This window comes from Fusarium vanettenii, assembly GCF_000151355.1.
Source record: "Fusarium vanettenii 77-13-4 chromosome 14 genomic scaffold NECHAsca_23_chr14_3_0, whole genome shotgun sequence".
NCBI classification, from domain to species: domain Eukaryota; kingdom Fungi; phylum Ascomycota; class Sordariomycetes; order Hypocreales; family Nectriaceae; genus Fusarium; species Fusarium vanettenii.
In genome coordinates this window covers 154,751-209,132 of record NW_003315862.1, presented here as the reverse complement: position 1 = coordinate 209,132, position 54,382 = coordinate 154,751, and the positions used below count along the sequence as shown (strand labels likewise).

Sequence of the window (54,382 nt, the reverse complement as noted above, 5' to 3'; positions counted from 1 at the left end):
AGAGCAGGCCCAAGCAGGACCAAGCAGGACAGCCTAATAAGGCCTCTGGGAGGCTGCGGGTGTAAAGGGAAGATTTTGGCGGCTTGGCCTCGTAGCCGAGCAGGTTGGTGCTTGAATCAGTTACGTACTGAAAGACTAAAATGGCTATTTGAATCCTCTGTCAGGTGAGTGAGTAATCTCCGGGTGTGGTAAGGAAAGCTTACAGACAGTCTGAATCCGTATATAGGTATTCTTGGTAAAGTATTGGGCTTGCTCTTTCTTCCCCTTTGTCCTCTTCAACCTCAGCCATCCTTCCGTCCCCCTGGTTTCTTATTTCGTCTCTTTGATATCTTGCTTTTCTCTTTTCTACATCTCGCCATCGATTAATTTCATGGGTTCCTCTCGCCACAAACATCGTTACTTCCCCAAGGCGCCTCCTAACTTGTCAGCGACGCTCCCCCGCCAGTCTAAATCGAAGCCCAAGAGATATTTTCAAAGGAGATGGAAAATAGCGGCGCCCTTTCAGAAAGTTCGGCATGACTACCAACTGCCGGCGACTTACTCTCAGGAAGACCACCAATACGTGCGGCACAAGAAGGCCCGCCGCGGTCGGTTGACTGCGGACTATGGCCCGGAAGATCATTACCAGCCAGAGCCTGTACCCCCTGATGAAGACGACAGCGAATCATCTCCGTGCCAGGATGAAGAGTCTGCCCCCCCGCCCCCATTCTTTTTTTTCTTTCCCCGACTCATTTTCCAATTCCCGCGCCCCGATAAACATAATTGTACTTCAACGGAGAACTAATCAACTTGACAGAACTAGCTCTGATGATGATTCTGACCAGGGACAGACCTTACTGAGCCACGCATATTTTGAACATCGTATGCAAGATATAGAAGAGTCTGTAGTGACTTTAAGTACACAGTGAGTCACCTGTCCGCTCTCGCATTGGTCTTGCTTTGATTAGGCATCAAGAAATGAATGTTTACTCATATCTTTGCTTTGTAGACTGAAAAACCTTGATAGCAAGTAAGAAATTGTCCCGTGCCCATTCGGTCTCTCATACATGTCATCGACTCCTGGTTACTTACGCCTTGGCTATTCGGTAGACTTTCAACTTTCGACAACAGGTAAGTAACCTTAAAAGTACCCAGGATCTCGTTACTTACACCTTGGATATTTGGTAGATTTTCAGATTTTGACAACAGGTGAGTGTCACAAGGACATTTGATACTTTCGCCGTGTCGTCAAACCATGAATTGCTAATACTTTCATGACCTACCGCGTAGATTAGCGGCTTTTGGTAGCAAGTGAGTACCCGCAGTCTGTTTGTTTATTGCTTTTCGTGGCTATCTTGTTCTTACCATAGCCTATATGATAGAGTTGAGTCGTTGGCCAAAAAGTAAGCTCCTTTCCCCCACGTTTGAGATAATTACTTGGGGTTGCTCAAATAGTTCCCAGTATGGATACATTTCCGGAACGATTTAGCCAGACTGTAGTAAAGGCGTTCCTTGACAGGGACATACGGGTCATGCAGGACGGCCAAGACCGAATGGTCCCCTCAAGGGTAGACCAAGCGGTGAATTCTTCTGGATTGATAAACAACGGAGGGAACGGCAATTGGGTTGATGGAGGCATTTGTTGAATATGCTGGGATGTCACGCATGGGTCAAGGATCTCGAGATCAAAAAGCAGGTCCTTGAGGAGCAGGCTCTTAATGATAGCGCCCACAACACAAATATGCTCATTTTACTTAGTTAGTGAATGGAATAAAAACACCGTATGGAAAAAGACAAGGTGTCGTGAACACATATGGCCCAAACTTCGGCAGGCGTTAAGGGTACCATGTGTGGTAGCATGTGGTACTGAATGTATACCCTGAGCCAGGGATGGCCCGATTTCGTGCTCCTTCTTGATCTCCTTGCGCTGCATCTTGTACCTAGGCCACATCATCAGTAGAAATTGAGCTCCAAATGACTACGATTCCTCACCCGCGGCTACATAGTTTTCGTACCTTTTACATGAAAGACGAGAAAAGAAAGAGAAAGTCAACTAGACTCCATTACGCTGCAATAAAAGTAGGTATGAGGGGACAATGTTAGTAGAAATCTGACATTGCCGCCAATCATACCGTGAACTCGATAATGACAGACATTGGGGAAGGACCGTAACGCTTCGCCGTACCGCCCGTCGAAATAAAGCTTACTGGTATGTCATGGTTGTGAATTGTTGTTAGAAACCTTATTGGCTCGGGGTTGTAATCGCTGCTGAAACATGCTTCTGAGTTGACGCTCTTCCACGTTATACTTCCGTAACATGGCCTGAAGCTTATCCACATGATACTCTAATGCAGGGACGAGCTCCACAAGCGCCTCGTTGATCAGTCTTTTATAGTAGATACACTCGTATTGAATGATCCTGACGTGCCGTCTGAGGTCTGCTATGGAAGATGCTCTGCGACCATTACGGGAGCCTCGAAGCTTTGCTGCGGTCGTTCGGAGAGGGGCCACAAAAGGGAAGGGTCCTTTGTGCTGTTCTTTATTCCGGATGGAATCCCGATTGATACTCGAATTCCTCCGGTTCGTTTGTGGGCTTCCTACGGTGCGGTGGCCTATATCACTTTCCCACATGGCTCCCGCCCGCATAGAGGCATTACCCCTGTCTCCTTGTTTGCCTGTATACAAGCAAAAGTCTAAACTGATACTGGAACTCTTTCGTTCTGGATGCATATGCCCATTCAAAATGATATTGATATCCTTGTGCCACGTGCAGTTTGCTTGTTCAATAACGGTGTTGCCCTTCCTGACGACCGAACGGAGACCAAGAACTCGTCGCTGTATTTGGGGGATCGATTGTAGTAGTACCCGATAAACTAAGCTTCTATTCAACGCAATTGACTGTCTCATTCTCGTGTTCTCCTGCATCAGTGATATCTCTAGTGCTTCAAGTACGGAGCTGGAACCGGACTCGGGAGGTTCTGGTAACGGGCGGTCTTTCAAATTTGATTCACGAGAAGGCTTTGTGCTTCCTCGGTCGTCTCTTGGCACCATCGCACCGTGATCTTGGGCCTTGTGCTGCCCATCTTGCCTACGGCGGGCGTACTGGTTGTAACGAGGATAGCTTTGGGTTTGTGATTGATCACTAGCGATGGCGGTATCTAGATCTGTTGCAAATTGGTTGTTATGTATAGAGAAACGCAAACTAGTGATGCGGCAATGAACTGATGACAGGAGCTCCTTCAATACATCACTAACCAAAGTTGAGAAGTAGTTGCTTTCATGCTGCAGGCTTCCGTTCTCTCGATTCAATTCTGTGATTCTTTGTCGGATTGCAGCCTGATTATCTTCTCGTTGTAATCTGCTGACGGATTGATGAAAAGCGCTTGTAGTGCCACCAAGCCAGCGTATCTTATAATCTATTTCGTGGGTGGATGATGACACTTCCTCGCAAACCCTGACGCAAGATTCATGACAAGCGTGAGATTTCATCGATGTGAAGCCCTGAGCGAAGTTCTAACTTCAGTAATTACTATCCCCAAGCCTTGGGGCAGGCCCTGATTTTATTCTGAAATGCGATCAGTTTCCATTAGTTTGGCGCCCGTCCGGAATGGGCTTCTTTCGATCGATCCAATTTGGTAGCGGTCACAGGGCAGAATTCGGACTGATAAGTGCGAAGAGAGGCCGCGCATCCTGTAGTCCTGGTCATTCTCGATAGCTCGTACCGGTATTGTAAAATAGGATATACTCGGAATTGTACACTCTTCCCGTAACGTATTCTGAAACGGCGGCTATTATGCTCATGGGTTCGTAGACTAGTTCTATCTAGTTACCAGTATGTTTATTTGTTTGTTTGTTTGTTTTATTCATAGACTGTCCCAGCCGCCCTAGTGGCAGCTATGCAGCGTACAACTACAGATACAAGAGTTCCCGCTCCACACTTCATGGGACAAGCCGTTTCTTGTCCAAACTGCTTCCCTTTCCGCTCGGACGCGGTCTCTCTGGTACCAATAGTCCTAATGACTGTTCTGTGTCTCTGACTTGTCAGGCCTTTCCTGGCCCGCTTTTGCTTCTGTATACCGATAATCACTCGTCTGCGGTAAATTAAGCACTGTGGATGGGGCGGAGGGCCCGTCCTGCGATGATCTTGGTTGCTTGTTCTGTATGTCTGCAGTGTGCTTCATTGAGTGCCGATGTGACCGTGTGTGTGGCAGCGGGAGTGTGTGTGGCTTGCTTGTTGATGTGTTCCGGGTCTGTGTTGACTTGAGGCGTGTAGACGTTGTTATAACAAAAGACGCGTCGGGACGCGTCTTGTGCAGTAACGGTCTGCTGGGGCACAGGTTAACTGTGAGGTTGCAAAATATGTCGTGTTTCGAATTGAAGTACTGAGCTGTTGGTGGTGTTGTTGTCGTAGTGATGTCTATTTGTTGAGTAATAAGTCGTTCAACCACCTCCGTCGCCGCTCCTGCGCGTCCTCATTGATCTCGAAAACCGTAAACCGTTGTCGGGCAGGACAAATGGAGTACCCAAGTCCATTCTCCATCGTGGGGAGTACATGAGAAGGGCGCAACTCCCTCTACCGTACTGGGGCTGTAATGTTTGGTGTTTCGTGAGGTTCGGAGGCTCAGCTTTCGGCGCGTCGGCGCGTCGTAGAGAGGGGGATAATCGCGTCGTTGAACTCCTCTTGGCACCCAGAGACAGTCGAACTGTTTCCGAGAGTTCCCAGCGGACACCACGTGGAGGTGGGAGCTCGTCGTCCGCCTCTAGTTACCAGTATTATCTAGTTCGAGCTAGGGTACTTTATCCGCGCTTTGTGCCGTGGTTTCTGACAACGCCGTTGGGCAAGATATTAGGTAGGTATAGCCTTGGCTATCAGATGTACTGTACAACTGCAACTTTAGGAATTTAGGGTTCTGTGCTGTAGTATTGAGATCTGTTCACTTTCGTTGTAATCTGGCAACGAAATAGGGGTCCTGGTAGACAGCTTGACCCGTTTACGTGAAAGATACCATGGTCAACGGCTTCACAGAAAGGTGGGGAAAAAGAGGCCAATTTTATCATGACCTACTGCTACATATAGTCCGTAATAATCTGGGCCGTATCAAGCCGTTTCCTAAAATTTCTGGAGAGTAAGAAGCCTTTATGGGCTGTAGGTAAGTTTTTGCACACCGGAATTGGATCAAGTGTTCGTGATGATCGATACAACGGCTTTCCAGTCCCTTTTTGACCTAACCATGACAGAATTCTCATACGCACTACTGATTATTGGGCCGCTGGTTGGAGTATTTTAACCTAGTCCCATCGCTGCCTCGCTCTGGAGGGATTTTTTTTTTCTGGCATTAAACAGCGTGACGCATCCCCTTCGCTCTCAAGTATGCAGCGCAATCTATATAACCACGAGAGACTTTTCGACTTGATGAGCCAGATCTCTGAAGCCTCAGGTGAGCTTGAAGGGGTATGGAAACAGTTAAGCGGGTCTAACGGTTGATGATAAAGACAGCGAATACGACTCAGGCGATAGTGATAGTCCCGGCAGTCTTGTTGATTTTGTAGTCCCGGACTCTGAAGAGGACACTGGGACTCCGGCACCACAGACCCCAATCAACCCAAGACCCACACCTAGTGGCGGATACGGCCGGATCAAGAGGGGTAGGAGACGTAGGTTGTATGATGCTGCAATAAGTTCTTCAGACCGGAGTTCGCCATCGTCCCCATGTCTCCGGGGAAGAAAGGCCTCCTGGGATAGCTCTCTGCCACGGAAGATTGAAAAGGCTATTGGAACGCTAAATAGGTTAAAACGCTGTCTAGAAGACATACAAGAGGAGATAGATCATCTAGGAGATATCGCTATACCCCTCAATACCTGATCAGACATATTTTCTCCCCTTGATCTTAATCGATGCTTCACTATTCCTTAACCCCACTACCATAATCTTGCTGACAGCGTCTGAGTATTCATATTTCTTTGTTTCAAAGTCTGTCGGATGCAAAGGAACTTCTCCAGACACCACTCTCTGCCACCTATTACGCTCAGCTCAAGTTAGCTTTGAGCGCATCAGCTGTAGAGTATGGGGTTGTCGGTACAGGTTGAATTTCCTTGGTTTTTCCAAGTGAATGTTTAACTCCTGATAGGAAATATATTTCAAAATATAGTTAACCCGAATGTTCCGTGGTGCTTTTGTTGAGGTATGAGTTCAACTTTATTCGATATCAGCAGCATGATTGAAGGACTCCGAAAGATCTGAGACTGAAGCCGGTCCTAGTTTTAACACGGCTTCTTCTCTGAGAAGGACCTGAAAGCGCTGAATCATGAGGGTTAGTGGTTAGTAGAGCATTAACAAAAGGTTGGTTCTAGATACGGGATGCGGCACGAAGAAGAATAAGGAGGACAAGGTCAATACAAACAATAGATATAACATGATGCATTGACGCACGTGATACATTTACCCGTGTTCGTGACATGAGGGCTTTTGTGTGCTAGATGAGTAGTGAATAAATCAGGAGCGGTCTTCAGTAAATCAAGGTTTCAAAGGCATATGAGATGGTGCGTGTACGCCGGAATGAAATATTCCCTAGCACGCATGGGCTGGCTCATAGAAAGTGATAGTACGCTTGAGCCGGCTCAAATGATGAGCTGGTCCAGCCGTGCCAGCAGGTCATGTGCGCCAGCACACGTGTGCTAGCGAACGGGCTGCACCGGTGTATCCATGCCAGCACATGGGATGTGCTGGCACAAATACATCAGCACGCCCTACTAGCCAGCATGTCCGTACCAGAGTGGATGAGCTGGGATGGGGTATGCGCCAGCGTACCCGTTGTGGCGCATACAGACTGGGTTATGTGTGCTGGCGGCCTCGGTCTGGCAGACATGCGCTGGTACACATGTACCAGCGCATCTAGGGCGGCACGCACGAACTTGGCTATGTGCGCCGGCGCGCCTGAAACAGTGCACATGCGCCAGCACGGCCCATGTGCCGGCATGGATACACCGGTGCAGCCCGTTCGCTAGCACACGTGTGCTGGCGCACATGACCTGCTGGCACGGCTAGACCAGCTCATCATTTGAGCCGGCTCAAGCGGGCAAGCACGCCCTATGCACTGGCTCACGTGCTCTAGTCCATCTTACGTGCTGGCTCGAGTGGCCTGTTGCGTTTTATGAAGCTGTACATATGTTCTGGTTCATTTCCTTGGGAGTGGTTTATTTATCGCCACCGGTGCTTTCTTGCAACTTTGCCCTTTTCCTTGGTCGCGTATCAAAGCTATTCTTTTCCAAGAAGTCATTTTCCCCGTAGATGAACCGGTCTTTGAAGAGGACTATGAGCCGGTTCTCCTCTTCTTTCTCATTCTTTAGTGCTTTAAAGCATGAATGAGGCACCAATGTCTTCTCATGGTTATCGACCATACTATAGCCATTTACCCTAAACATATCTAGCCATTCTTCCAACCTTCTCTCCGTCTTCACAATCCTCGTTCTCCTCCTCAGCTCGACCAGAAACGTCATTTGGCTCTGCTCGTAGTCGAATATCTGTGATGTGGCGGCTAAGACGGCCTGTTCGGAGCCCGTCGCGACCGGACCATCCTGGTAAGGGCTTGCTTAGCCTGATATTTCGTGCGGTTTCGAGAATTTCATCTTACCTGTTGAGTATTTGGTTGCTCGTATTGTGTTTCTAGATTCTTAGTCTGCTGAGATTGTTCTTTTATGGTTTCGTGCTGCGCCCTGTTAGCAAGGAGCCGACCTGGGGCAGAACTACTCACCAGTTGATTAGCTTGGCCTCTCAATTCTAGGATCTTGGACTCGAGTGTGTTCTTGTCGTTGTCTAGGGTTACTAGTTGCCCCCTAACATCCGCTGCTTGTTTTTGGAGCTCTGTAAGATGGGCGCTCTCCGTTTCAACTTCCATCTTGATTCTATTAAGATGTTCTGCCTCTGCAGTGCTTTTCAAAGCAAGCGCCTGATAATCACTGCAGAGATTGTTGTAATTTAATTTTTGAGCCTCTATTTTCTCACTGAGCTCTTCCTTGGACCTCTCCATCTGATACCCGCCAATTTCGATCTCCCTGAGCTGGCTATCGAGCTCTTCACGCTGCATTGTATCCTCTTTAATTCTTTGCTGTAGTTCGGAGATTTGGGCAAGAAGTTGGTCTCTCGTCTTCAATAAATCTTCATTGTTGTCTTGAATCCTAGGCCGGTAGGTATCGTCAACAAGGTCATGTTCACCTACGACAGCAGCACGGTTCATTAGAACGTCGATGCCCTGTGGGTGATCCGGAAACATATCGAAGTAGAGTGATCGCTGAATAAAGAAAAAGGAGGATCCAGGACTGTTCGGATCAAAAGGTTTGTGAAAGTTGGAGAGAAAAAGCGAGCCCTTGTACAAATCCAGGTCCCCGGGATGAGGCCTGCCGCACAGGTAAGGTTTTGTGTCGTAGTCCGGGTCCGAGACGTCATTAGACTGCGTGGACGATGGCTTCCAGCACGCAGTGGCCAATATGTCGGAGATCTGTTCCGACCGACATCCAAGTTTATGGGCAAGCACAGCCAGCTTGAAGAGCTTCTCTTGATCCGTACGACTCTTGGGCCCGGCCCGTTGTTGTTTGGTCTCCCGAGGTATGGAGGGATACTCGCGTAGGGCAAAGAGCCACAGCTGTCTGCAAGCGAGCTCGAATTGGTCAGTGCCTTCTGCTTCAACCAGCTTGCAACGATTTTCAGACACCTGTAACAAGCATAAACCGCCTTCTCTCTCCTCGAAACCTTGGTTAAGGTCTTGCCATAGGTCCCGAGGCTTGCAATCGGCACGAACAAGGTTTCTGAGGCAGTCGACGACTTTCTGCAAGTACACAACGTTGCCGTAAAAGATTTTGAGTGTGGGAGCCGACCGGTCTCGGGTAGCTAGCTGAAGGCGATCCAAGATCGTGCGTCGTTCTTCTGCGTTGAAATTACTCAAGATCTCCCCGTTCTCGGCAAGCTCTTCGCGATGCGCACTGCTGGCACCCGGTGCTTTCCCGCTAATCTGCTTTATCGTGTTCATGTCTAGTCTCATCTTTTTATCCGCATCATGTTGACAGACGTCATCCCAGAATTCGAACACACGCTTGATTTGATTCTTGGTCTTGTTATGTAAGTAGTCGGAACGCGTGATGCTACTATCCAGGTACTTACCTGCCGCTTCGGCATGGATATAATCTTGCTCGTGCTGCCAATACTGAGCCCCCAGAACAGAGCGGGGATCTCGTGGAAGGGCTTGAAAACATCTCTATAAGATGTTGGACCAAACCACAGTCGTCTAGCATCTCTAGCTTTTGATTCAGACTTGCGGCCAAGCAGAGCGAACCATTTGTTGACAGATACTGGATCAGATTCAGAATCATGCCTTAGCCAGTGCAGAGTCATACGGTAGAAGAATTCTGCGTCAGTGATTTGCCTTTCGTTTGATTGCTCATCAGCCAAGTCGTTTCTCGCCTCATGGCTAAGGTCTAAACCATTACGTGAGTCTTGTTTCTTTTTCCACACATTTGCGTTGGAGGGTCTCCCATACCTGCTGCGTAAAGGCGTACAATCCAACGTTTATTTCGGTTTGTGACTGTTGCGTCGGCTGCCAGCACCCGGTGCTGGCCTTTCAGACAATGGACGCAGACGCCGGGAGCGAAATTCAGTTCCACAAAATCTCCTCCCGCTCTTTTGAGCCTTTCATCCGGGATTCCGGCGAACTGTAGAGCTTCACTAAGTTTTGCCGGGTCAATCAAGGCTGGGATCTGATGGCTGATTTGATCTGGTGACCAGCCGCACCCCCGCCGGAACAAGTTTTCCAAGCTATCAACATTCTCCTTGTCGGGCCCACCGCCCAGTGGTTTCTGGTGTTGACATAAAGAGAAGTCCAAGGCCTCAAATCTGATACTGGCTGTGCCTAAGAATTTCCGCTGCTTCTCGTCACGCAATCTTCTGTTCTGATCGAGGAAGGCCATGGGGGCATAAGGGTGAGGGTTGCAGTAGTGGATTGGAAGGCGGGGGAGAACTACAAATAGGGCGAAAGGAAATGGCAAAAAGGGGCAGGAAAGGCCACGGATGGATACCTAAGAACGAGCCAAAAAAGATTTTCGTCCTGATCACGATTATGCTCATTCCAAACGCCGTTTACTGTCGCTTGGTTGCCTTAGACGTGGAAGCCGGGCTACAGATATGTCGGGAATGAGAAATGTATATCATTACACATTGCTGCTTATCCGCAGAACACCTTCTGTTATTGTATGTCAACATACGCCATGGGCTCTACCAATGAACGTGGCATGGCTGTCAACAAGAGACACACGCGGCTTGCGGATTACTTTGCCGATAGCGATGTCATTCCTGACATCAAGGATAAACCACCAAAGATGACAGCACCCCCAGACCATGTTTCCACTGCTTTGAGCATCCCCGAAAAAAGAGCAAAAACTCTCTCCAAGAGCCAACCGGAGATTCAACCTAGAACAGCACCAGCACCGCCGAAACGGGTAACCTTTGCTGATCTGGCTACTATTCAAGAAGAAGCCAAGACTATGGCAAATGCCGAGAAACAGAGGGAGGACACCGGAGATACCTCATCCTTAACCGTCGCAAGAAATGAGGCGAGTTTGCTAGAACAACACTACGAACCGTACTTCAACATTACCCTAGGCCGGCATATGGACTTGGTGGTGGCGGGGACGAAACAAGCGGCACCAGATCCAAAACAGACAAGCGTTATTCTTTGGAATATAACTGGGCCGTCGGGCCGAGATCAAGTGTCAGTGGTTCGAACAATCAATCACAAAAGCTTCGTCAGAGGGCTGGGAGTTTATCCTACACCAGAAGCTTTCGTCGTGGCATATGAGTTTTTGCCGATGTCTCTTTTGGAAATCGCCACGTCTCGTAAGCTCCGGGGTCCTGAGATGGCCTGTATTCTGAAACAGGTGAGAGCATCTACGACCTTTGACGTTAACGGATTATTGACATGCACTCAAAGATCCTCGACGGCCTCCTGTACCTCGAGGAGCTGAATTTAGGTCTCCCAGAATTAACCTGCTCAAACATACTGCTGGATACTTCAGGCCAGGTCAAGATCTGTATGCTCACCTGTATGGGCTTTAATTACAATGTAGCTAATCGTTTCCAGGGGGGCAGCACTTTTGCCGCTATGGTATAGCCGACAATCTGGTTGCTGGTCTTTGGCGTATCACCGCAGAGCTCATGATCGGCTACGATGAAGGAGACTTGGAGAAGATTGATTACATCAAATGGACGGCGTATCCAGATGCTGTTGATTTCTATGAGTTCATGAAAAAGCAAAAGGATTCGATGGATGAACCACAAGGCCAAGAAATGACAAATACCAAGTCCAAGCACAGCAGATTCGAGAAAATTATCTCGGTAAGCAAAGCTCATTGCTACCCGAATAGCCGTGAATTAACCAAAGGCAAAGCATAAATTCTGGAACACGGCCAGTAGACCCCAAAAAGTAGGAGCACTGTCGCAATTAGTCCAGTACACACACAGATGGATAGTGAGTGAGTATACTAAGGGTACTTCTATCTGAAATTGTGGAGTACTTTTGAATAGTAGCCTTTAGCGTACAATGAGTTGCATCGATGCGTCAGGTGTGCTTGGTTTAGAGATGTTGTTTAACTAGGCGGTAGTTCTGCCAGTTACCTAGGTCTAGCCTTGGTTTACAACCCGTGTTAAATCTCGCACTTGCAAAAATACCAATGTAGCATTAACGTAACCTCGCGAAGCACTGTATCCACGTTTTCATCTGCGGTATATTTTCTTTTATTAGTAGCTGCATTACTGCTCAGGGACAAAGGTTATGAATTTAGACTGAAGAGGACGAAGGAAGTATAGTTTTATGGTTGATAATCTGTAAACACTAAATCAACAGCACGAGAATGTTCTCTCGCAAAATCGACAAGCGTGTTCCTCGTAGTTCGTGGAACTGATGCTTTGCAAATGGTCAGCCACGCCCGGTGCTTACACGAAAAGTCTTACCTGCTATTAGAGTTGGTTTCCCGGAGTGATCATGGGTCGAACTCATAACGGTCTCACTCAAGAGCACGTTCCTAAGAGGTAGCTGGCATTGGTATACCTTGACTCTCGTCTTTCCACCCATTTCTTCCTCTTTCTTCTTCATGTCCTTAATGAAAAGTTGTACTTTCGGGGGTAATGGTTCTGCCTCTTCGTAGTACATGGAAATATTGACTGCATGGGAACGGCTTTTGCTCATCACACCCGCTTCTTTCCCTTCCCCTAGATTGTCTTCCTTTTCATCGAGAGCAAGGGCGAAGTCGATAACATCGAAAACGGCGTGTGATTGTTCTACACATTCTGTAAGCCAAAAACAGACAGCTAGGAAATGCAGAGAGAGAAAGAGAAAAGCCTACTCCAGGATGGAATCTGCCAGACTAGATGTACAGGTGCAATACGGACTTCACGCATACGGGCTGCGTGCACTAGCCACTGCAGGTAAGGTGTGAGAGCCACAACACCTAAACCTGTCGCTATTAATATGATCGTCTCGTAATTTTCAACAGTGATTCTGCTTCCATATGGTCCCGTGAAAATGCCAATATTTGACGTCAACCCAAGCTCCACTCTACCCCGCAACGTCTTCGTCAAGCCGTTATTGACCTCTACAAATAACTTGAGCTCTTTTTGAGCGTCCGGTGACCAATTAGCAACCGTGAATGGATGGCTTTGGATGCTTGATATAGGACCAAGAGGAATCCATAAGTTGATGTACTGCCCGGGCTCGACCTTGACCGGCTTGCGAAGCGTCAGCTTGACCTGGATGTAATCAAAGCTCCCGTTCTTGCTAAGGGAAACCGATTGAAACCAGAAATGGTTTCTATACAGAGTCACTAGAGTCTGAAGTGCGAGGGAGGAGAGAAAGATGCCAGCAATACCATAGAGGAATACTCGAATTCGGTGGTTGTCTGCTGGTATGTGACGCCATATGGCATAGCCAATCATGACTGACATAGAGTGATGCGTGAAAAGCAAGAACTCATAAGGAAATACTGCTGGCAAAGCCTTCATAGGTATCAGCATAAGATAAACACCAAGAAGAGCCTGGCTGATGTTAGCATCCCATATTTCCATGTTCTTGGGAAGACCACTACCAGAGCAGCAAGAAGATTATGCGTCTCATCCATTGCAGACCATCCATATCTTGAAAAGATTCCAGCTGCATGGATGGTACATAGTACTGCAACCATGTAGCCAGCGGTCGCATGAATCTGTTTTTGAATCCGAAGGCGTAAATGCAAGACCGTAGCGACAAAATCGAGACATGGGCCGACGTAAAGCAACACGGCATTGATTACTGCTAATACACCTGCTCGAGAGAACGCTTCTGCGGTGTCTAATGTGTTTATGAGAACATAGCCAAGGTTCGATACGAGATACGAGAGGAAAAGAATGGTGTGGGCTCTGGTAAATGTATCCAGGCTGCTCCCATGACGGAAAAAGCTCCTATATACCAGGTGCTTCACTGACCACTGAGAGACTCTCTTTCTAATGCGATAGAAAGCTTGAAAATTCCATATTTGAAAGGCAAGAGGGCATATGAAGCGGAACACTGTCGCGATGGCACGTCTCAGAGCCAGTAGGCTGAGTATAATCGCTAATCCAAACGCATACCAGTCGGTAATGCTGAAGTCAAGTTTCATGTTTGTGCTGCAATCGAAGCTTTAGTGGCTCTGGCACAGCTCAAGGCCCGAGGAACCTTTTAACACTTTTTTCCCCCAAGTTCTTTTTCCTAAAAATCATGCCAGACAACCCCTGAAGCTGATTTTGACCTAAGCTTAGAAAGAATTTCAGGAAAGATGATGTCTTTGACGTGACGTAATAGGGTTGGTCTTTTTTTTTTTTTTGACACGTTTTGGCTCTACGCACATGTCAAATCCATAACGATACTCCAAGCCGCTATTGATTGCGTCTACAAATGATCTTTCCAATATATGCTTATGGATTGCGTTCGAGAGTCGTTGCAGGCCCAAAATTGCCCACTACCACGGAGGCTCCCTAGACGTTCATCCTCTTTAACGCTCCTTTAGGCATTTTTCAGTCAGATACGGGCAGGAAACGCTGATAGCTGAGCTAGTAAGGACTCAGTAATGCCTAAAATGTGACTAAAGTATGTCCCTTGCGGCAGAATTGAGCGAAGATGGAGTAGCAGCTGTTTGCTGCTGTTGAAGATTAACAGCCGACATGTTCCTTTCGTTGAATTGCTTAACTTGATCCGGAGCGCTTTCGTTGATAGCCCATGAATCATCGGTTGTTTTACTAATTTGATTAGTCGGAAGATCACTCCACCTGTATGAGTCGGTCGATAGTGCCAGGCTGTAAGGATGATGTTTAGGGTGAGACCTACTGGTAGTTCAATTTTGAACGCTCACTCTTTGGATCACAGTTGTCTACTCTAAATAGCCCTCTGACCTTCGGCTTAGCCTTGCTTCTGGTTGTCCGTTGTGAGGCAACCGTGTATGGAGTTTTGATCGGCGTTTAACAAGGTGAATTGTCTAACTTTACCAACGTCCTGCGCACCGCCTCCACGTAGTACCTCGTTGGTTGACCATGTCTTTTATGCAACTTATTCTAGAGGGACTGAGCATGAGCTTGGGCGCATTGTTCATAACAGTTTTCTATTTAAATTCCGTCATCTTAAGTGATCTGAATACAATATTGCGTCGTGTGAATCGACCGGCACGTTATTATAAAGAGGGTCGTAATGCTGAATGGGTTGATTTTGGCTGTAGATCGTACGCTTGGATTTTTAGCCATTTTCGGGAGCTTCAATGGCAAGAATAAAGATAGGTCAACGCTATAATACGGTCGTGTTTTGCTGTGGGAAAATGTGATGCATATCAAACTAACTACCGGTAATCACAACGGAACCAACCCCCCCTTCCTCTTTTATTTTTATTTTATTTTTATTTTTTATTTATTTATTTTATTTAAAGACCTCTCGTACTGCTATAAGCTCGCGTGGCTGCACTTCTCGTCAATTCCTTCTTCTATTCAATTCGCTCTGTATTAGCCCTTCGCTTTATGTATGGTACATGGGAAAATGTCTGCAACAAACGCGTACGCTGTCGAAGTATTCACTCTTCTTGGCCTCGGGACCTTGATCATCGGAGTTCGAACATACGGCCGCACCCAGCTAGCGGGCATACGAAAACTGGCGCTCGACGACTACCTCATGCTTTTCGTCACTATACCCTATATAGCGGAGATAGTCCTTGCCTATACGGTCAAGCATCGATTTCATGGCCTTGCCAACAACGCAATGACTGATGACGAGCGCGTTTCGCTGCCAAGTACGAGTGAGGAGTATGAATGGAGGCAAGCATTGTTCTATTGAGGTCCTGCGAGCCTCGAATATCTTGGCGCTAACGTGTTGGAACGTGAAGAGTTAAAGGGTCGAAGATTCAAGTGGCGGGCTGGGCTGTCTACGCAACAGTTCTTTGGCTGATCAAGAGTTCCATGTGTGCCTTTTACAACCGGCTAACAGTAGGTTACGCACCGATAATAGCTCACAGCCCGCTTCTTGTCTAATAGACTTCTCTTCCAGAATGGCCTGCCGGAATACAGAAGACGAATACGTTGGGGTTTTATTCTCATAGCTGCTACCTACTTAGTCGTCTTGGGTGTCATTCTCCTCGGCTGCCAGCCGCTCTATCGACTCTGGCAGATATACCCCGATCCAGGAAGTGAGTACCGACTTCGATTTCGTATTCGAAAATTCTTTTGATTTGAAACTCACTCAGAGGACTATCCTATTATACTATCTTAAGAATCCACTATCGCCCTATGCCTCGTTTTCGGCCTAGCCCTCTTTTCCACTAATGCCTTGGTTTGTAGACTTTTGCCAACCAGCAATTTCAAAGTTACTAGTCTTTCTTGTGCTCACTTTGAACGTCATCACCGACGTCTACCTCTTAATCCTTCCAATCCCGGCTCTGCGGAAAGCACAGGTCACGAGGATTAAACGAGCAGTGCTCGTGCTCCTCTTCTCTGGTGGAGTTTTCGTCATGGCTGCTGGAATCCTCCGATGCGTCCTGATTATCAAGGTTCGCTGATACATCCCAACGGCGCTCGAGTGAGTACTGACATCAACCCAGAATCCTACAAAAGGCCCACAGCAAGCGGCATCCTGGGCGGTACGTGAGTCATTTGTGGCTATTGTCACCTCTAGTATTCCGGTGATCTGGGGTTGGATGAAGCAGAGACTGAAGCCCCTCTTTTCCTCGGCGGCTATCCCAACAGATCCACGAGAAAGCGAAGATGCTGGATATATGACAACTCTAACGCCCAATGGAATACAAGGTGCGACGACTTGTCGTAGTCCATCGGCAATACCGAGTAGTTCTACCCGCAAGAGCGGGCATTGGGCTACATGTGCTTACGCGCCGGCGAATTTATCAGACTCCTTCCAGCCAGGGAACAATGTTGCCGTATCAACACATGTTACTGTAACGACATCAACGGTGTAGCAGCTTTGAGGAAACAGGGGAGAAGAAGAAGGAGACGGACAACACTATCCTGAATCAAACTTATGAATAAGTTACTGTGATTTATTTAGCTATTTGGATAGCTAGATAATTATTTACCTATCGGTTACGAACCAATTCTGATGGTTTGATGTAAGGACTCTTAGCCAGGTACCCAGTACTCCTCTGATGCGTTGGATGGCGCCCGTTCTCAAAGTCAAGATATCTTGGAGCCAAGCTGCGACTATGGCAAATGTATTACAGACCGCTCTCAACCTGTTGATTGTTATTACTTTCCCTTGTGACATAGGCCGGATTTAGGCTCTGGCCTAATACGTAGCTAACCTAGATATCTACGGCGTAGGGATCTTGGTGGCTTTTAGTCTGGCGGTACCTTCGTGCTAAACCAAACGACTGCTTCATCCTGGTAAAGGGTCCAAGCAGTGGGAATTTGTATGCGAAAAGGATTATTTTGCCCATTGGGGAACTCCTGTACTGATCCCGTTCGCACAGGCAGGTAGGTGTCCTGAGCCCCCCTTATCATTCTAGCCATTTACCTCCATGATTGATTGCAATGATTTGCTAGACAAAGACAATGCCTCTCATCTTGGTAGTTCGTCTTGGGTCTACAATAGACTACACACCATATAAAAGCTGGAATCAAGGCTAGCATACTTAATAAGAGAGCTGGAATAGACCTGTCATGATACCGGGCTCTGGCTTGGCTTAATTTGACTCGTCGAGGGCGCTGCCTCGTCGTCCTCTCGACATGATGAGATTGCACTCACTTGCATGATCTTGTTGGTGACTAATACCGGTAGTGCTATCGTTTTACGTTAATTAGATCAGCATTCAAGTCAAACACAACCCTCTTGGACCAGAGGCTAAGTGTGTTTTGTCTGGTTACATTTTGATACCCATGTACGGGCTTCAATCACACTTAGATTGACTCCATTACTTTAACCAATAAGACACCATGATGATCCTGTAGCTGATGAAGATACAAGACCATCTTATCTACCTATCTTCCTGAGCCTCTGTAAAAGCCACGTCTAAGGATAACTACATATTTTAGAAAGCCGTGCAGTTGGCCAGCCACTTTTTTTTCTCCAAGGTAATGCGTCGCAAAGCACGCCCGCAGATCAGGTCTACTTGATATGCAACTTCCGCAGAGCGCTCCAAAGTTTGATATATAGGCGCCCAAATACTTTGTAACTTCTTAAGCTCGGACTCAAGGAGTGTTATTTTCTGTCTAAGCTCGCTGGCTAGCTGCATTTGATTCTCGATAATCGGGGAAGAAGGAGAAATTAGGACGGTTTCTAGGTGGAACGGATCGTCAGAGTATAGACTTGAAGACGGTCGATATTTCTCATTCTCAATGATTGGGGAAGAAGGCGGAGAAAGGACAGTTTCTGGGTGGAACGAACTGTCGGAGTATAGACTCGAACACGATCGATATTCGGAATCCATACTAGACGAGAGGGCGGAATCGTACGGCGGACTTTCAGGGGGTGCGTATGACAACAGATGATATATATAACTTTAGCCACTTACCTTGTTCCGCAACACTAATCATGAGTACGCCACTTCGACGGAAACGGCCCTTCTGTGTTGTCAACAGGCGAGGCTCCAAATATGCAGCTATCCCGTGTTATCTAAATAGACATCCTGATTTGGACTACCATCGCTGTCACAACCTTCAAGACTCTACTACGAAATGGGTTGGCCAACATCGCCAAGCGATCACTCGCCAACTGGTCGCAGTTAAGCGACTTCCAAGAGCCTCTTTGTCTGACGTCCAGAAGCTTTACTACATTGCTCATAATAATGTTGTACGTCCTGAGTCTTTTTATCATGCAGATGACGAATTATTTATTGTTTTTGAATATTTGCATTTGGATCTATTTGATCTATTTCCACTATCCACTGTAGAGGTCACTTGTGTAATGAAACAGGTGAGGCACCCTTGGGCGGTTTTTATGGCTTTGCTAACTCCCAGAAGATCATTTCGGGACTTCATCATCTCAAAGATCTCGGTATTCTATTTGGTATTGATATCATTCAAGTGGATGAATACGGCCTCGTCAAGATAGGTGAGGTAAATCATAAGTAGCGCTGAGAGGAAACCGGCTGACAAGAAAAAGTGCTGGACTGGAACTGGGAGGTCTGCGCTGAAAGCGCCCTATGCCACGCGAATGAAGGCTATCTGGTTGCCTATCTGGAAGAAGTTATGGCAGCCATGGCTCAAAGCTGTTTTCATTTACCTGCAGCGGCCGCTAATTTCCTTAAAGACGGCATATTACCACCCATAGATGTAAGGAGTTATCAACATCAATGAACATGGCTGACTTCATATAGCACCCATTTATCTCTAAGGCCGGTGGTCCTCAAGTTCTGAAAAGAGCGATCCAATTCGCGATCCGCAAAAAGATGCTAGCTTGTGAGGGCACATATCTAGTTTGAGACTTCACGCCTTGTTAGTATTTCACTAGCGTAGAGGCGATTAAGTAAAGTTAGTAAATCCGGGTTGGAATTTGGACGCAACAACCCTGTAACTAGAGCGAGGTCATTTGAAGATTGTGGAAAGCCAGAATTGAGGAGGATCCTAAGAGTAAGTCTAGAATTTTCTTTCGACTCCCGGGAAACATGGGACACAAGATTTTGGGGGCTTGACCATAACCCTAGGGTTCGAAGATCGAACTTAGCCTAATGTTATAGTGCAGCACGGAGCGTCACAACAGACAAGACTATTCTAGAACCTCGTGGCTAGGTAATTCGATAATATCAATTTATTCCTTGGCGTTCCCGAATATGGCTCGTCCGTTCGCGCGAGAATCGAAAGCCACTAGGTCCATGACGTTAGTCTCAGGTGAATGCCATAAATCCCTGAAATTATTCTGATGAATGCGATGGCCCTTAAAACCCGGCTTGCAGCTCGCAGCTTTTAGCAACGCGCCTTGGACAAGCCTACAGTATCGTATACGGACATAGCATCGTAGCATTTGGCGATCCATCTCTGGGCATTTGGTCAATTCTCGGATTGAGATCCTTTTAGAACAACCCTAATTTGATGATCTTGCGTAACGGTCCTTTTTAAGCCATGTCTATAGGCTCACCCACCTCCTCCTTCCCCTTTTCGGGTGTGTATCAATGGCCAGTTAAAACAATCTCATACAATGATTAGTGTCTTATTCTTGTAGCTTCAATTTAGTTCAGAATTTACCTCTCATACAGGCGGCCGTTTTACGACTGAGATGGCTTTCCTATAAGACGGCCATTCATCGTGTGAATAGAATCAAGTATTGAGGGAAGTGAGTTGCATACTGGATGTTAAGGACTCACGGCCATCATGATCGTCAACAAAACCAGTAACTTGGATTGCTGCGAAGAAAATTATACAACGCTGGTTGAGCCCCAACAAACAGAGTCGTCTGAGGCGCCTTTCCCACAGACTGCCGGGCAGCCTAAGTCACGACAGAGAGATCTTTCGATCGATAGTTCATCACAAGTTGAAAGAAAGCTTGATGAACAAGAGATCCAGATAGACATCCTCGAGCTAGAGCTTGATCAACATAAGGAATTGTTGCGGGAGAAAATCCATCAGCTAAACGAAAGGGATGCCACAATCAAAACACAATGCTTCCACATTGTCGCCCTGCACCACGACGTGCACCGCCTGACAGAGGAGAAGGAGAGGCTCGACATAATGGCTATGAATCTTCGAAACCAGCTGAAAGAGTTCGAAAGACAGGACTGGCAGGTACATAATGGGCCCGGACAAAAGAGGAAACTTTTTCATGAGAGTTTATAACTGGGTCTGATGGCCTTTCTCTTATTACCAGGTGTACAGTAGTAGATGATCAAGCTCTTATGATGTAGAACGAGGTAGACCCATCACGTGAGCCAGCTTCTGGTTGGATTGTGTATGAAAATCATCTGTGGTAAAGAAACCGAGCCGGGAGTGATTTGTCGAAGTTTATGAGATAGTCGCAGTATATGGAATATCTTGCTTGCCAGTAGGTTTAATCGATTTATATTGAGGAGAAGTCATTGCCGTTCATTCCATATTGCTCTCATCACTGTAATAGAGAACAACTGTTACGTAACGCCTAGCTTCCTGATTGGTCAATCACAGCTCCTATTGTGGGGCGCTCGGTGGCTCATAAAACGGCTCTTCAGCCACTTCCCTTTGTAGAAAATAAGGCTCTTTAATTCCTTTTAGATGCTCAATACGGTAGATAATAGCTGTTCGTCACAACAACAAGTCGTTGAAGCTCCAGCATACTCCACATCTGAAACCCAACGTTTGAGTGGAAACCGGGTGCCTACCTGCTACGTTTGCAAGGTGAATCTTGTCATGAAAACAACGCGTAATTATCGCAGAAACAAAATCACTCCGCCCCTAGCTCAGGACACATCCGACGCCACGTACTTGGGTGGGTTCCTGGTAGTTTTGACAGCTTTCCTATAAAAGGACATATCTCGGGAAAAGACTCTTCGTCCGTTTGTCATCAAAGTGGGCCATTCGATCGATCCAGATCCATAACACGCCAGGACCTAAAATGGTCACGAGCAAGTTGGCCTAATTAGATGTTGTTTTCAATGTCCAACAACGGCTAGAGCACTTGAAAGGCCCCCCTATTTGCCTATCTTATCCCGAGCAGCCAGAAGAAGGCTCAAGCCTCAGATTGGCTGACCATCAATTTAAATAGTACCCGAAAGCACGATTTCTCCTGTCATTGACTCTTTTGACTTTCCCACTTCACACTTTTGTGGTGGCCTTTGAACAACATTCGAGATGAGTGCTCGCGAAAAGAGATCTAACCCCACGCCACCCGAGGATGGGGGCTTCATTTCCACGATCTTGGGGCTAATCGATCTGCTTGCTCGGTTGTCTCGGATTGGAATCTCGCTGGTTAGAATGCCTACCGTCTTTATTGGTGTCTCTAAACTGGACAACATGAAGAAGCGAGCACGATGTAACTTCCTAGCACGATTGTGGAACCTTGGTTCTGGCTGGCTGCGCTTCAGCGCCCTTTCGACCGCTGTAGGGTCTGTTTCCCCCTCCGTGACCCTATCAGGCTATCAAAAACATGGGCTAGTGGGGTTCTTTTGGATGTGGTGGGTTTGGCGCCATAGTACCACGTGGATCATTGGCCGAATCATATTGTCAGTTTGTAGTCGCTTCAGAAAACTCATCATCCACGCTAACTTTAACCAGAACCATTGCCTTGATTTATTATAGGCGTCAGGGAGATATAACATGGTTTCTTGGTACACAACATACCACCACACTAATCCTCGCAGCAATCGTTGTGGGGTCGACCGTCGTGAACTACTCTGTTTTGTTTGGGCTTCTTGGTTGGGTCATATGTGGTGGCATGCTTGCTAGTCCTCCTATACCTTCTCTTTCGACCATTTACACATCCATACACCAGGCACTGAAACTAGAGGACAACCGAGATGAGGGTTTGTAGGCATCCGTGTGGAGCTGGCGAGGGGGACGAATCGGGGCTTGCAACCGCACTGCATATAATCGTACCCTTCCCTTTCGTTTGCATAGGTACCCTTGACATAAGTACATACTGCACCCAATTTTTTCATTTCGACGCTCCAAAAATTTGCGGGAGTTTCTGTGTGATGTACTGTGTTACCATCCCGAAGGGAAAAGAAAGTTGGGGGTTGGAAACGTACAACTCTGGCCCACCTAGAAAAGAAATGCTCGGCAGGATAAAATGCTGGTGATCTTATTTAGAAGTTGAGACAATTTGAACTCAGTGCATCTCAACAGGCCTTTTAATTTCTGTCATCCCTCGAGCTTCTTAGGTGCCTAACGTACATAGTACCATGGCGTGATGAGCAGGCTGGACAACCCACTACGACAGCGCAAACATCAAGCTTTCAACGCTCATCACTTCGCCCGCGGGCATGTGATCAAGAGAACCAAAAGAGTCGGTTAATTCTAGCTGTTCAGGCTATTCAAAACGATCCCGAACGCAGTATTTGGGGCGCAGCCAAGATTTACAATTCCTCCGCCTACCCTCGCGACTGCACGCCCAAATCCCGGTAACTAACCGAACTGGAGGAAGAGACAATTGTTCAATACGTTCTCGACCCGGGTGCTCGATAAGTTCCTCCGTTTCCCCGTAATATGGAAGATATAGATAGTCGATAAACTACTCGCCCATCGTGACGTACTTTGTCGTCGGCAAGCGCTGGGCCTCTAACTTAGTTAAGCGACAACCAGAGCTGAGGATTCGTTGCTTTCGGGGGTGTGACTATAAAGGAGCCGGTTGCGGAGGTCCAGAAGCCATCTGTGGCGGGTTATACCTACTATGGCATCGTAGAGTCGGATATCTTGGCGCAACTTTGATAAGGCTTGTTGTAAGGATGGGAAATGGAAATTATGTTAATATGAATGATCATTATAACCGCGAAAATACATCCCAACATGAAATTGACTCAGTTTCAAACCCGTTAATACGCTATAGTGGCCCAGAGCATTGATTCTCAAGATCAGTGGCCGTCATCGTTCATCAGTGTCGCGAGTCAATATCACCACTCCTCGACATGGTACGAAGATAGCCCTCTACCGCAAGACTAGGTCATCGGCACGACTGGTTAAATGGCTGGGCGACGAATTAAAAGGCCTGGATTGGATCGGGATTTCGTTAAGCACACAAAGCCGCGCGAGACCAGCGAGCATCGCTTCCTCGCCTCAGATGGCCACGAAAGTCACCTCTCTCTCGTCTTTGAATTCTCCTGTAAGAAAAAGACAGTTAAGATAATCGCCCTTTTTATGCCATCTCATTCATTCCGCATCTTTTGGTCTTTGGATATCGGGTGCTTTGACCCACTTAAGTACGCATACGGGCGACAATCGAGAGGAAGAGGTGGGCGGGCACAAAATACATTACCAAGGAGTATTCATTGTCGGTACCATTGGCCGAATTTCAATAGCCGATTACAGAAAAAATCCCGTGAGGATCTCAGAAGAACAGAAATTACGCTATAGAAACACGATAAGGTAACGGGTGGTCCTCCTTCCGTTATTGCCCCACTACCGGTTCAGGTATATACAAGTTATCATTCTGCTAGCTCTGGTTTGAGTCTTCATTCTTTTTCTTCTTTATTTTGTCCTCTTTTAACCGTTCGGATGGCTAACCTACTTTTTATTTAGTACGCTTCAGCCTAGAATATGCCTATACGATTCAGAGTTACATACGCTAAATGAAGTTTTCCCCTCCAGGTTTGTTCACCTCAAAGAATTGTACTACTCTGATCCTTAGGTGGGGATTGGGGGCATCAAGATTGACTCGGTATTATTTGTGGATGGGAGAATTCCTGAGCCCGGCGTAGCCCCGTCAAGAGAAATAACAGGGAGGTTTGGATCTATCGGTAGATCAGAAGATAGCTCAGGAGATCTTTCGTGACAAGCTATCCTAGCGCTTAGCGATAGAATCAATTGATTTTGTGTCTCAGCCATCTCCCCACACGTATTCTCGTACATGATGAGACGATCTATACGCGCGTGCAGCTCTGAAATTTGTCGCTTCAGGTGGTGGTTGTCATCGTCCAATCGACTGCCGAATTCCAACCATTGTTGCAACTGGTCTAGGAAATTATTAGGGGGTGAAGCAACAGCATTTGATCTCCCGCTGTGTTCTTCGGACATCATGACTAGCTTTCTCGAAGGTGCAATCTGGAGAGGAAGCGAGCTAGTGGTAGGAGCATCACGACGCTTTAAGTATCATAAGGATGATCTTCTAAGATATTTAACCAAAACGGCCATTGACTGCCCGCTAAAACTATGGAACTACCAGTTCGGTAGCCGTCTGATTTCAGTCAACATCATTATCAGCCAGCACTGCCATCTAGGGCGAAAATACAACCCCCAAACCTTAGACGTCGTGGGTTCGTCAGAAACCACTTCACGGCTTGCAATAGCCAATGCACAGCCAATACTCCTGGCTGAATACGTATGTTTCCCCAAACGTCCTAAAAGCGCAACCTCAGCCCTCCTCGGTCTCGCCCTAAATCATATATCCTTCTCAAATCTACCGCGAACTCTAGTTCTGGGCGGCATACCTCAATGTCAAGTTTATACCGTATGGTAACTATTCACGATATCTTGATAAATTGGACATGTATCCCGTGGGTCTACGGGTAAACTGTTACGGCTTTGACAAATCATCCTATTTACATGGATTTGAGTTTTTCTTTTTGCTTCTTTTAAGTCAATGCACCGAAGGAAGGAACCAGAGTAGCAACCAGAATCCCCGGATACTTCCCAACACATCGAACCACTAGCCCATGATAGCCATGCCTTGCCATGACCACAACCCTAGCCTTAGGCGGGGAGCGTCCCTGCAGCCCAACAACGATACTGCCAGAAATTCCAATACCGGTTCCATTTACATTTCTTTGAAGTCTCATATCGACGACCTTTTGGACGTTTTCAAGAACGAACGTCATACCAGCATAATAGACGAGCATGTCTCACAAGCCCTCCCGAACGACGAACTACAGCAACCACTACTGGAACCGATATTCGCACCTCCTACCGGCCGTTCTGCCTTCTCGCAAACATTTTTGTTGCCTCCCGTGAGAACGATAAAGCAGAGTTTCCGAGCATCTATATGCTCAGCGAAAAGGGTTGGGCATCAGCTTAGTGACTCTCGGAGCGGACAGATGCGACGACAAACCACGTTGCCCAATTCATATGGGGAGAACTCCAGATCGAACAGCAACATAGAAGTCAAAGTCGAATCGAGAGCAAAGCCCTGTAGTGATGTAGGGGATCCTTTTCTATTAGGGACTAGCCCTCAACACTTGAATGTTGAGAATACCAGCTTGGAAAACACGCTTCACAACTATGTAGCCGCCAGGTCCATCAGAAAGGCTCATGATACCTGGGGCGAGGAGAAAACCGTCGGGGATGTTCCTCTAGGTACAGATGGCGTAGAAAAGAGTTATTTCGATACCTCCTCTGAAACCGAAACTGTCGAGACCCGTCGATTATCTTCTGGGCAGAGAATATCTAAAATCAAAAACAGTACGATTAGATGGCTCCGAGACGCATTCAGCCTCGACGAAGACGAAAAAGCCTTCTTTGCATCTCGCAGGATCGCATCGGTAGATGAGCTCTTCATCCAACGCGCAACGCCGATGTTCATTGATGGTAGAAGAATTAGGCCAGTGCATTCGACCTGAGTTTGGTGGGCGCCTGATGATCAGCCCAGCAGCAACCCAGCTATCTATCTACCCAGATTAGACGTGATTTGTAGCGGTTACGGTACCTAGGTGTAATCTTGGACACTAAAAACGGGGTTTGTTGATTGTTTACGGCACCATGTTACGAAGCTCTAGTCGCAAATTAAAATTACGGTTGCCGCGGTACGATCTGATACCGGGAATCCATCAATGCCGATTTGTATGGCTTGCTCGCCGTTCCGCTGCAAGCCAACCGAGTGTATCCTACACGAGCGTACGGCCCTATGCGGCCTCGACCCTTTCAACTGAAACCCCCATCTTATTGCCCAAGTGATGTTGTACTTAGCGCGCTACCAAAGTAACTTCTTTTTCTTATATAAAATATATAGAAGAAGAGGTATCTTTTTCCTCTAATTAAAGGTGTCTTTCCTTAGTCAATGTACCTGGTCTTCCAAGTGCAACAGAAACTAAGCACGGCGAACCGGGCCGGTCTTCAGGCCCCCTCAAGTAGCATGAGTGCTTCGGGTCCGTCTCAGCCCCAGACGCGGTGCGTAGAGCTGCATCGGTCATGAACAGAAGCTAATTTAATTTAAAGCAATGAATCATGGACAGAGGGATCCCCTACTTGGCACACCGTATGTAACAGCAAAAAAGGGGGGAGGGGAATAATAATTTACGCCTAGAATTTGTATGCTAACATCACACTTCGTTGCGCCTAACACCGGGTTCTCAGGCTCGTCACGTAATGTTTTGGGGCTATGATACTTGATAGGCGCCTTCTCAGGTAGACGCCTCAGTTCGGACGGTATTCTAGTCTTCTCACAAGCCATATGAAAGATGTCAACCACAGTCCGTCTTAATCCGCCGCAGTCATGAGCATCCAAGCTTTCCAGCATGGTAAGCGCCGTAATCACGTCCTAATGTTGCCAATAGAGATTAGGACGCCTTGCCCCTAGTGTCTTGAAGACTTAGGTATCGTAGAACCAAATACCGCCAGCGAACTACAAGGAACGTACGTATCCAGCCGCAAAAGTCAGTTTTTGAATGGCTGGCTCATCATTTAGAGCTCTTGACATTCCACCATCAATGTTTTAAAGCGCACTTCTCTCTTGGCCATTCCGTTTAGATTCACAGCAATTGAAATCAGGGAGCTCTCTTTTTGTGGCGGTTCATCGTACATCTCAACTGCTAGAATCGATATGCCCTCAGCCGCCGCGACTGACCCAGGGGCATCAAAGTGTGGTAAATCCCGAAGCAGGACATTTCTGCGGCAATGGTGCAGGCAGACGCTGGCGACACATATAAGTGAGTGGTTAAGCTTGACTTTCCGGGGAAAATTAATCAACTGACTACTCTAGACCAACAGACTAGCTTATCGATCCAACCACATCAGGTCCGGCTCTCCAAAACAGAGAAATACGGCTACTACTGGATTTTAGAGAACCACTCTATTGAACACCTGTTCTCGAAAAGCCTCAGCAAGCTCAGAATGAGTGATTACAGGCAGCTGAGTCAGGAAGTCGGGCATACTTTCAGGGCCGCTCCAGTATCAACAACTGGATTAGTGCACAGCCACGATTCCGATCCTTCCCAGTCGTCAACCGAATTTTACATCCCACCATACCGTAACGCTGGGTATGTAGATTCACAGCAACGTGGAATTGGTTACTCTTCGGACATGCTCAACCACAATATGGCAGCTGAAGAGGCCGAGTCGAGCCGATTGAGGGCTGAGCTCCTGAATCTAAGCATGCAACATGAGTTTGCTATCCAGCAGCTGCAAGACTGTAGAGCTCAGTTGCAAGCAGCTGTTGAGCAGAAGGAACTGTGCGAATCATTTGTATTGAAGACCTTCCTAACAATGGATGACTTAGGGAGGATGATCGAGGGCCTACGAGACGGGGGGTACAGAGTTCTGGGAGGGTATAATGAAGCAGAGAGGAGTTATGGAGAGCTGCCAGCCCAAACTAGCTTGTTCGCTGAAACTCAAGGACCATAGCACGGGGCGCAGTGATGAGAACGGATAGGGTCTCATATTCTACACGGAAACCTTAGCAATCGCACTTAGTTAACATGCATGACAAGTATGCGTTACACTTAACCCTTTTGCACGGAAATCACTAGGAAAACATAACCATCGAATCAATTAAAGTAGGTCACTTTTTTCCTTACCCGCACATCACAACAACCATCCAGTATGTTCTTACTTTGTGCCCGGTCTTGCCGTATCTTCCACTATCTGGTCTGCGTTGTGTCCAGCAGGTTGCTTCAACAATGGCAAAGAACACATTTCTTGTCACATCTATAGAGTCGTAACCCGATACTAGCACAGTTACCTAAGCATCTTCCATAATTCCTACATCTAGCGTACAGTTCCCCGGTTAGTACGCAGTCCTCCTTAAGACGCACCCAAGGTCTCATAGCGTTATTCATCCATAAGGGTCGAAAATGTTCTGTGCCCAACCTCCCTTGGCTGCTACGAAGCTTGATGCACATGGAGGCGGCTTTTGCGCAACGCAAATATTTTCACATCATTATCTAGATCAGAATAGGCAGACCTCCAGTATGGGACGTATATCTAATTTTTGCCTAGAGACCCATGTCATCCGATGTCTTGATAGCAACGGCCCTGCCTATGGCCAAAATCATGTGTGGCACTAGAGAGGGCTGCTGTATTTGCCGCGAATTCTTCGCGCAAGTTGGAAATCTCTAAGCATTAAAGTAACCCGCTTGGCATGGATAGCATAAAGATTGGCATCTTCGAAAAGACTAACTAAGTAGGCTTCAGCCATCTCTTGCAGTGCTTGTATGGCCTGCGTTTGCCAGCGGAAATTTTCGCCTGCCGGTCGCATGTTAACGCCGATCTCCTTGATCTGTTTTCCATTAGATAGATATTCGGCATAGAACAAACTTCTTTCAGTCTGACTCACAAGTCTCGCGAATGGAAGTGTGTTAAGTAAGAGATCTGTCGTGTCTTGATATGCCCTAATCTCTTGAAGGGCACCGGTGCCTGGTCGTAAACGCCGCCTTGCCCGTATCGGCACTGGATCGCCAGCTGGTTCCTACGCTGTTAGCTTTCGAGGTCGAAATTAGGTCGAGTAGAAACCGGACATACCTTGAACGTCGCCGCGTCCTGTTCTCGACCCGGCCGGCCGACCTCTTTTCCGTCGAGGAGGCATGATAGGGCTTTTTGAATGATTGCTCGTGGTGGATCAATGTAGCAGCGCAGGGAGCTGAAAACAACGTTAAGCAAGGTCGTGAGCAGCAAAGCGCGGAGATCTCGCGCGAAATCACGTCTAGAATAAATAGGACCGTCATTCCCCTTTGAGGGCAAATTGAGCTGTCCGCCTCCTATACAAGAACTGTGCCGTCCTGGCCCGTTTTGGCCCTTGAGAGTGAGGCGTGGGGCCACAGCATAAGTTTGCCTTCCAGCGCTTCGCTTGGCATTATGGCAACTACCGGGGCTACGGGTTCCGGTTGGCTGTTCATGGTTTTGCTCAAGTACCGCTGTTCCTGAGAGCATTGATTGTTATAGGAAGTTATGAGCCAGGCATGGCTGGATACCTAATTGAACGGCCGGGTCTGGGCAAGCTCGCAAGGTTAGCTCCCGCATGTTATCACGCTACGCACGGCCGTCGGATAAAATTGATAAGTTCTCATGATGTTAGAGTTCAAAACCCTTGATCAGTTATTTCCTGGTTCTCATGGGAGAGCTTGCTGTGAGCCTCGTGCTGTTGTGTGAGACTCGTTTACCAGTATTTTGAACCTAAATCGTAGTTATGCTGGACTTTAAACCTTGTTTCTGTCCTTGACTGAACGGGAACTCTCGGATGGTCCAGCAATAATGCACTTCCCTACATCAACATGACCATGGCAAAGGCCTCACACAATACCCAATTATACTTCCATTAGAGTTTTTATGACCAGGTCCATATGAACTCCACCTTTCGCAAACCAGTGTCACCAACCCTGGCCATCCACTGGAACAGATGTGTTGACAAGGGCAACACCAACAATCTATTTGCACGATCTTCCCAAGGTCATCCCCGAGCCTGTTTCTTTTATTTTGGAGATTAAAACCAAAGAGAACATATAATAGCTATCTAGAAGCCCAGCACCGAGTAAAAGAATCAAGAGGTGCCTCAACAAACACAGCTCACTAAATCTTCAGAACAAGTGCACAACTACAACACTGAGAAGAGTAAACCACAAGAAACCACCCATTTTACGTCTGTTGCAAGCCGAGGAAGTCTCCACCGGAGTTTCAGAAGGGAGTTGGGTAGGAGCCCAAACCGTTCTTGAGAGATTACTACCGGCCCAAGCAGGTGGCGTGTTGGTATCGCCACTTGATGGGGTTGGCGTCTGCCATACAAGAGCAGAAACGCGATCGATATCGGCTTCGGGAGCCTTCCTTATGCTCGTCGCCGGTGTTTCCGGAGGCACTGGGTGCCTGATTGGAGTGGGCATAAGCTGGGGAGTCGTCTCTGGTAGTGGATAACAGTAGCATTGAGAAGCAGCCTGCGCCAGCGGTGTTAGTTTGAATGATTTGGAGTCGAAAACTTGTCGAGTCGGGGCATGGATACCTCAACGCCGCGGGGATACGCGGATGCATCAGCTAAGCGTACGCTTTCGCTCGCAAACAACATGATCGCGCTGTTTGGCTTCTCCAAGACGGGAGAAAAACAAGAAAAAGGAAAAATGAAAAGAAACAATGACAGTGGGATCTTCCCTACTTATACATACATCCATTTGTTTCTGTTGTTTTCAAATCTTACCACGATTGGGCTGATGTGCCACATCGGAAGAGCCAAAACAGGCTTGAAGCGGCCTATAATTAAGCCTGCAATCAAGGCTGTATGGTCAAATTCGCCGAAAAGACTAGAACGGCCGCTCCGCGCTGCTTAATTACCAGCTTCAGCCGCATCGCTCGACCCAAGTTTTCAAAGTTGGAGTTAACAACCAACAAAACACGTTGGCTTTGCCATGCTAAGAAAATCAAAAGCAGGGATCTCGCTTGCTGCTCACATCTTGCTCGTAATAGTTCTACTCTCAGTCGGTGGACCACTTTTGCGCGATACCAAGAATGAGAAAGAGGGCATCTTTAGAGTAACAGTATTGAAACCGCAAAGCCCATCTCGACCCACCGATGACTGACATGCACACAAGATAGGAAAGGGTATCTTTACCCGAGGTCTATCCGTCCCCACGGGCAATATACCGCCACAAGTCACAGAGGTTGCTGGAAAGGCAGATGGGGTCATCAAGCAAGCGACTACCGCCGTCGCTCAAGCCACGAAGGTTGCCGGAGATATCAAGGATAAGGCGACCAGCGCAATTGCTGCGGGCGAGACACTGCTTGGCGGCCTCATTCCGAAGGCGTGTAGCGTTGGAACTACGTCTGGATGTGTGGAATATGGAGATGGCTACTCTGACTGTCTGCAGTTTCCGCTTGAGGACAGCAGACCTTTCAATACTATCACTGACATATCGACTGAGGCCGGATCCTTAGTGAACATGCTCCAGCACATCCCTTCTCTGCGAGCTTTGTTCATCGCTGGCCTCGCTTGCTTCATTACCTCTTCGAGTTATTCTGTTGCTAATGCCTTGGTGCTTCTCTTACCAATGAAGAGAGATAATCTTCCATTGAAGAATTTGATCTGCATTGTTTTAGGCGTATTGGCATGCGCTGCTTTTATTTGTTTCGCCGTATTTGTCTTTGTGATCTGGTCCTCTGGCCGTGGGCTGGAGAGGGTTACCAGTGGTACTTTTGGTTCGGGTTTCTCATTTCCGGTATCAATAGTCTCGTTACTATCCTCCGTTGGTCTTCTAATTTTACTAGTCCTAGAGAAAGTCACAGGAGTTTGACAAGTCCAGGAGGTGCGAGAGGCAGGGCAAAATGAATACAACTACCCACGAGGCTGCTGGAAAACATACAAATGGGGCGGAATTAGGTTAGAAGGTTTAAATTGCACGAATGTAGGATTATCCACGGCCCATCTGTCCTTTGCTCGTAGCGTCATAATTGTATGCTAGGGGGATTCTGGAATCGGTGCAGACATGTACACTATCGAGACGATATGCAAGCATGCTGGCCACCCTGTACTAGATCTCTCCCGTAAAAAATTTCCTCGGCAGCTCGACCATGTATACGGCTCCGATCCAAGAGGCCTTGCGGGCGATCTGAGTAGGACTCAGTATGCCAGCGATTGTATTTAGTTTAGCTCAGCACGTCCTGTGCTCCCTTAGGAGACTTCTGGGGCCTCACGGCCCCCCGGACGAAAAATATACAAACAAACAAAAAACAAACAAAATTTCCTCGGCACGCACCGATAGTGCTGTGCTAGCGGCGACCACACAACACCGCGGAGCGCCATCGGCTCCATAACAGCAGCTTCCGGAGCAGGGTTTTTGGAGAGTTCACCTTCTCCGGCAACACACTTACTATCAGATCTAACGGCGCCACCTCAGAGTCAGGGCGACTGCTAGTATCAACTGATCCATCATGAATTACGATTCCGTCATAATACTCAGTAGAGGGAGTCGATACGGATGACAACTTATGGCCAAGTCAAATGAATAGACGGGAAACCGTTCTTGGGCTACTAGTGTCAGAATCTGGACTATGGGCTGAGTAGATTGTGGATCCACGTGACTAATGCTACTGGACCAGGGTATAGAGGCACCACTCAAGCAGTTAACTAGAATAAGGATACATCCAAGTACCATGATACATCAATAGAAGCCACGGATCTGACGACTAGAAAAAAAACAAATGGGACCCCCGGGATCCGACCTTCCGGTTGAACGTGTTCTCTTGACAAGATTGGACCTACAATTCTAGCGCGACGGGCTCGAGATGAAAAACCAAAATGTATTATTGGGAAATACCTACTCTGGAGTATTGCCTCTTGTGCTCTTTTTGACTAGTTATTGAAGAAATGGGTACTACCCCACGACACGTACTTGACCCTTATGATGAAGTGTTTGGTACCACTTATGGCCGACACCAATTTAAAATCTAGCACGCTTGGCTCGCGGGATGAAAGTCCCTCCAGGAAGCTTTCTCTTCCGATGGTCTGATGTGCCGAAGCTGGCGTCCAATTCCTGTCGTTGGACGAGCCATTCTAGCGTAAATGGCGATCCGCTTACATCGAATCTTTCACCCGCTTCCTCGGTCAACGTGATCGGGATCAAACTGCTGAGGCTAGGCACCACGAAATGCACTCTGTAGGATAGATCCTCTTCCATGCTTTCGCGCGTAACTTGTAGGATCTGGGCTCCTACCTGGAACGAGGCCGCTCTTTCACACAGCTGGTTGATAAATGCTTTATACCCTGGCGTTTGAGCTCTAAGCCGACAGGTGATATGGCCAGTGCAGTGATAACCCCCGTTGGCGAAGTATGGCAGGGACTGCTCATCCAACGCGAATAGGAAAAGCTCCGCCCGTAGATGGCGGCATAGCTTACGAAGATCTGACGTGCCTGTTGCTGCATCTCGAGCAGTCCGTTGCACATGATCCATCTTACTCACCTCATCTAATAAGGGCTCTTTTCCCAGGAATTCCACGTCAAATCGAAAGAATTTCGTATTGCTATCGACTCTCTGATGGCTTAAAAGGTGATCCCAAGTCGTTCTTGAACCGGTCTGCCGCCAGAGAGCCCTCCACAGTCTGAACGGGAACTTGCTGGACAGCATGCCCGATGGGTTATGTTCATCTTGTACGGTAGAACCCGTGCCGAGGGAGACTACGATGCTGGGTTCTGTCGCATCTGAGCATAGGGAGATTGCCTCACGCACGGCGATGCAGGCCGGATTGTTCACCGCAAGGCCGCCGTCTTGGAAAACGCCGAGGTCACCGATACGTTTTGGTACAAAATAACTATACTCTTGTTAGCGGCACTAAGTACCGTTGAGGGGCGTTTTGAATTACAACGGCGCCGCGGTCGCACATCGCAGCCTGTCCACAATCAGCTTTCCTGTGCTCGGACTCGGCCGGCTTCACTTACACTTCCCACCACTTGACCAGCTTCTGCCCGTCATCAGACTCGAGATGGCGGTAGTCTATTAAGAGTCAGCGATGCAAAACAAACCACGCCCCTAGCCTTTCTACGTGCCAAGATTTTGGGGCCGTACGCCCGTGCCGTTATAGTTCGTTGCAAGAAGGACACTACCATCTCGTGCTTTCGTCAACGTAACACCCACGTGGGTTCCCATCTTAGTAGCCGTAGATAGATCTGTTAGGCATCGGTCGCTGCCATAGGTGTCTTGAAGCAACTGTTCGAGCCCATCAGCAGCATACTTGCTGTCAGCCAACAAAGCATAGACGAGCTGAAGTAGCCGAGCCACGCTCGATACAAACGGAAGTCTACAAAGCATGAGGAGGAAATCGGGACATCGATGAACAAACGATTCTTTGGCGAACATCTTGAGGTGGGACATGCAATCGTCCACACTCCACCCCAGTATGTCAAGGCTGATCACGCTTAACGCACCTTTAGATCCCATTAGTTTCAGCAGATGCGGACGTTCTCCCCAGCAGCTTTACCTGAACTAGTGCCGACCTTGACGTCGAAGTTGCGCTGAACCTTATAGCCTGGTATACCGATCTCGTCTTGGATCGCCTTCAAGAACCCTATCGGCGCTGACCCACGGATGCCTCCACCATCGATGCTCAGGACGCGAAGTCGGCTCGTATCCGGAGTCAGGTGAATGGAGAGTCCGGGGGCGGGTTCGCTGCAAATATGGCATGCCTCTAGCCGATACTCCCAGGGATCAGCGTCGCTTTGAGGATAAAACACCCTGACACAGTTCTGACAGATGAGGTGCCCACATGGGAAGCCATACTGCGGCCGCCGTCGGATGCAACTCAAACACGTGTCTCTTGATCTGATACTTTTCAAAAAGTCTTTGTGTCGCGAAAGCTGCTGCCGGTGCCAGTCAAGAGATGGGCCGAGAGCCTGAAACTGCGCGAACTGAGTAAACATGCTAGACGATATCAATCTTACTATTTCCGCAGGCGGGATGAAACCCTTAAACCTGGGCCTGAACACGGCGCTTGCGCAAGAACAATCTGCTTCATACAATTCACGGAAAACCTGGTGACAGTCGAAAACTAGAGAGAGAGAGAGAAAAAAAGGAACTGTGATCAGTAGGTAGAGGGCCAGACGAGCTTCTAGGAGGCTTACGGTGCATCCCGGGCGAGTAATGATCGAGGAGTAAACTTGATGCAATCAACGGAACAGCAATTCGTCGAACGGCACTTGGAGACGTAAAACTTTCTAAAAAATTTGCGACATGGCGGCTCAAATCTGAGGCTACGGCTCGATGGAGTCTGGAAAACTTAACGAAGCTATACGGTTCGGCAGTCGTATCTGTCGCTGCACCCGCACCGAGTTGTAAAAAGCGCGCGAGGTGGTAGACCGAAAACAGAGAATTAGAGCGCCGACGAGATTGCCTACTAGCTTCCAGAGCTCTTGCTATTTCAGGACTGAGTACTTGCCAGCGCCGCGTTCGCTTGCATCTTTTTCTTCTGCCTCGACCGGAGAGCCTTGGAACTCCGACGAGCTTGATGCCGCGGAAACAGGAAGCCAGTTCTCCGGATCGCGTTTCGTCTACAAATCGCTGGAGGGCAACTTGGTGCCGTTCCTTCTCCTCTTGATTTACCACAAGAAGAACTTGCGGTCGCACTGGGCTGGATGATGGTGCTCCTCTCTTGAGCCACGAATCTAGTTGTCCTAACGATGCACTGAACCCTCCAAGATCATTGACGAATACACAAATAACATCGGCAGATGGAAACAAAATCTTGTGTAGGAGACTAGCGTGGCTGTATCTCGGTTCACCAGCAACTGCCATATCAGCATAGACCTTGACCTCGTGACACTGGTTGCCACTAAGAGACGGCGGCTTCAGCTGAAGCCCAGGGGTATCCGTGTCGGCAATGACAACACGTTGACGGCGAAACTCCCGAAATAAGGATGTAAGGAGATGCACCTCCCCGCCAGTCTTTGCGTGGATCCGTTCAGTTTGAAAAGTCAGCTTTCTGAAAGCTGCCTGTTTAGATTGATTTCCAACCAAGACCAAGAGACCAGCAGTCTCGCTAGTGGGATTGTCAAAGTCTCTTAACAAACGCTGAGGTCGATCGGTGACCTCCAGACCCGTCTCAATACCTCTGCTCCACGGTTTGAGCCAACACGTATGACGACACCGGCTCATATTTGTTGGCGATTCAGAAAAAAAAAAAGAAAAAGAAAAAGTTTTACAGGGCCTTCGGACCAGGGTTAAGTACTTGCGGGACCCTCTGATATATCTTGGTTGGACACTCCCAACAACATTCAATTTTCGCCGTCGCAAATGGTCATCTTTGCTACTGTCTGGAAGCGGACTGTATCGCGCGGGCTTACTTCTAAAGAGGGGGGGAAGAGAAAGGCAAAAGTGGCAAGGATCATATTTGGTACCTCACTGAACCTACTCAAAGACTACGCACCATATAACGGCTAATCACGGACAATTGAGTACGAATTAGTGGAAAATTACCACCAAAATGGCTCATATGCATCTCGACCTGGTTTGGGTCAAGAAAGGGTGTATTGGTGTCTCATTCTGTCCGCAGAAGTACAAAGAAAAAGAAAAGCGACGTTAACAGCCTGTTGGGTACCGGTACCTGATGCAACCTACTGGCGACTACCCAAAGTGCAGCAGACCTGGTCTCGGCCGCTAAAGGTCGAGCCTCATCAACTTCACCTCTGCAACTGCTCCTATTTACTCTCAAATTCGGTTGTCGGAGAACTGGGGCTGGCTATGAAGCCATATGTAGACATTGAGCTGCTCGACGAACAAGAGCGGGCAATCCCGCATCCAGCGCAAAATAAGCGCACAACGGACATATTCAGTGTTTCGCGGACTTTTGATTCTGCTGTTTTCTAGATGTTCTTTATTCAAACTGAAAATTTCGAGCATCTTTTCTCATGTGTGGGTATTTAAACAGGCACAGCTTCCACCTTGTCTTATAGAGAGGTATGTGTGCAATCAATGATGGTACCAAGCAAAACAAAAATTATTGCAAAGCACACGGATTCAGTAACACATCATGACGAGCACACCCCTTCTCAATGCCCCTTCGCTACCCCACGCCGAGCCGACACAGGGAGCGACGGTGGAGGACTTACTCCATCTCCTGCACGACAGAAATCGCGCTCTTGCCCTTGAAAATGAGCAGCTTCTCGCACAATATGAAGAATTGGAGAACTTTATCAACTATAAAGAGGCCATCATTGCCTGGCAGCAGCGTCTCATCTGCTTAGGAGGGGAACATGTCAAATTGCTAGAGACGGTTGTTCGTGGACAATCCGCAGAGACGTTGCAGCCTACGAAACTACCGTCGCAGGAAGTCCGACCCGAGTTCCGCCCCAGGGTGTGTAGCTCACCATTGGAGACACCACCAAGCTTGAGTCTGGATTCTCCTTGAGTCGTTCGTAGTACGACCACGGCGACGAGAATACCTGAAACTGACCATGAACAAACAATGGCCACCTAGGGCCGGCGGATGCTGTCTGAGTATCAGCCTGAATCGGAGGATGCTGCCTATTCGTTGTATTATTAGATCAGTTAAGGCTAAACACGCAAAAGTGGTCTAGAATCAAGAGGCAAAGAATCAATCAGCGGGTTGGGCTCCTGTGTGCACACAACCACGCCAGCAGTGCGGCCTTTGCTTACGTAGGTACTAGGTAGATCTCCATCCGTATGTTCCACTCAGCTAAGCTTACACCTCTCTACTCAGCGTGATATATCACCATCAGCCGAGTGATAAGTTGCTGGTTCAAGTCGGTCAAAGACGACCCTACGGACGAAGATTACAGTAACGTTATCGCAAGTGAACGTTAACTTCCCAGCCACTCCTTTGCCAGCACAACAAAACGCTACGCGTGCGTTTCCAAACAGTACCGTGTATCTGGAACCAGACAAACACCTTGACATCCTTCGGGCGGTACAGCATGACTCGACGCAACAATTATACACATTGTGATATTAACACGCTCATAGGGATTACAAACATATCTCAAATACAGATGAAATATATGGAAACTTGCCCCGTTCGTTCACCGGTGTCCAATTGCGATCTTAGTGCTCCAGGCAAACCCCCGCCCCAATAAACCAAGACTTCCTTCGCCCTAGTTGATAATCAATTCAGCAGAATCCACCGTCCGGTCTGAACCCGTCTCCAAAGGGACGATCTGGCTTTGGCTCCCTTGTAAAGGCCAAATGTTCTGGCCAGTGAGCAGACGTTCTATCTCCTGGCTGAAGAGCTTCGGTACCATTTCAAGCCTACACAATTCTGTGAGCAATCCTCAATCATTGTCATCAATCAGCTAAAATATCAACCAACCTCTGTACCAACAAGTCAATCCTACCAGATGGTAATGGTCAGCAAAGGATAGCGGAGAATGTGTTGACGATATGTGCCTTGCTCGGAGAAACGATATACTGGACGCCTTTGGGACCTCTTACCTGCTGTCGATAATCGATAATCTACCAAGCCACGAAGGTGTAAACAATCTTCATCCTTGCCAACACAGACGGGAATGGTAGATACCGGTATGTGCAGGAATACTCACTTGCTGTTAACACTTGCTAGTCTGCCAAACATGAAAATATCAGCAATCCATCGGTCGATAGCTAATGAGAAATAGATTTGATGCGATGGTGTAAAGGTGGCTCACTGCTCCCTCAGTATTGCTGAAGTCTCCTCTACCCTGTGTATACGCAGCTCGAGATCCGCGCAGCTTGGTGATGCCAGGCCCTGGCCAGAGGCGTCATCGTATCCGTCCTGGTCATAGGCGTCGTTGTCGCAGCGAGGCCTATGTATCTTGTTAGATTCTTTTCAGAGCACGGTTCAATCACTCATGACCGATGTCAATAGGTAGAGGTACGAGCAAGAAAAAACAAAAAAGGGAAAGAAGGAGAAGAAGGAAATAAAGCAAGACCGAGAAAGAGAAGGAAAACAAACCCTTCATATCGAGAGAACGGCAACGCGTCGTCGTCCTCACGCGTGGAGGCGGGCAATGGCCCGTGTTGGTCTATCGGACCATAGTCTGAGGCCTCCCACTCGCGTCGGGCACTCCCATGGCATACGCATTCATCTTGTTGTAAGCCCCGTTGAAACATCCGTAAATTCCGTCTCCGCCGGTAAAACCTCTTCGCCCCCGGATGGCGTGGAAGCTGCAGAGGCTCGCGGTGACGGGGAGAGTGTTTGGCGCGGGAGGAGCCCATGGGAAACGAATAACAAGGCGTAGAAGTAGAAATAGAAAGATGGGAGAGAAGAGTCAAGTTTCGTTCTTTGCCGCGAATATATATACCGTAGCATCTCGTGAGATCCGGACAGCTTTTACGTTTCAGCCAAGCCTACTAGAAACTAATCGAACAGCTAAAAGTGGGTGGAGATAAAAGACTGTCCGGATTTTACGAGATGTCACGGCACATAAAAGCCGTATCCAGCAGTTAGTCCAGTCGGTTGAATAGTAAGCTGCTGCAATCGTCATGAAATGCCGCAGGTGCCATCGGTACATTCAGTAAAGCTCGCACGGCCTTTTAGGACCTAATACTTTGTATGCCTGATGCCTCTTCAATTCAACCCACACTTTGATACTTTGATACTTCGATACTCTGACTCTGGACTCCAGCTGGGCATGGAAGGTTCATCATTCCAAGGAATTCATCCGCCCCCACAGTGTAAAATGAAGCGGGAGAGATATTAACAAACCAGGCCTTTCGTTGTGGGGCCATCGTGGTCCGCCTCACCTGTCTGTCTCGATGACGCGCCACAAGAGTGGGTGCCCTGAGATGTACGACTGACCAATGGCTGAGATGTACGAGTTGTCATCTTGACAACAGTCCCAGACCAGTCCAGCGACTCCCAAGCATCCAGCCTCGTGCTATAATTTGTGGGTATCTGAGGAGCTATTCTCAATCACATGATGACTTGATGAATGCAATCGCCGCCAGGAGCATGAGGGCGGTAGCATCTGGAGACCGGCGTTTCCGGCTGCCGACGACCGAGGCCTCAATTTTCAGCCCTCAGGAGGCCAAAAGGAGTAACTCGAGAGGTTTCATGGTAGTTTTATTATGGGCTGGAACAGGTGGAGGATTTGATTCGATGCATCTTTATTGGCTGCTCCGTACCCCTGCCGCGTGATGTTGGAGAAGTGGCATGCATGATGATGTTACACAGGCAGCCACCTCAAGGGAAGATGTCACCCCATGATACCTTAATTGTCAGAACAACGTTACAGATCTGTTGCAGGATCAGCAGGTCTAGTATCTTGGTCTTGCCCCCTCAGATACAAAGACAACGAGGGAGAGCGAAGAACAAGGAGGACGAACACAAGGAACCTCATCAATACACTCAAGATCATCCCAATATCATCTTTAATCATCAGTTACCTAGTGAGGGCGCGCTGTCTAACACGTGACCCTGTCCGCAGCTACTCCACAATTGAAGGGTTCAGGTCTTTTTTTTTTCCCCGTCCTCTTTTTTTTTCTCCGGCTGCGGCGCCGATTTCCGGAGATGACTGTCGCCAGAAATCGCCAGTCTAGCCAGCGTGCAACCGCACGCGCCATAGAAAAACGAGATCGTTGGGTTTTGGGTCATGTAGTACCTAGTCCCTGACGAAAGCGTCTTTTTTTTGTTTTTTTTTTCTCTCTCATGTTGTCGTGTAGGGGGGCAAACGCGCCACTCAAGCAAGGCGTCGGATTACGGCCGAAGCCTTTTTACGCGATGTTGGATGTACACAGTGCTTGAATTTTCTCAATATGGGGATGCATCGGGTTAAAGGTACCTAGCTTCCCTCTTATATTGGCCTACGGTAGAAGTAGCAGGAATAGCTCGAGTTACAAATCGCTACATCACACTGCTCATATTCCCCGAATCGATTGACGCCTTTTTTTTGTTGTACCCCATTGGCTCATGCGTAGCTACAAGCTGACACAAAAAAAAAAAAAAAAAAAAAAAAGCAGTACAGTCGGAAAACCCTGGGACAGATCTGATTTACTTCTTAAATTTTGGGGCACATCAAGATTATCCGATAAATTCCCCGTTGGGGGATTTTTGACAGCTAGACACCTATTTCCCCACTTAAGCTGACTGTCCCCGGGTTTTCTAGCTGGCCCGCCATTTTTGGCCAACCTACCCCATGTGAACCGACGGGACCAGCGGCGAGGGTTAATTTCTTTTATTCCAGTCAGAAGATGGAGGGATGTGGGGACTCGGGTACGACGTTCCTCAGCCCGTGAGATACCTGGGGACAGAATCTTGCGATGCTGCCCCCGGGGTGGATATCTAATACGACGGATTAGGGGCTGTATCCTACGGGTCCGAAACTACACCAGAATGGCTCTCACCAGATCGGAGCAATTTTTGGTGGTGGTGATTCCAGTGTTCTTTTTGGTCCCCCTAGTGTAGTTATCTCAATTTGAAGGACCAAGCAAGTGGTGTGCCAGTGTGTGGGCCAAATCGGGCGACACAGGCGGCCGAGCTTGTGCCTTCAAAATTAAAGTCGGCGGTGAACTAAGTCATCAGCTGGAATGCATCTACAGTGGGATGCAAAGAGTATGAAACTTGTATCTTGTACTGGCTCGCTAATTAAGCGGAATTATACCCTGTCAATATGGGCCGGTCCAATCGAAATAGCAGTATGAAATAAACCGCCCGGTTAGGCCTAGATAACTTAGCCTGGTACAAGGTACAAGTTTCATACTCTTTGCATCCCACTGTAGGCCTAGACTTGTTCCAGAGCCTCGATTCCTTTACGGCTGCACCCCTGATCCTAACCAGATAGGGGCTAAGACGCGTTGCTGCTATAGGCGGCAATTGACGTGAAGAATCTGCGCTGCGCAAGAAGTCCAAAAACACCAAACTCCAAGGACCAGGCGGCCGTTTAAGCGCAATTCGTTGAAACAAGTGGAGCCGGCCTAACATTGGGGTGTCTTGCGCTCACCCGCACTGCCGCGTGAGCGGAATGGTCCGATGATCAGCCCAACCCCCACAGCAGTCTGGGATGAAGAGAGAGCCGAATTAGCAAATGACAAAAGAAGCCGTATGGGGTATTTCACCAGCCTATTTCGATCGGAACAGAGCCGAGGGATTAATCAGCCAGCTACAGGCGATAATTGGACGTTTGCAAGTCGAAAAGCTCTCTGCTTTTTCGAAGTGATAAAACTGAACTTGCCTTGACATCGATTCGTTTTCATTCGGTTCGCCTCCCAGTGTTTCTCCTCCACACCGCCCCCTTTATTTCTCGCTGTTCCGTCTATTGAAAATGTCTGCCGAACCCGTCACGCAGGATGATGGGATTGCCGAGAACAACGACATCGTGCACAAGATAGCGTCCACGTCCAACCTCAGAGAACTCATCCAGGCAGTTCCCAGTAGCTATCGGGCAAAACTAAAGGACTATCTTGTGGGGGAATATCACATATACCGTCTACATGCGAAGGTGCAGAGAACCATCTGGGCGTACGAGCGGCACGCAAATGAAGGTTCCTTGCCTTTCTGCGTCAGCAACGTACTCAATGAGCCAACACTCGAGTTTACCTCGGAGTTCCTCAGGAGTACGGACGGATACGCTGCGTTGGAGGCCTTCGAGCGCCAAGTTGCAGTCGCGCGGAGAAATATCTTGAACGCAGCAATTCAGCAAAAAAAGGCAGAACTCGGCTACCTCGCTGCACGACTGGGGCCAAATGTCGCTGAGTGGGAGAGGCTCGTCTACGAAGCGTTCGAGGGGATCCTAGAGAACTGTGAAGGGCCCTCCATACTGCCAGTTCAAGGAAGCCCCCACTTGGACGAGACTCCCGGCCCTGCTGTTAGAGAGTTCAACTGTTGGAGATCACAAGTGTGAGGCGACCAAGTCGGTGGCAAGGTGTGGAAGAAGGAGGAACATTCTACAAGAAATCGTGCCTGTACATAAATAGTGGTTCCCCTACTTCACTTTGAGATATGAATTAAGCAACCTGCATCTTCTCATTTCAACAGGTTATGAGCCCGGAAAGCTAAACCATACTCAAAAAAAAAAAAAAAAAAAAAAAGCTGAGTCTCCTACCTACTTATTTGTCTCTTACTCACAAGGACTTCACAGTCCCCTTCCACTGCAGCGGAGACTCAAGGAGTCAAGGGCTTCCCGCAGATTCTACCAGTTTCTCGTTCACTGATTACACTACACTCTCGCTGATTCTACTACCTTCTAGCTGACTACACTAACCCCTCGGTTTGTCAACGCTCTCTTTGCCACTGGGCTTCTATCACCTTCTGTGTTGGCAGGCACTGGCCATAAGAAGCACGCCCTGGACTCGCTCTTGCGATTCAGTTCACGAAACAACATCAGCACATTACACTACTTCAATATGTCAGACGGCAGAGACTCGAATCTGAGCGGAAATCTTTCCGGAGTTGCCAAGCTTGAATCCTCTGAAGGCTGGATCAACTGGAACGAGGAAATCCGACTTCTCTCGGCAATTACAGAAGACCCGAGACCAAATACTTCAACTAGACGAAACTAGTCAGATTGGCCAACCACAACTGATAGACAAGTTCCTCAATGGACTTGGACCCAAATATCAAGTGTTCCTTACTGCATTTCTTCAGAGCCACAGCCTGCTACCCGAAAGGAACCTCGAAGGCATCATCATCAAGGCAGCTACTACTATTGAAGAAGCTACTAGAGCTGCGGAGCAGGAGGAACACAGCCAGCGGATGCAACAACAAAACCAAGACCAAGAGGCAATCAAGCACGCTGCTATGGTCGCTGCCATCAGGGAGCAAAATTTCACGACCTGCAGCGGCTGCAAGAAGCTTGGGCATACCTCAGATGCCTGCTGGTTACTTCATCCAGAGCTCAAGAGACGCCTGAACGACAAGCGATTCAGGAGAAAGCAGCGCCAAGATCATCCAAGAACCAACAACCGAGCCAGAGACGTGGACCAGGACGAAGTTACAAATGCTCTCGCCATCCATGCGGAACCCGTCATACAGCTGATGGCATACCAGGGCCAAAGGGTGAGCGATTTACTCGAGCAAGTACATGTGCTGGACAGCGGAGCTTCGATGCATACCTTTTGCAAAAGGGAAAACTTCAGTACCCTTCACCCCTGGAACGGCGGACAGACAGTTGGAATCGGCGAAACACAAATCACTCCTCAGGGCCTGGGAAACTACATCCTGCGGCTAAAAGGACTTGACGGTCCGCGACACCTGGCGCTCGACAACTCAGTATACTCCCCAGAAGGACGTGTCAACCTTGTTTCGATATCTGCCTTAACAAAGAAGGGCGCGAAAATCTCTTTCGACGACAACCAAGCCAGGGTGATACACAACAATCGAGTAATCCTGACAGCCACTGTACGATCAGGGATCTATGTTGTGGATCAACCAGACGAAGCGATCAACGCTGCCTTGGCGTCACTTGTTATTAGCGACCCCGAACTTCAAATATGGCACGAAAGACTTGGACATCTAAGCGAGAGCGGAATCAAGGCACTGAGGGGGATGGCACACGGCATTCACCCCATTCTACGCGGACAAAATTGCGAACCTTGCATAGCTGGAAAACAGAAAGAGAGACCACACCGAAAGTCAATCCGGAAAGGGACGTATCCGCTAGAATGCGTTCATGCAGACATTGCAGGACCATTTCCAGACACAGCATATGACGGCTCGCGATATTGGGTTGTCTTCGTGGACGATTTTACCCGCATGGGCTGGGCATACGCAGTCAAGGAAAAATCTGAGTTCACAAGGCGTTTCAAACATCTCCTCGATACATACGAGAGACCGGAACGTCGATGCCATTACCTCCACGTCGACCAGGGTGGCGAAAACCGCAGTGATCAGCTATGCACCCTCTGCGATAGCAAGGGCATCACAATTTATTACACCGCGACCGATCAGCATGAGCAGAATGGGATTGCGGAGGCCTTCAACCGAGTGCTTCAAGAAAAGGTTACACCTACACTCGAACGATCAAACCTGCCGCGAAAACTCTGGCCGTATATCCTCTACGCGGCTGTGTATGTACGGAACAGGAGTCCTAGCAAGGCCCTGAACAAGACGCCATATGAGGCGTGGTTCGGAGACAAGCCAGACCTCTCCCACCTCCGTGTTATTGGTGCGAATGGATGGGCAATATTGCCATCCGTCAAGAGACAAAAGCTGCGTGCAAAGACGATTCAATGCCGACTTCTTGGATATCAAGGCTCCAGTAACTACATTGTTGTGGACAATAACAACCGAGTCTTCATCGCCAACAATGTCATCTTCGACGAATCCAGCTTCCACAAGGTACCAGGAACACCTACTGGAACAAAGAGAACGAGAAACGAAGGACCTACCTTGTACCCAGAGTTAGAACTTCCACGCAAAAGGGCAGCTCTGCCACCACACGATACCAACCCACAGGCTGAGGAGATTATGTCGGAAAATGAAACAGACACTATTCATGTACGAACATCCGAGCCTCGCCATGACTCGACCGGGGTGACAGACCAGGACGAAGAGCTCCGAGTCTCACAGAGATCAACCAAAGCAAAACTTCCTTCGAGGTACCTGCTCCTAGGAACCAATACTCTCACTAACCTCATGTGCGCCCACGTTAATCTTGCGGCTTCCGTGGAAGACGAGGCGGAGCCCCGAACGATAAAAGAAGCCCGAGATTCTCTTCAGTGGGAGAACTGGTTCAAGGGAATGACTGCCGAGATAGACTCCATTAAGGAGAACGGAGTCTACACCTTGGCAAATCTGCCACCAGACCGAAAGGCACTGAGGGGCAAGTGGGTGTTCAAACTCAAAAGGGGAGCTAATGGAGAAATCCTGCGGTTCAAAGCACGCTATGTGGTCCGAGGCTTCGAGCAACAAGAAGGAATCGACTACAACGAGACGTTTGCCTCAGTCGTCAAGCCTATGACTTATAAGGCAATTTTTTGCTATAGCCGCAGCGCTTGACCTCGAGCTCGAACAAATGGATGTCAAAACTGCCTTTCTCTATGGGAAAATCGACGAGGAAATCTACGTTAGGCAACCAGAGGGCTTCGATGACGGAACCGGAAGAGTCTGGAAACTGCGAAAAGCCTTATACGGGCTGAAGCAATCACCTAGAATATGGTACCAGACTCTCTCTTCTTTCCTCCAAGATCAGGGATTCCAGCCTCTCGTCTCCGACATGGGTGTCTTCGTTAAGAGCCAAACCTACATTGCCGTTTACGTTGATGACCTGCTCATCGCAGGTCCATCAAAAGGGAACATCGAGATGATAAAACAAAGCCTCAACCGGCGGTTCAGCATGACAGACCTGGGGCCTTGCCACTTCTACCTAGGGATGTCCATCACTCGGAACCGCAGACAGCGAAGACTGAGCCTCTCGCAAAAAGGGTACATCGAGAAAGTCCTCAAGGAATTCGGACTATGGGACTCCAAACCGACTGCGACCCCAGTGGCAACAGCGAAGCTAGAACCCGCTCATGACGATGACGAAGCTCACCCAGATCGCAAGCGCTGGTACGCTAAAGCGATCGGATGTCTGATGTACGCAATGCTAGGGACCAGACCAGACATTGCATTCGGCGTCTCCCTATGCAGCCGCCATCTCGCAAAGCCCACTAAGGCCCACGAAGCCGCAGTGAAGCGCATAATGAGGTACCTACGAGGAACCTGCGACTTCAAGCTCGAGTTCCGAGGAGATCTGCGCCCGTTGACCGGCTACACGGACTCGGACTGGGCCGGAGACACTGAGACTCGAAGGTCCACTGCGGGATATATCTTCAATGTTGGCAGCGGTGCGATAAGCTGGGCCGCAAAGCGACAACAATCAGTGGCGCTGTCTACCTGCGAAGCTGAATACATGGGGCAAACACAAGCAACCAAGGAAGCCATCTGGTTGCGAACCTTGCTAAAAGAACTACTGGGAGGTCTAAACGCCACAGACCAAATCGCTGCCACAATTATCTACGGAGACAACCAAGGGGCAATAGCAATGGCTAAGAACCCCCAATACCACTCCCGCACAAAGCACATTGCGATTCAGGAACACTTTGTGCGAGAAAAGACGGCCAGCGGAGAAGTTGAGATGAACTATATCCCAACCGACAAACAAGTGGCTGATGGACTTACAAAAGCACTTCCCAAGGACCGGTTCCAGTTGTTCCGGAAGGCTCTGGGAGTTGTCGGATCGGACGAGTAAAGCTATTCGGGCCAGAAAGGGGATCCACGCTACGAGGCTGTGCGATTTCTGGAACATATTCAACACATTGTTACCCCTAGCTCACTCCGCGAGGATCCAGTGGGAGTCTACTACCCGATTATCACATACAACGGCAGCTCGTCCAACTCACTCCAACCACCGCTAGAAGGCCAATAAATGGCCCGGCCGCATGGGTTGCAATTCCCGACCAGACCAAAGACCCAGACATCTGGCAAAAGACGACTCGAAGGCTTTGGGGGCTGTACACAGTGGACCGAAGCCGGGAAGGCCGCTGCTTGGGTTGCAAGTCCCGAACTGGGCCATGGACCTTGGTACTGCTAGCAGCCGCAGTGATTGCCAACGAGCACCAAGGACCCGTGGCTGCTAACACGGCCGGGAGCGCTGCTAACACGGCGTAATGGATCCGGCAAAAGACGACTTAAAGCTGCTTGGGTTGCAAGTCCCGAACCGGACCATGGAACCTTGGTACTGCCAGCAGCCGCAGTGATTGCCAACGAGCACCAAGGACCCGAGGCTGCTAACACGGCCTGGAGCGCTGCTAACACGGCGTAATGGATCCGGCAAAAGACGACTCGAAGGCTCGGGGGCTGTATTCAGTGGACCGAAGCCGGGAAGTATAATGTATTAGAAGCGCATATAGCGCTCATTGAGGACGATACGGAGGTGGGCTGCAGTGGGAGCCTTGTCATATCTAAGACAATATTCCCCACGCGCCCAGGACTGTGTCGAGCCTTGACGGGTCCAACAGTACTCTTTCCTCTTTCACCCACGAAGGTGTTTTAAGGTTTTAATGAGACTGCTGAGATCTTAGATAGTCTAAGTACCCACCGCCTTGCTCGAGTGGGAGTGTTGGAGATCACAAGTGTGAGGCGACCAAGTCGGTGGCAAGGTGTGGAAGAAGGAGGAACATTCTACAAGAAATCGTGCCTGTACATAAATAGTGGTTCCCCTACTTCACTTTGAGATATGAATTAAGCAACCTGCATCTTCTCATTTCAACATCAACATGATGTCGGAATCTTGCGCGCTTTTCACGTACCGTGCCCACGCCCTCACGCACGCCGATGCAGGTCAGCCCGGAATTTGTGAGCATAAGCAGCCGCCGCCCAAAGTCCCTGGGGCCGTAAAAACGGAGGGCCGCGAGCATGGGCGGACGATTGACACGGTCACTCAAAAGAAGAGCTCCCGCTGGGATCAAAACGCTCGTGCTCGTGCTACTAGTACGTATCCCTTGACCTGATGGTAACATAGGAGGCTAATACGTTATATACAGAAAGAACACTACCATGCAGTACCCACCCACCGGCATTGCCCACCTCTCCATACCCAGATGGCGCGAGGAAGAATGGCGAGTCCAGAAGAGCGAGAAGAGGACGCAAGGCCAGAGAGCTTGCGATGTTCAATGCTCGCCCGCCCAAATGATTGATCACAGCGGTTTACAGGACCAGGAAACATGTAACTATAACTATAGCATATTGTTGATCTTTACTGGGTGCAAGAAAATGGCCAATAACTACGCTTTGGTTAGATAGTTGGTTTCTAGTTTTTGGTAAAACGATGATGAACTCGCTTGCTTAAAAAAAAAGGAGATTCTGAAGAAAGAACTTTCGAACAAGTACGTTTGCTTCTATCCCTCTATATGAGAAATTCTCCCCGCGGGCTGCCGTATCCCCAGGCCAGATAATTTTGGAAATCCAAAGATCCCCCTTCGCTTTAGGGTTCAGACCAACAGTCTGAAAGTCCTAGATAATCCTAGGCGGCATTAGATCTCTTCCATTTTACTACCCATCCCGTGTCCTGGCGCTAGCGGGAGACGGCTGCGCCTTGCAGCGGCGTCATCGCCGCCGCTATTAAAAATGGCGGCATTTGGCTTGCAGAAAGCAGTAGGATGCATTGTAGCAGGCGTCGGAAATAGGACGGGATAGACGTGTCGGGTAGGATAGGCCTCCTACCGTAGCGTCCGGTACTTTAGCACCACATCAGCCACAACTAGCAAATAGAAAAATCGTAAAATAATTATAATAATAGTAACTAAAAAAAAAGGCCGTCACTAGATAGCTCTAGGATATAGACTCAACTATAGGGGCACTTAATTATTTGCTATTAGCCTTTTCTGCTGGCTATTTATATCCCTATATACTGCCTAATCTCTAGACTAATATCTATAGCTTTTTTTTCTTTTTTTTTTTTCCTCTTTCCTTTTTATTTCTTTTATCTTTTATTTTTACTTTTATTTTAACTTTTATTTTTTTTATTAGATAGCCTAGAAAATAAAACGTATATATATTAATAATAGTAGTTCTCTTATTATTAATTAGTATTATGTTATAGGAAAAGAAAAAAAAAAAAAAAAAAAAAAATATATAATCGAGGTAGCCTATAGGAGTGATATAGGGTAGGCAAATTAGCCAGGGCGTGCTGCTATTTACGCGTATTAAAGCTACCTCGCCTTAACGCGTATGTAACGCGATGTGGGATATTAGCAGAGCTATTTAATTTAGAACTAGCTAATACATAGCATCGTTAAAGTATTGCACTAAAGACGGCTCTACCCTATATATATACTAGAGAGAGATCTACTATAAACGCGGGCCTGCTATAGATCGCGTTTGTTATTATTGCTATATAGTAAAGAGCATAGATATCTTCCTCTTTCCTACTAGTTTGCGATTTAAAAGGTAGGGTCCACACAGTATTAATATTAAGGTATTAATATAATATATATTTAAGAGCAGCTTTAATGACTTTTAGAGTAATACTTTGCCATAAGCAAGGGGGGGTATTTTAGCGACTTAGGCAAGGTACTATGGTTATTGACTCATATACTATCTATAGGCATGAATTTGATAGGACGCTGGCTATACTTCCTAGTACTAAAGAGTACCTCTGCTATTTAGCCTATAATAGACCTCATGCCTAATATCGCTAACCTTTTAGTCTCTTTTTATTACTATGGCTGCTTATAAAGTAGATCTCTATACCTAAAAGTCCCGATATGCGATTTTTATAGATATACTTTTAGTATAAAGAGGAAGATATTTATCTTCTTAATTATAAAAAAAAAAAAAAAAAAAGAAAAAAAAGAAAAAAAAAAATAAAAAATTAAAAATTATATAAGTACTGTTATCACGTATCGGGGAAAAGAGTCGGTATAAGAGGTAATTGCGGCGCTCTAGAGGAGGCTAGAAAAGGCCGGGGAAGAATAGATTGGTAAGCTGGGGAGTTTTTTTTTTTTTTAGGGGGGGGACTGGGGATTAGCGTAGGCTAATAATACTGCTTGTTAAGCACCCTGAAATCAAAGGGAGGATTTTGGCTATTCCTACTACTTAGATACCCTTATCCCTATATACCCCGAAGGCAAAGGGAGAATTTAGATGCTCCCTAGCCTATGTAGACTCCTCTATCCTCTTTTTATATACCTTAAATATAGAGTAATAGATTTCAATAGTTTCTAGCTTAGACTCGAAACCAAAGCGATAATTTCGATAATTTCTGCCTAAGCTACTTAGAACTTTGTTCTACTTTTTTCGTATAGCCTTCTTGCTAAACCGATGATATTAACCGTTTCCCGGTCCATTCCTGCCTTCTTTCCTTATTATAATATGCCAAAGCGATAATTTGGATAGTATTATGGCTAATTCCGTCTCATTTCCCCCTATGGGGACGGATAAAGGCGTTCGATTTCGACGTTTTCTAGCCTACTTGCACGTAGTGCTAGTTCTGCTTTGATATATTTATAAATACCCTCTTTCCTTTCTTTTTTTTCCTCTTCTTTCCCTTTTCTTTCTTTAATATACTTCTACTAACCCACCTTAGTAATAAGGGGGACATTAATAGGGGTAGGTTAGAAGACTGAGTTTATATAATAAAGCTCGAATGACCCAAAACTAAGGCACGCCCTAAGTTACTAACTCACTTCGAGAGGTATTAAATACATAAATAAGGTTGAGATCTGCGAGTATGGGCAAGGAGGAGAATAGTAGTAGTAGTTATAATTGCTTAGTCGATGAGATTATTAGTTACTCGACTAATAAACCCGGTATAGTTAGATAGACGAGGCGGGCATAGGTGGGCATATACCCATAGCCACGTGATATCCCTATAATACTCTAGGGAGAGTAAATATAAGTGGGGTAATTCCCGAGTTTTATTATATCTCACCCGGCATAATAATGCTATAAGCGACGTGGCGCTATATCTATAGGTATTCTAGCACTGATTATACTAGTAGTATTCTGGTTTTAATGAATCCTAGTGAGCGATATAGCGCTATATCTATAGGTGTTCTAGTATTAATTATACTAGTATTATTCTAGTTTTAATAAATCCTAGTAAGCGATATAGCGCTATATCTATAGGTATTCTAGCACTAATTATACTAGTATTATTCTGGTCTTAATAAATTCTAGCAGCGACGTGGCGCTATTTCTATAGGTATTCTAGCACTGATTATACTAGTATTATTCTGGTTTTAATGAATCCTAGTGAGCGATATAGCGCTATATCTATAGGTATTCTAGCACTAATTATACTAGTATTATTCTAGTCTTAATAAATTCTAATAGCGATATAGCGCCGTTTCTATAGGTATTTTAGCATTAATTATACTAGTAGTATTCTAGTTTTAATGAATTCTAGTAGCGACGTAGCGCTATATCTATAGGTATTCTAGCATTAATTATACTAGTAGTGTTCTAGTCTTAATAAATCCTAGTAGCGATATAGCGCTATAACCCGTGAGCAACGTGGCGCTATATCTATAGGTATTCTAGCACTAATTATACTAGTAGTATTCTAGTTTTAATGAATTCTAGTAGCGACGTGGCGCTATATCTATAGGTGTTCTAGCACTAATTATATTAGTAGTGTTCTAGTCTTAATAAATCTTAGTAGCGACGTAGCGCTATAACTAGAGGAATCATTCCCACTAGGATAGAGTCTTTATCTAGTATAGCTATATATAATGAGTGATTCCTAATCCTGTTATATCTCGCGGAAATTAGTTAGTTAATTGCTTTTACTTTTTGTTATTTTGTCTTTTTTTCTTTTCTCTCTTGCTTGTTTTTTATGGCTTTTGCTTTCTCCTTTTTCTTTCTTTTCTTTTCTTCTTTTTTGCTTTTTTTCTCCTTTTTTTCTTTTTTCTCTTTATTTTTTTATATTATTTTTCTTTTCTCTTTTTTTCTTTTCTCTAAGAGAAAGAAATCAATCGACTAATCGATTTAATTAATTCAATTACTCAATTCGATTTCGATTTCAGTCGATCGATTAGAGCTACTAGTCGATCGATATCGATTAATTATAAGTCCTAATCGATCGATTTGATCGTCGATCGGGTAGACCATATATACATTAGTGGGGTATAGGGTAGGCTACCCTAGATTTTGCCTCTATGTTAATCGCAATATATCGCATATCCCATAAAGCACCCCTGGCAGGCACGATTGGTAGAGAGAACGCTGCTATTAAGTGCTTTTAGAGGAGGAAGGCGCCCCACTACCTTTCTTTTTAGGATTCTATAGCTTCGTTGCCTTATTACGTGAGGCTCTATCTGATCGATTTGATCGATTGATATTAATTAACTGAGAGGGCTGCTCGATCGATATCGATTGATTAAGGGTAATGATTAATCTAAATCAATCGATTAGGGCTCAGAATTAATCTATACGATCGATTTCGAAGCCTATTTCTCTTATTCTCTTTTTATCCTTTCCTCTTCCTTCTTATTATCCTCTCTTTATTCCTTTATCCCTAGCATATATGCTTCTCTTCCTTTGCGTCTCTTATATAACAGCTATCCATATAAAGCTTCCTAAGTTACTTATCTCGTCTATTATAAAATCGTAGAATTACTAGTAATTATACCCTCTAATTACCTTGCTAAGTAGACCCGTGCCGTAGAAAATGTCCATACTATAATCCTAGATGCCTACCTATCCGTTTTCTAGTATACTCACTGGGTGTGGTTTTTCTTATCTACCCGTCCTATTTATGCCTAATTTATGCTATGGGTGGGATAATATTACTCTTATTATATATCGACTATATAATAATAGAACGGCTGAAAATGGCTTTGTGCGGGATCGAGTTAACCCTACATATCTAATTCTAGCCGGTTCGATATCCTGGATCTATTAGTATACTCTCTAGCTAGCAAAGGCCTGTTTTGGTATATCTATTTACCTATGGTGACGGCCGAAACTACCTCTTAGCTTATCGTGGGGTATTTTCTATTAGCTAATGGTTTATATATTAGTGCTATGCAATTAAATATACCTCGCGTAGTATTTCACTTTAGCTATTAGAATAAATTTAATAAAGGATTATAGGGATATATATATCCCTTTTACTTTATAAGCGGAACTATAGAGATTATAATACATAGAAGTATTTTCTCGACTATTATATATCTATTAGGGTTAGGGGCGAGGGGTTCTTAGGCCTATGGCGACGATATGGGACAGGGATATATATAAGATACCTATTTGCCTATGATTTAAATAAAAAAAAAAAAAAAAAAAAAAAAAAAAAAAAAAAAAATTAAAATTAAAAATAAAAATAAAAAATAAAAATAAAAATAAAAATAAAAAAAAATAAAAAATAAAAATAAAAATAAAAATAAAAATAAAAATAAAAATAAAAATAAAATAAATAATATATGCTATCTATATTACTCCTATCTAAGCCAAAGCTCTAATTCTATCTTGCTTTGCTAATATTCTTATTAGGTTCCTCCCTACTATTTGGGCTAGTATAATAACCGCCTGATGGCTATGAATCTTCCGATGCTATCCCCCGGTGCTTAAGACGATTCGCTACTTATCTCTGGCTAATAAGGCGGATGAAAGCGGGCATAACTAAGCGGCGCATTATGGCATTAAGATTCGGAATAGCTTGACCTTATGGGATATGCACTGCATAGACCCAGAGGCCGCGAACGGGGTCCTAGTAAACTATAATACGGGCAGCCTAGCTATTTATTCTAAATCTAATGCCCTTACTCTGCGGGGTCGCGCCCGGCTTCTAAATTATGGCCTTTTCCTTATTACTATAGTAATATAGACTATTAGGGGTAATAAAGGGCGGCGATAGTAAGCCTACGCTGCCGTAGGTTGCTTCTTTGGAGGGCGGCGCTTATCTTAGTATCGGCTGCCTTGTGCTTAATTATCTCAGTATCGTCCTCGTTGATTTTTTCTCTCTGGCGTTATCCGTGTCTATATCTATGTCCCTCTTTCTCTTTAGCTAAACTATTATTAGTAAAGTTACGCTAGCAAGGGTTGAAAATTATTAAAGAGATAAGAAAGAAAAGTAAAGTAGAATAAAATAAAATAAGTAAAATAATAATATATATATATATATAATAAAATAGAATAAAATAAGATAAAATAGAAAAAAAAAAAAAAAAAATAACTACTTAATTACTTACCGCGCCCTTACTCTTAGCTATAGGTAT

The 54,382-nt window shown here is 46.9% G+C and overlaps 16 protein-coding genes across 16 annotated transcripts; 11 read left to right on the top strand and 5 right to left on the bottom strand.

The window, feature by feature from the left end:
* Positions 1-370: 370 nt before the first annotated feature.
* On the top strand, positions 371-1,625 carry NECHADRAFT_88479 (uncharacterized protein; the record flags this gene model as incomplete). Its single annotated transcript, XM_003044267.1, has 8 exons — positions 371-687; positions 797-904; positions 989-1,009; positions 1,090-1,110; positions 1,168-1,188; positions 1,270-1,290; positions 1,350-1,382; positions 1,442-1,625. The coding sequence occupies 8 exons, from the start codon at positions 371-373 to the stop codon at positions 1,623-1,625; spliced, it is 726 nt and encodes a 241-aa protein (XP_003044313.1).
* Positions 1,626-7,174: 5,549 nt separating this feature from the next.
* NECHADRAFT_88478 (uncharacterized protein) lies at positions 7,175-9,937 on the bottom strand (the record flags this gene model as incomplete). Its single annotated transcript, XM_003044215.1, has 4 exons — positions 7,175-7,555; positions 7,612-9,084; positions 9,135-9,448; positions 9,511-9,937. The coding sequence occupies 4 exons, from the start codon at positions 9,935-9,937 to the stop codon at positions 7,175-7,177; spliced, it is 2,595 nt and encodes an 864-aa protein (XP_003044261.1).
* A 297-nt stretch (positions 9,938-10,234) lies between these two features.
* On the top strand, positions 10,235-11,395 carry NECHADRAFT_88477 (uncharacterized protein; the record flags this gene model as incomplete). The annotated part of the gene is made up of 4 exons (XM_003044266.1): positions 10,235-10,903; positions 10,957-11,056; positions 11,107-11,360; positions 11,390-11,395. 4 exons carry the CDS (start codon positions 10,235-10,237, stop codon positions 11,393-11,395), a joined length of 1,029 nt encoding a protein of 342 aa, XP_003044312.1.
* A 937-nt stretch (positions 11,396-12,332) lies between these two features.
* On the bottom strand, positions 12,333-13,654 carry NECHADRAFT_55169 (uncharacterized protein; the record flags this gene model as incomplete). Its single annotated transcript, XM_003044214.1, has 2 exons — positions 12,333-13,055; positions 13,100-13,654. 2 exons carry the CDS (start codon positions 13,652-13,654, stop codon positions 12,333-12,335), a joined length of 1,278 nt encoding a protein of 425 aa, XP_003044260.1.
* Positions 13,655-15,054: 1,400 nt separating this feature from the next.
* NECHADRAFT_25351 (uncharacterized protein) lies at positions 15,055-16,240 on the top strand (the record flags this gene model as incomplete). Its single annotated transcript, XM_003044265.1, has 5 exons — positions 15,055-15,338; positions 15,398-15,497; positions 15,559-15,697; positions 15,849-16,057; positions 16,109-16,240. Coding segments are annotated over 5 exons (864 nt in total), but the record flags the coding sequence as incomplete, so codon positions are not given.
* Positions 16,241-19,826: 3,586 nt separating this feature from the next.
* Positions 19,827-20,948, top strand: NECHADRAFT_88474 (uncharacterized protein; the record flags this gene model as incomplete). The annotated part of the gene is made up of 2 exons (XM_003044264.1): positions 19,827-20,237; positions 20,700-20,948. 2 exons carry the CDS (start codon positions 19,827-19,829, stop codon positions 20,946-20,948), a joined length of 660 nt encoding a protein of 219 aa, XP_003044310.1.
* Positions 20,949-21,275: 327 nt separating this feature from the next.
* On the top strand, positions 21,276-22,547 carry NECHADRAFT_88473 (uncharacterized protein; the record flags this gene model as incomplete). The annotated part of the gene is made up of 3 exons (XM_003044263.1): positions 21,276-21,646; positions 21,723-21,946; positions 22,321-22,547. The coding sequence occupies 3 exons, from the start codon at positions 21,276-21,278 to the stop codon at positions 22,545-22,547; spliced, it is 822 nt and encodes a 273-aa protein (XP_003044309.1).
* Positions 22,548-22,684: 137 nt separating this feature from the next.
* NECHADRAFT_9124 (uncharacterized protein) lies at positions 22,685-22,834 on the top strand (the record flags this gene model as incomplete). Its single annotated transcript, XM_003044262.1, has 1 exon — positions 22,685-22,834. A coding segment is annotated over one exon (150 nt), but the record flags the coding sequence as incomplete, so codon positions are not given.
* Positions 22,835-24,153: 1,319 nt separating this feature from the next.
* On the top strand, positions 24,154-25,690 carry NECHADRAFT_88472 (uncharacterized protein; the record flags this gene model as incomplete). The annotated part of the gene is made up of 3 exons (XM_003044261.1): positions 24,154-24,456; positions 24,551-24,631; positions 24,788-25,690. The coding sequence occupies 3 exons, from the start codon at positions 24,154-24,156 to the stop codon at positions 25,688-25,690; spliced, it is 1,287 nt and encodes a 428-aa protein (XP_003044307.1).
* Positions 25,691-26,889: 1,199 nt separating this feature from the next.
* Positions 26,890-27,689, top strand: NECHADRAFT_88471 (uncharacterized protein; the record flags this gene model as incomplete). Its single annotated transcript, XM_003044260.1, has 2 exons — positions 26,890-26,995; positions 27,049-27,689. The coding sequence occupies 2 exons, from the start codon at positions 26,890-26,892 to the stop codon at positions 27,687-27,689; spliced, it is 747 nt and encodes a 248-aa protein (XP_003044306.1).
* Positions 27,690-28,347: 658 nt separating this feature from the next.
* Positions 28,348-29,213, bottom strand: HTR2103 (uncharacterized protein; the record flags this gene model as incomplete). The annotated part of the gene is made up of 3 exons (XM_003044213.1): positions 28,348-28,563; positions 28,621-28,752; positions 28,806-29,213. 3 exons carry the CDS (start codon positions 29,211-29,213, stop codon positions 28,348-28,350), a joined length of 756 nt encoding a protein of 251 aa, XP_003044259.1.
* Positions 29,214-32,701: 3,488 nt separating this feature from the next.
* NECHADRAFT_88469 (uncharacterized protein) lies at positions 32,702-35,905 on the bottom strand (the record flags this gene model as incomplete). The annotated part of the gene is made up of 6 exons (XM_003044212.1): positions 32,702-33,569; positions 33,697-33,751; positions 33,862-34,182; positions 34,236-34,653; positions 34,696-34,802; positions 34,876-35,905. 6 exons carry the CDS (start codon positions 35,903-35,905, stop codon positions 32,702-32,704), a joined length of 2,799 nt encoding a protein of 932 aa, XP_003044258.1.
* Positions 35,906-36,779: 874 nt separating this feature from the next.
* On the top strand, positions 36,780-37,292 carry NECHADRAFT_88468 (uncharacterized protein; the record flags this gene model as incomplete). Its single annotated transcript, XM_003044259.1, has 2 exons — positions 36,780-37,103; positions 37,227-37,292. The coding sequence occupies 2 exons, from the start codon at positions 36,780-36,782 to the stop codon at positions 37,290-37,292; spliced, it is 390 nt and encodes a 129-aa protein (XP_003044305.1).
* A 568-nt stretch (positions 37,293-37,860) lies between these two features.
* Positions 37,861-38,959, bottom strand: NECHADRAFT_88467 (uncharacterized protein; the record flags this gene model as incomplete). The annotated part of the gene is made up of 5 exons (XM_003044211.1): positions 37,861-38,014; positions 38,198-38,218; positions 38,305-38,325; positions 38,410-38,547; positions 38,697-38,959. 5 exons carry the CDS (start codon positions 38,957-38,959, stop codon positions 37,861-37,863), a joined length of 597 nt encoding a protein of 198 aa, XP_003044257.1.
* A 3,044-nt stretch (positions 38,960-42,003) lies between these two features.
* On the top strand, positions 42,004-42,737 carry NECHADRAFT_88466 (uncharacterized protein; the record flags this gene model as incomplete). The annotated part of the gene is made up of 2 exons (XM_003044258.1): positions 42,004-42,576; positions 42,717-42,737. 2 exons carry the CDS (start codon positions 42,004-42,006, stop codon positions 42,735-42,737), a joined length of 594 nt encoding a protein of 197 aa, XP_003044304.1.
* A 5,201-nt stretch (positions 42,738-47,938) lies between these two features.
* NECHADRAFT_88464 (uncharacterized protein) lies at positions 47,939-48,354 on the top strand (the record flags this gene model as incomplete). Its single annotated transcript, XM_003044257.1, has 2 exons — positions 47,939-48,152; positions 48,206-48,354. The coding sequence occupies 2 exons, from the start codon at positions 47,939-47,941 to the stop codon at positions 48,352-48,354; spliced, it is 363 nt and encodes a 120-aa protein (XP_003044303.1).
* Between the last annotated feature and the right edge of the window lie 6,028 nt (positions 48,355-54,382).